The 67,388-nt window shown below is 47.1% G+C and overlaps 2 protein-coding genes across 2 annotated transcripts; both read left to right on the top strand.

The window, feature by feature from the left end:
* Positions 1 to 21,139: 21,139 nt before the first annotated feature.
* CXCL14 (C-X-C motif chemokine ligand 14) lies at positions 21,140 to 29,622 on the top strand. The gene is made up of 4 exons (XM_036391511.2): positions 21,140 to 21,457; positions 22,309 to 22,414; positions 26,815 to 26,925; positions 28,435 to 29,622. The coding sequence occupies exons 1-4, from the start codon at positions 21,394 to 21,396 to the stop codon at positions 28,448 to 28,450; spliced, it is 297 nt and encodes a 98-aa protein (XP_036247404.1). The 5' UTR covers positions 21,140 to 21,393; the 3' UTR covers positions 28,451 to 29,622.
* Positions 29,623 to 45,117: 15,495 nt separating this feature from the next.
* Positions 45,118 to 46,521, top strand: NEUROG1 (neurogenin 1). Its single transcript, XM_036391794.1, has 2 exons — positions 45,118 to 45,198; positions 45,378 to 46,521. Coding segments are annotated over exons 1-2 (534 nt in total). The 5' UTR covers positions 45,118 to 45,196; the 3' UTR covers positions 45,910 to 46,521.
* The last annotated feature ends 20,867 nt before the right edge of the window (positions 46,522 to 67,388 follow it).

Below are 67,388 nucleotides of genomic sequence, written 5' to 3'. Positions count from 1 at the left end.
TCATCTGACTTTAAGATTTGGCTCCATTCTTTCCCCGCTCCCAAAGCCCATCAGTTGTCCTAGAAACCTCTCCCAGCTCTCCATGGGCAATGGGCTATCCCAGTGTTCAGCTGGGGCTGGCCCATCTGCAGGCATCCCACTCCTCCAAGTCCTCATCTGGATTGCTTCTGTTCCCCACTGAAACTGGCCCCATCCACTGGCCATTTCCGCTGCTCTGCTGCTCGTGGTGTTATTCATCAAGGTGCTGCTCCTCCTGCACAGCCACAGGCTCTCCAAAATACTTAAGGACATTTGCAAAGTTTGGATGGAGGTTAGGAATAGCAAGCAGGACCAGATGTTCACTGGGAAAGACCAACACTGCACCTCAGTAACTCAGTGTCCAAGGCTCACCCTGGGCCACAGGAGGATGAGGAGCAGCCAGCAGGGACAGTGCAGCTGGTCCTGGGATGGGGATGCACAAGGGCATCATCTGCACAGCCCTGACAGACACACAGCTTTGGCTGAGCAGTCATCCAGGTGAGTAAGAGTCTGTAATTCACAATTCACTTTCCCATATCTATCTTTTAATTTTTTTCTAAGAATCCCAGAAAAAAAAATAGCCTCAATAGATGTTTGAAGGTTTTTGAAGGTTGATAGCTTAAGCAGTATGGCACTCTGTAAAGGGAAAAGATAATATGAGCAAATTCTGAGAAATGGATTGCTGACAATACATGTGTGTGTGGTTTAGCTCAAATCTATATACCAGTTGTGCACCATATGACATAGGAGTCACTCATCAATCTATCACTCAAGAAAAACATTCCCTATGGATTCTGTTTATATTAAGCACACAGATCACCCAAAGTCACCTGTCATCACCAGCAGGAATTGACTTAAAATAAATCATCAGTGAGAGCTGCAGTGCTCAGACTGGGAGCTCAGTGTGGGTGGAGGAAGATCTGATTCCTCTTGGTTCAGGGAGGAAATGTTTGCCTGCCTTGGTACTTGAACCCCCCATGCTCTGCAAAGGGAGGGGACCTTCCCAGCCTGCAGCGTCCCAAGCACATTCTCAGCAATCCACAATTTCATGAGAAATCCTGAGATGAAAATGAACTCCACAGTAAGGTGTGTTCATGGGAAATACAATTAAATGTTAACACAGAAGGAGGAAACCATCCATACAAAGTGCATGTTTTACTCCAGCTCCAAGTTCTCCAGAGACGAGTTGAGAAAAGCCCTGGGATCCAAAGTAGTAAAATAAAATCAATCAGAACCACAGTTAATCAATATGTAACTCAAGTTTGCAGCAGAACTTTCACCTGGAGGAAGATTACCAAGCCACTTTGTTATTGCTCCACACTTCTCACACAATGAGGAAAATACAGCTCAAGAATAGCTACAGGTACTCAGACCCCAGCTGTCAGAAATAAAAGCTGTGTCCAACCAGTGATTTGTTTTTCTCTGGGAAGAGATTTGTGGTGTTCCTCAACACTAGAAATGTGCCCACCAACTACTGGATTTATGAGCATGCCTCCATGCCATCGGAAACCCCACAGTCGCCAGTGAGGGACAGCACATCCCACTGTCATCCATGCAGTATTTTACCAAGGAAAACACTCAGCAATTCCTTGTGGATGTGATTTAATGAAAAGCTGTGAATATTTCACAAGCAGGGTAGCAGATGTTTGCCATACCCCAACCCAGAAATTAGGAATGCACAGAAGGTGAGCAGAGCCACATACAAGTTCAGAAAATTACCATGTGCAAATACAAAAGCTTTGCTCAAAAATCACCAGTTTTTGATGACAACCCTCACCTCTACTGTTGCCTACAGAAACTCAAAGAATTATAGAATCATTATGGTTGGAAAAGACCTCCGAGATAAACAAACCCTTGGCTGAATACCCCCCATGCCCACTAAACCATACTGCAGAGTGCCACATTTACTCATTTTTTCAACACTTCCAGGGACTACCCTTTAGCCTCTTCCAGCGTTTAATCACTCTTTCAGTGAAGAAATCTTTCCTAACATCCCACCTGAGCCTCCCCTGGTGCAGCCTGAGGCCATTTCCCCTTGTCCTGTTGCTGGTTGCCTGGGAGAAGAGACCAATCCCCCGACCTCTTTCCGGCAGTTCTGCGCGCAGCCAGGGCTCCCTCCAGCCCTCCTTTTCTCAGGACTAAACAGCCCCATTTCCCTCACCCCCTTCCCACAGGGCTCGTGCTCCAGACCCTTCATCATCTTCTGATCATATCCCATCCCGTTACCCCACCAAGGAACGTTTTTCTGTGGATGCACTTCCTGCCATCCCTGCGGGTGCAGCTGCAGCCCCAGTGCAGGGAAAGGCTGTGGAGCGCTCACTCTGCAAAGAAAATTAATTCAAAAGGAAACATTTCCCCAAACAGAGGCTGGGGGGAACCATCAGAAACAAATTAAAATCAAAACAACTTTTCAGCAGGAAACAATGGAACAGATGGAATAATATTTATTACTGGAAACTGCTAAACGTGCCAATTAATTTTGAAGGGGATTAAGTGGATTAAGCACTTTTTTACTAGAAAATATGAAGAAAAAGTCATGAACCACAGCGATACCTTCAGCATTGTCAATGTATTTTCCTGGAAGCCTGTTCAGAAATCAAAGGAAAAAACAAATCAAAAAAGTCTCAAATTGGACAATAATCTTTCTGTTGCACAAATAGTATCAATGTCCCCATAAGCATGCCCAGAAATATTAGGGGGAGGCAAAAACCAAACCATTGTTTCCACACATCAAGTTGGTAATTTTTGTCTAATCCAGAAAAGCATTTGACAGGGGCCAAAATTAGCCACGTAAGCATTTTGTGGTGCTCTGAGCACAGAAAGATTTCTGAGTTCATTTGGATGTTGAAAGCTGTACAGATGATTAAATGCTTAGACAGACCAGTGTGTAATCCAAGCCTGTTACTACACAGAGGTAGTATTATTAAAAGTAGGAAATTATTGAGCATCTTTATTTGTTTATCTTAACACAAGAACATGGAAGTCCTTTCCCACAAAAATGTGTAATGTTCAAAATATATTCATCCTACATCCTGTTTTACATGGAGTAAAACATGAATAAAAAAATATGTAATAACCCAATTCAATTTTAGGAGCACTTAGGGTGAGGGGTTTTTTCGTATTTTTACATGCTTGCTTAGAAGCCTTTTATCTACATTGCTTCCTGCCAAAAAGAGAATTGAGAAGTGCCTTTCTGGGTAAGGCTAGGAAATCCATTTAATTTTTCCAAAAGGAAATTAAAAATACTTCACAGCACTGAAATTTGCCCACTGCAAATATTGATTTTGCAAAGGGACATTCTCCTTCAGAACTCTCCAGAAACATTCTGCTCAGCTCCACTTATCATCATTGCCTTCCCTTCCTTTCACATTTTATATAACACTTCATGCTTTCTTATGCAAAATTGTCATGTTCCTCCCAAAATAGTGCTATGTTTAGAGAGGTTATAAGGAGTAACTAATAAAATTGTGGTTATTTAAAGAGTTCAAGATAAATATGACACACACACTTTCACAAATAGAAAGCAGCTGGAAGAAAACTAACAGTGTCAGGGTTTTATGTAAACTCCATTTTCCTATCAAAAATTATGGAAACAGAAAAAGAAGAGAAAAAAAAATCACTGTTTGCTTAAACTTGCTTAGACTTATTGCTGCTGATTCTGAATATGGCTCATACAAGAGACAAATTGCTTCATGTTTCCAGGCTTTGCTATTTGTATCTCAGCAAGAAATTTCTGATTTCTTCCTTAGTAAATTCAATCTATTTTCTTTGGCAGCTCCATTGCAATTGTGAAAGTATTTTGTCACAGGCTTTCTTTTCTGCTAAGTGACCCAAACCCCTGAGATTTTAACCTGTTTATAAATGCTGAATAGTTGCTCAGTGGGAAATTTGGCTCTGTGAGGAACCTAAGGCTTTTCACAGAAGAGCATGGTGGTAGTCAAGTTATCTCTGCTCAGTCCCTAAACAGGGAATGAGAGGACTCACCTCCAAAAACTGACCCATCCTAAAGGCATTATCTGGGAGGGAAGGAGAAAAACAAAGCATAAGTTCAGTCTTACCTTGTTCATTCCCACCTGAGGACAGCCCTAAGTTCTAAACCTTGCCATCCTGCATCAGCCACAGGAGCCAGCCTTGTGGAAAGGGTTAAAAAAGCCCTCAAGTAATGAGACACGAGCTGCCTCAGGGCACTTCAGCTGCTGAAGTGCAGGTGTCACTTATGGAAACCTCACAAAATACAATCTTTTCCCTACCACCAGTACTAAAACCCGCAAGGAATTACTCTCACACTTACAACCAGATGCTGCAATCGACCTCACTCAGAGCAAGGGGGAAGGATCCAACTCATCTCACACTTGGCTTTCCTCAGGCCGAGGACATTGGAGCCACTCTGCCCTCTGGGTGACACTGGCCATGCTGCAGCAGCCCCAAGGATTGCAGAGAGGGACCTGCCCCCCTGTCTCCTACAGAGCCCATTGAGCCAATTTGCTCTTACCTATGGACTCTACTAGCAGCCAAACCCATTGAGTCCTTGTTTATTAAATATTTGACTACTAACTCTCAATGCCTCTACTATGAGGACTTTTTAAAAATTCAAACAGGGCCCACATTCAGGAAAATCTGGCATCATGGGACATAGCTTATTGCCTGCTTTCTCTGGGTGATGCCCTGTTTCTTCTGGCCACCCTCAGGTGATGGGTGAGGCTACAACCTGTATTTAAACCCCAGGGGTTTAAGTGGTGCTCAGGGGCTGCATCACTGCCTGACCCCATGGAGCAATCCATCCTTTTACCCCTCCCTGGGCATCAGGCACAGCAGGGCACAGTGCTGACCTGGGGAGGGAGAGGAGTGGCAGGTAGAACACGGTTCAACAGAGTCCCAGCATCCAGACATCCCTCACTGGGCACTTTCTGGAGTTTTAATCAGGACTAACACGACTGGTAACCAATAACCCCATTTTCACAGGCCAGTATACCTCCATTTCCAGCCCATTTATGCCCCTGTGCCCATGACTTCTCTCAGTTATGTATGCACCAGGTACAAAGTTGAAATAAATCTTTCCATTTAAAGCAATCTTGATTTTGTGTGTCCTGTGGCCCTTTATCACAAAAGGCAGTTCTGTGCTGTCCCTGGCTCAGCCCTCCTCCTCCCAGGTGATTTGGGAAGGGAGCAGCATCTCCAGCCCAGGTGCCCAGCCATGAAACTTTTGGACTTGCTTACAGATGTCTCCCCTGTCCAGAGGAGTGACTCTGTGTGCAGTATTCAAACACTCCAGAAAAACATCCTGGTTTGTGGGTTCTGTATCAGTATCTCCTCACTGGATAAAGTATGAGACAGGAGATTTCACAGCAATGAAAGAATTACTCTGGTTGAAAAGGGGTAACAATGTCCATCAGCATAGGCCAAGATTCAAGTTGACATTGTTGCAGAGGCAATAAGACATGAGCTGTTTGCAGCCCACATTTCTTAAGCCAAACACACAGCAAGGAGCATGGTGAGGAGGAGGGGGAGAGGCTGAAGATGCCCTTCACCCACTTCTGCCACAATGGGTGCTCACAGCCCCTTTGCTCACATCATTCCCTGTTTTAAAGAAGGACAAATCCACCAGAGAAGCCATGAGTACATGGAGAGAAACAAAGCAACATGATACTCACTTGGCTTAGTCCCTGGAGAGGCCCTGTTTTACTAAATTAATAATCTAGTTAGATCTGTTCAGTTTCAGCTTCTTAAGAAACTAATCCAGACAAGCCCAGAAGTACTAATAACATTTCAGTCTAGGCTTGAAGAGAGATTAGAGAACATTTATTTTGCTTCCAATATTTTCTGATTGCTCCTAACCTTTCCCTGCACAAGCATCTAAATGAAGAAATATGAACAAAATGACTAAGTAATAGGGCTTATGTTGAATTAAACTCCACTGAGAAAAAAAAATCAAGGCAACCACAGGAAAACTGAACCACTTAACATTCAACAAAATAAATATACAGGAACATGCTGGGCTCTGAATGTAGAAAATTGGAGATTTATAGGTCCATATTTCAAAACTGCTGCAATGAACTCCTTCATCTGCCACTTAAATCTTAGCTCCCGGCTCACCTACAACTTATAGAAAACTGTCAGACTTGATTTTTCCTGCTTTGATTGTTTTGGAGAGATTTTTTTTGATGCCTCAGCATGAGCATGTTGACTGAGGTCACAGAAACACCCCCTAAGCTGGATTTTTTTAACCATGGAAAAAACTCAACTTTCTCATAAAATCCTACTTTTGTCCTGAAAGCCAGCATAAATATATCAAGGCACAGAAAAGTGGGAAGGCTCAGAAATGCATCTCTGGAATTCAGGTTGCTCTGAGTGCTCTGGCCATGCCCAGGCTCAGGGAGAGGGCAGAGTGCTCTGCTCCCCATGGGACAATGTGTGAATGAGGGCGCTTGCGCAGGAAACACCTCCAGGTGAGAACAGCAAGTGGTACTGGCTGGAGAATAAACCTTACCCAGGTTCATGGCAGGCAAAACTGGGCTGAGGTGTTTGCTTTAAGCACCAGTGCAAAAATAAATTGTTTAGAAAGTGCCAGAGTGCCCCAGCCCAATCCCAGGGAGTCCATCCCAGGAACCAGCGAACCCACTGTTATCCACTGCTTGGTCCTGCTCAGATTTATGGGCTGATAAGTGGACCATGCAAGCAGGTACAAAGCTGTAACAGGATTATATGTGAATGATAAGGAGGGTTTAGTCTCTAAGGAAGCACAGGGCAGCCCAGGGAAAGGCTCTGGTGATTAATGGCAGGGAGGCACGGCAGGGGCTCGCACAGCGCTTGGCAGCGGGACAAAACTCTAAAGCTGGATGAGGTTGTGTTAGAGACATGAAAACAGAGGTCTGGGGCCAGTTTCACTTGCCCTACAATAGAGTGAGATAAATCATGGCTGTCAGCACCCCCTGAGCCCTGGGGCTCTCATCTCTCTGCTGACCCTCAGCAGGTTTTTGCTCGGCTGGTGCCTCCTCACAGACCTGCACAGAGGAGCTGCAGCTACTGCATTTCATGGGGACAAACCCACAGTGAGTGTGACTCCTGCATGCCAAAGGATCAAAAGGTTTATTGAGGCTATTTCATTGATTATGCACATTTCAAAACCTTAGAAATCCACAATGGGATTTTTTTTTAAGGAATCAAACAGTGTGATTTTTGTCCCCAGAGAGTCATAGTACAGGATTGAGGACTACTTTCCAGCCCTGATATAAACATTTCACCTTTGCTTCCTTGTCCCCACATACCTTGTTTTTCACTGGGAAAGAAATCCAGTCATTTGTTTTGGAACAGAACTGCAATACCTGCATATATATATATATGTATATATATGCATATGTGTGCATATATATATATACACACATATATACATACCCATATATACATATGTATATAAGTATATACATATACATATATATGTTTAATCATATATTCATAGAATCATTTAGGTTAGCAAAGCCCTCTAAGACCACTGAGTCCAGCCCTTAACCCAGCACTGCCCACTCCCCACCAGACCATGTCCCCAAGGGCTTTATCTGTGTGTGTTTTAAATCCCTCAAGGGATGGTGACTCCACCACTGCCCTGGGCATCCTATTCCAATCCTTTTGGTGAATAAATTTTTCCTAATTATCAATCTAAATATTATTAACATAATCCAAATAATCTAATAATATCAATATTAGAATACTGTGAGCCTATGTCTTGGAAAACAAATGCTTACTTGTACAAGGACGGTTCATGTTAATTCTGATTGAATTATATTGAATATTTATAGATATAATAGTTTCCAACCTTTGCAAGTACTTAACACTCCACCTATTTTTGGATGCTAATTGGCACTACTAATTTACAGGCAGAGAGAGCAAGACAAATGAGCAGCACACATTTTCCACACCGAGCCACAACCTGGGAATGGAAAGCTGCAGCCCCAGGCTGTGCTCCAGGCTGGGTTTTTCCCCAGGCTCTGTGCTGCCAGCCCAGCATTGTGTGGGCTGGAAATAGCCCCAGGAGATTCAAGAACCTGGCAGTGACATGGTGGAGACAAGCAAAAAGAGATACAGTGGACAACACCCTGGGAATAGAAGAAGAAAATTCTTCTGTAGGGGAAGGAAAGCACAAATACATGCAGAAAAATCCCTTAGGGCTCTTTTTAGTGCCTGCATCCCCCACCTCTCTAAAGGAAAGCTCCAGGCAGGGCCACAGGCTCTACTTCAAACCCTTGTGAGGGTGAAAAGCCACATGCACAGCACAGCCAATATTGGACCTTCACATCTCCACATGTCACAGAAAAAAATCAGTCAGACACAGGTGCCCAGCACTGTCACCTGTCATCAGGTGTAAGTCCTCTGTTAAGCTGAAAATATCTATAAAGCTGAAATATTTATTAGGGGAGAAGAGAGAGACAGTGCAATCCCACAGCCTCATTTCTGTAAGCACATGGCAAGAACTGCTCACCTTATCAGGTTACTAAAATGCTGCCTCAGTGCAGGATGCCTTCATCATGCCTCAAATAATTGCACATTTGATCTGCTCTAGAGAAGCAAAATTTATGGAGGTATTTAACACTGCTGACACCTGTCTTATTATATTATATCTATTATATGGTGTTTTTTAATAAATCAGGTTCCTCACTCTGAGACACAAGTCTTAACATGAGAAACAAAGAGCTGAGGAAAGACACCCACATGGAGTCCAGCTGAGGGTTTACCAAACCCACAGGGTCCTGGGCCACAAGAGCCAGAGCCATCAGCAAACTACCCATCGTCATAAACAATGTTTTGACAAAAATTAATACAGAAAGGGATTTGTCAAGTTAGTTTTCCTTCATGGGTCAGAATCAAGGGTGATTTATAGTATGTGTCTGGAATGAATTAGGGAAAGACACAAGATTTGGCTGGTGAGTTTGTTAAAAGTATGCACTGACAAGAACCAGAATATTCTATAGTAGAGTTTCTGCTGGGGGAGTTATGCTGGCTTTTATGGCCTGAAGATCTCATACATGGTTTATACTGTTCAAGACATTCCTCAAACAATGAGCAATACCCTGTCAATCCCATCAGCCCCACATCCAGCAAATTCCACCATGAAAATTAGGGAGGGGAAATTGCTATTTCTACTTCTCCTTTTTTTTTTTTTGCTTGGTTGGCTTCTGTCAGCTTTCAAGCCAGCTGGATGAATCATGGTGACATCTGAGAGCTGAATATTGGTATCTAAACAAGAAATTGGTTCTATTGCATCTCTTTTCTTAGTCCTGGTAAGGAGCAGTACCAAGCAGTCTTTGCATGTCCAGAGAGGGGCAACAGAGCAGGGGCAGGGTCTGGAGCACAAGTCTGGTGAGGAGCAGCTGAGGGAGCTGTGGGGGCTCAGCCTGGAGAAAAAGGTGACTCAGGAAGGACCTTCTCACTGTCTATAACTCTATAACTGAGGGGAGGTTGCAGCCAGGTGGGGATCAGTCTCTTCTCAGAGGTACCAAGTGACAGGACAAGAGCAAACAGCCACGAGTTGTGCCAGGGAGGTTTAGGTTGGATACAAGGCAAAATGTCTTCACCAAAATGGTTATCAAGTCCTGGCACAGGATACCCAAGGAAATGGTGGAGTCACCACCTCTGAAGGGATTTAAAGCTGTGTGGATGCAACTCTTGGGGACATCCCTCGGTTTAGTGGTGGCTTTGGCAGTTCTGGGGAAATGGTTGGGCTCGATGAACTTAGAGGGCTTTTCCAACCTAAATGATTTTATGGTTCCATGATTCTAACCATTCAAAGCAGGAGATGGGCCTGTCAGGAGGCCAGGAGAGCACCTGAGGATCCTTTTGAAGCACAAACACACTAAAACACATGCCTGCCCTGTTCTGCCCTGTGTGGACTGGAGAGGTTGGGCTCCCTGGGTTGGTGCAGGGGTAGGATCTCCCCACCATGGTCTGGGCATGCAGGAGCAGACCCAGCTGCTGCCTCAGTCATTAGGATTATTGTAATTTGCACCACAGTTGTCATTTTGCTTCTTTCAACTCCAACTTTTCTCCATAAGTGTAAATCCAGCTGCCTTGCCCTGAAAGTTGTCTCCTAGCAGCAAAGAACAGAAGCTAAAGAATGCTAAAGGGCAACTTGTTTTATCATGCTCTAGCTCTAGATGGATTTGTGCAGACAGAAGCACAAATTGCAGTTTAAAACAGTGGTGGTTGGCATCAATAAAGAAATTACTGCACCTTTTTCACCACCTATTCTCATCAGCCAGATTCTCTGCAAATCCAAGTTACATCCAACCAAATTACACTTGAGGCCAGGGATGAAGTACAGGGCTGTAATGGAAATCCCTGGTGTGTGCTATACTCAGTGGACAGAGGTCAGCCCAGAGGGGATGAAAGTTGATATAACAGGCTTTGAAAGCCACCTAGGTGTGCTACACCTGCTGCTGACACAGGCTGCTGCTTCTGCACCCAGAGTTTACAAAACAAGCAAAGGAGAAAATCCGAGAAACACCCTGAAACTTCAAATACCCTCGGACCTAATCACGGGGTTGAACAGAAGGGTAAGGAGTTGGTCCCTTAGCTTGAACTGGACCATTTTAAGAGCTTTTTTAAGAAATACAAGTCCGCCCCTGGACTTGTGCACATACAAGTCAAATTAATAAAAACTTTCTTATCTGATATAACCCTCCTGACCAGCTATGGTAATCATGGATACAAGATCAGGCCAGGGTTGTGGGAAAGGCAAACCTGTCCTGGATTTTTCCTTCCTGCATCCAGCCTTACCCATTATCTTATTTGGAGTGATTTACATGCCAAAGAAATTAATACATTGGGTACAACGTGGGTTTGTTTGGGTACAAACACATCTAAAGGCTGCGTGGGCTACTTCTCATACTTAGAAACTTTATTTGCTCTTCAAGAGCATTAAAGAATCCAATTTTCACTTCCAGACAGCATTTCCCAGGCGACTTTCTTCCGCTGCCCCGCTCCGGTGAGGAACATCAAGAACCACTGCAGACCTTTGAAGAACTGGCCAATAATTTCAACATCTCCTTGGCAAAAGCAGACCCTGCAAGGCAGCTGTCCCACCTGACAGCTCTGAGCAGAGGGGTGGGCTGTGCAGGGAGCAGGGGCACAGCTGCATTCACAGCAGAACAGCCTTTCCCAAGCCAGGCACTAAATGCAATTAGAGAGACCAGAAAATCTCAAGTATAAGATAAAACAAAACACGTTCAAAGTCTGGAAGCAGAGTGTGGGGCAAGGCTGGGATTGTTTGGAGCTGGCCTCCTTTCTGCTGGCACCCACTGCTTGCAGACACAGAGAGCAGTGCAGTTTAAAAGCTTTTTTTGTTGTTGTTCTCCGTATCCGTGGGGAGTTTCAGTTTTGGAGTTTAACCTTCAAAAGGTTAAAGCCAAGGTATTCTTACTGCTAAAATGTGGCTCCTTTGTCATCAATGTGCCATATCTATGGGAAATTTACAGTGCCAAGGGGAAGAGACACTGCCTGGTATAGCCAAAGTCTCTACTGGGGGAAAGAAAAGGCCATTCAGACACCTGGAAGGGAAACATGCCTAATCTAGCAAATATCACCAGCAAACATATGCAAAGTACCAGAAATACAAATGCTAATGAAGAACTTATGAAGGTAAACATGTTCATTAGAGAGATATCAGTCTCAAGAAGCTCTGACAGTAGCACAAGGACAAATCATTCATCTTGGCCTCTGGCAGCAGCTGCCTGCTACCAGCCAGGTGATCAGGACATCAGACCAAGGGCTTGTACATCAGAGAAGGAGGAAAACCAAGGGCTTGTACATCAGAGAAGGAGGAAAACTGGGGTGCTTGTGCACTCCCAAAGAGGAGGTGGCTTTGGCAGCAGTGTGTGGCTACAAAAACCTTGAATCTTTGCTCATCAAAGGCCAGTGCTGGCTGGAGTCAATCACCAACCACCGACTGCTGGTGCCCCAAGGACCTGTTCACCCAAGAACACGATAAGTTCCCTTTCAGCCTCCAGTGCAAGAGTTTTACCCATTGACTTCCACCTGGGCAGAGGCTTGGAGGTTGCAGAAGAAGACAGAGAGTTTATGACCCATACAAAACTCAGCCATGACCTGGAGCTATGGAGTGGGCACAGCAAGATTCTTCAAAAAAAGAAAAAACAAAATCACAGCCCTAGGGAAGTACAGGAATCAGAGGTCCTGATGGAATGACAACTATAGAAAGGACTTTTTTCTCTGAGGGCAAGTCACCTGGGACACAAAGTGCCAAAGCCCACAGCTAAGATCCTTTCTGAAGTCCCAGAAGGGATCTGCTGGATCTGCTTTAAGGCATGAGGACCGTGACTCCAGAAGCACCACTGAAATGTTGGAAGGGTAGGATGGAGATCCTTTTCTCTGTCTTGTTTCTGAGCTTCTGCCACACTGCTCAGCCTGGAGAGGGAGGTGTGTGCAGCCCAGCCTCCCTGAGGTGCTGAGAGCAATCCTGTGGTGTGGCTGTGCCAATGTCCTGGAATTACAGCTCCAATAACCCGGCCCTCCAGCCCTGCAGGCAGCCACACTCTGGCAGATGCCACAGCTCTGTGTGGTTTCTGAGAGCACCAGGGGAGGGGACATCCAGCAGTGTCCCACCACTTGTACCTGAAGTGGATTGTTTCCTTTTCAATCCCTGCAGGGGACCAGTCTCTATCACGAGTTTCATCTTTGCACTCATGAGTTATCCAAAATCTGTTTAAAAAATAAGGGAATATTTGATCCCCTGAAGGGAAAATTTCCCAATTCACCATATGAAATAAGCTGTAAAGCAGCAATTCCTTTGATTTCTCATTTCCTTTTATTTTTTCCATTGATCTCATCACATTCTCTCATTGTCTCATCTTATAGAGCAAGGCAAGAGGACAGCTAATCTGTTTTCCCTCTGCTCTTCTTAATGTCTTCTTGATTGAAATTCATGTTAACTCTTAGGCACCCTGATCTCTGAGGGTATCCATAAAGCTACATCCAGATCTAGAAAATTCTGCTGCTCTGAGACTTCTCTTCCCAGCTACTGAGCTCTGGGGAGCTCTCAGGAATGGGACAGATACTTGTGTAATCCTTAGGAGGCATCAAAACAAATGCTGGCTGCTGAGTTCCTCCAAAATTTTCCTTGGGACAGTGCATTGATCTGAGACAGGGGATGAAGAAGAACAGAGGAGGACCTCACAGCCACCTTCTCCTTCTAAAGATGAGCTGCTAGCACAAAGCCAGCCCCATCCACGATGGGAGCAACCTCAGGTGCTGATCCTCTCCTGCTGAACTGAGGTTCCAGAGCACCACTTCTGCTGCCAAATCACTTTAGCAACAGCTGCCTGCCTTTGCAGAAGGAGCCAACTGCCAGGAGAGGCTGCCAAAGGCCTTTGGAAGGGATCGCAAGCTGGACATGTTTTTGTCCTGGAGAGTGAAAGCGGCAAAGCCCTGGATTTGGGGAGGACACCTAAGGCAGCCTACAAAGAGCAGGGCCTGCACCACCAGTTTTCCAGCTCCCAGCCCCATGCCATCACTGTCTGTGGCATTTATAGACTTTATCAGCTCTGTCTTGCTGTCTAGCTCATTTCTCATTTAATTTCCACAACAAAAAAACACTGTTTCTTCACCCCACCAGTTCTGCAATGTGCCATCTTTGTGGGATTCTTTTTGGATTGTTAATAAAAAACAAAAAAAATTCACTTCTAATTACTCAGGGGTATGACAGTGCATCAAAGCACAGCATGAATTTTCTCTGCTTTAGCTGTTCTTCATGCAGGCACCATCAGCATGGCCAGGCAGGGAGGGGTTAGCAGGGTGTAACAAGCAGGGGGATGCTGCACAGTGGTCCCTGCTCTTCCCTTGCTGCTCTCTCCCTGTGATGATCTGCAAGCGTGGCCAAACCACCCTGCTCCCAGGGAGTGATGAACTCCAGAATATTTGCTGGCAAAGTGGGCCTGTGGAGTGCTTGGCCCAGCTCTTTTGCAGCCCACCCAGACCACACATGAAGAAGAGATGGGTGGCAAGGCATGCTCACATGTAACCAGGTGGAAAACTTGAGAAAAGTGGGCAAATGCAGCCTGAAGGGAAGTTCAGAGCAATGAAGTCCCTACTGGTTATACCACTGCCAGGAGAAGTGCACAGCTTGTCTGTAGCAGTAGGATGTCTCTTGGTTTGCTTGCAGAAATTCTGGTTTATTTGCAGAATGAACTGATTTTCTTAGGAACACTATGCATAACAACTCCCACTTCCCGAGTGCTATGGTAATTAAGCTTTTATCCGAGTAGATAAAATAATTAACATATTTATTACTCAGAAGAAAAAGATCTTTTTTTGATTGATTGCAGCCTACTAATGTTTCATCAAATATTCAAAGTCTCTATTGTTAAGCCATTAATTTTATTTATTTTTAAAGCCACTACATATGTTTCCTATCCCAAGGGGAGGAAAAAAATCATCATATGAAAAATTCCCATCATTACTAACACACAGCTCAGCAGAAAAGGAACAGAGATAGGGAGCACCCTTCCTGTCTGCAGCAGAGTGGGCTTCATTAAGCTTGCAAGGGATTTTTGCACATTCCAGAAAGCACTGAGGGGGTGGGAGAAGTCCTGCAGAGCCTTGTGGGCACCTACAGATGTCGTGGCTTTGTGCCCAAGCCAGTCTCAGTGTGCTGCAGTGCTTGGTCCTGGCACTGCCATCCTTGCCTGCACCCCGCTCCTGTGGCACCCCGGGCACTCCTGCACACCACCACAGGAGATGCTGTGAGATGATTGCCCTCCATACCTCATCACTGTATTATGATCACTTTTAGCTAATGGCTTTAATTCTTGGTGCTGGGCAGTTGTGTTGCTGTGGTTACTCTGTGGGCAAATGTAAACAGCTCCCAGTCACCAGGAACAAGCACAAAAACAAACCCCTCAAAGGCTGCCAAGAAGATCTTCCATTGATTGCTGTATCCACACACCCACAGACTTTGGGTGTTGGGTTTTTTGGAAAGATGAAGCCACAAGTCCAAAGGAAAAAGATGCCAGAAGCCGCCAGAGAGAATACTTTATATAAAGGCCCATAAAACCATTGCAACATGGACACCTCAGCAGGGTCCTGCTCACCAGCTCTTCTAAGGAACTCTCATCCCATGGAACTGTGCTGGAAGCAGATATACTGAAGCATTTTCCTGCCATTCCTGGAAATGTTTGAAATTATGCCCAGTTCTAACAAGCTGCAGAAAGGAGAAGTGTCAAGAATGCGTTTCCTTGTGCCTGAGCATTTGTGGATCTTGCTGTCACCACTCCCCACCTGAGCAAGCACTCACCTGGGACTGGATTAGGAACTCTTCAGGTGTTGATCTCATTTGGTCCTATTGTCTTGCAAAAATAAAACACCTTGTGGTGTTTTACACTGAACCTTGTGGTTCAGTTTTCCACATTCCCTGTGCTTTTCAATTTGGATGGCTTGGCAGCAAAGCCACTCCTTTTGAGAGAAGTGGCATTAATAGCACAGAGAGAAGCTGCCTGTAATTCATTACATACAGTGCCACCCTATTCTACTCCTAAAGCCTTTCATTGGAAAAGCTGGAACCCAGAGATGACCCAAAATTATGCCCACACAAACAGAGGTATGATCAGCAAATCATGATGGCACAATGTGTTTCCAGTCCTGGGGCAAAAAGAAGGGTTTTCCTTCCAATTGCTGATGTGTTATCCAGTGCTGTGGTGTTCTAACTGCGCACCTGGGCACTAACACCATGTCCTCACGCCAGTTCTCATCTGACTCAGGAGTTAAAAAACAATTGGGACAGGGAGAACACACAAACAAGGACAGGGCCCATGCCATCCCCATCTTTGTCCCAACCATCCCTCAGCCCATACAACACCATGGGGACTTCTCAGGGGTTTGGCCAGCATTTTGTCAGGAATGTGAATCAGTCAGATCAAACAGATTCCCTTTCTTACCTTCACATTATTCCCTCTACATTACAGCAAGCACTGGGGTGGATGCTAAAGAAAGCCACCCATCTCATTGTGTGATTAAGCACAAAATAAATACCTACAGCCAGTCAAGCTGAAATGCCTATTAACAAAATTGTGTAAAGTGTAAGCTGTGCTTGCACATAAAAACCAATGGTAAGTTGTAACACGCAAGGAAATGAGTCAGTGGGAAATTAAACACAACTTAGTATTTTCTCAATGTAACAAGTCACAGTTGGGATTAATCCTTTTGTGCGTATCTAGAGGTGACTCTCAAATCACATACACAAAGAGCCAATTCTCCCTTTTGCCATTTTATTGCAGCTCTTTTTAATGATTCATGACAAAGAGCTTCAAAGAGCTCCAAGCCATGACAACAGTCCCAGATCCGACCTCCTTGTTCTCATCTCAGCAAAAAATCCTCCTTGGTGAATAATTTAGGTTTAGGAAGAGAGCTGTCTTAAAACTATTCCCAAGGGAAGAACTAGTGTCTAGAATTTAATCTCATTATGGAAATAAAAATAAAAATAAAATATCAAAAGAACACAGTGACTGCAACAACAATACAAGCCTTATTTTGCAGAATTCATCCGTTGTGAAACTCCACAGAAGGGAACACAGCTGTTTTCCCTGAAATATGTTTCATGTTTCAAGAGACTAAAGATGAAATCCAAAGCTTTGCCTTTCAACTTATGATAGATAAATACATGCAAGGATGACACAACTACTGTTCAGGCTATTGAGGAAAGAAAAATGTCATTTAGAGCTAGAGGTGAAAACATGGGCTTGACCACAGGCTGCAACACATCCTCCTCTAAGTTCAGCACAATGGGAGCAGGCTTGCAACAGCCTCCCAAAATCTGAGGCAATTCACCCCTGACTTCAAGCTTGGAATCGAGTTTTATATTTCCTTTGTTGCAAGGGCTGAGGTCTCATACAGCATGGTTACAACACCAAAAAAAGCATAAAAAAGGAAGTGCAGCACCCAGAAAAAAAAATGCATACAAAATGCATCACATCTGTACACCTCCACCTTAATTTCTGAAATTTCTAGTGAGTATTTAATTCCTCCTCCAAATTCCTGACATGATATGCAGGGATTTTGCCACTTCACTTCTAATGTTTAATCTTCTCCTTGACGAGCTGATAGGGATATTCTTAGACATTAAACTCAGATGAGCCATTCACAGTTTGCCTTCAGTTTTCATGGCCATTTTGCAAAGATTTCTCCCCTTCATCTCCCCTCTATGATACACTATGGTATTTGGAAGGACAGTTAATCCAAGTCATAGATTGCCCTGTGCTTGAAATAACCAGCATATCCAAAGCCAGCTGAATACTGAAACATTTCTAACAATGGGGATGACTGTAATAGTGCATATCCTGCTCCCTGGGATGCAGATGAGCACCTAAAGGACACTGTGTGTGCTGGCCTAGGAAGTTTTGTACCTTCACAGAAGGAGGAAAAGCCTCACCTAAGGTCAGGTCAGGGCATGGATGCCACCCAATCTTGTTTGAGCACAAAGACACAAATGTCCTTGCCCTGGCAGATTTAACAGCTCTTCTGGAGCCCTCCCATTTTGCCACCACAGCTATTTATTGTGGGAGTGAACTGCCCCATTCCAGTAGCTCCCCTTCAAAGGGCAGTGTGCATTTGGGGGTTGTCCCTGTGTCTACAAGCACAAATATTCTGCTCCAGCTCAGCTACACATTGCGCTCAACAATGTATGATTCCAGCCTCCAGGTGGATGAAAATGGTGAGGATTTTGCTTCAAATGGTAGTCCCTTTGCTAAAACTCTTCTTTCTTATTTAGGAGGAGACAACCACTCATCCCTGCCCTCCATTTTGCAAATCACCTTTCCAGGGTGACAAATCACCTCTGGTCCCTCTGGGTCTCACCCTCACAGGCAAAGCCAGGCTTCAGCTTTGGTTTACTAGACAGCCTTATGCTGGGGCAGAGACCTGAAAAGATCAGAGTTTGAGATGAAATGAGAGTCCTTTCAGCAGCAACAATGCCCCTGTAATTAGCCAGATGAGCAGGTGACACGCTCTGTGCACAGGTACAGTGATGCTCCCCTGGGGACACATGGCTCTCTGAGCATGGCCCATCTGCAGAGCTGAGGACAACAGCAGGACCCTGCTGACTGTGTCTGCTCTGAAACACTTCCTTTGTGTGGGGCAAAACCCAAGCCCTGATCAATTACTCTGTGACTGGGTGGCTTTGTGAGGTCTGAAAGGGATGCTTCAGCCGCTTGCCTGTGCTCACCTGGCCAGCCTCCCACAGCCTGTGGAGCACTGGCTGCTCATCAGAACACATTTGTGGGGCTTAGCAGATCTGCTGGAGAAACCCCAGGCACCCCAGTGTATGCTGAGCAATTCAGCTTATGATTGCATCAAGAAAATGTATCTGAATTATCAGAGTTTCTTTTGGGACAGGACTGTAGTGAATTCCATATCTGTTTCTTTTTACTCAAAGCATTTACTAAAAATTCTTCTGTGGCTGTCATTTTAAGACAGAGCAGGTGTCAGAGAAAGCTGTACATGGCCACAGAAATCTGTCACAAGGCAAGAGGCACCTTTGAGCTCTCAAAAACAATTACTGTCAAAAACAGTGCCTGGCATAAACACACTGAACTGCTTGGGCACACGGTGAGAGTCACCATATGTGTACACACACCTCAAATACATTCATTTCTACATGAAATTTGGAACTAAAACAGCAGTTTCCTTACTCCATACTTAATAAACTTGGCTCTTTCAGCATGAGAAGAGTCATAGAAGAAAATGGGATTCACTTGTGGAAAGCACGAGAATTTCCTTTAATTTGTTTCCAGCCTGTACATGAGTTCCCAGGTTTGGGGAAAGTTCAAATTGCCGTCAGCTAAAGCTGCACCCAAATTCTTATTAGCAGAGGGGGAGGGAAAAAGATTTTTCCTTACCATAGCTCTCCCTGAGGCTGTTCCTGCACACAGTGCAGAGAAAGCTGCAAGGAGGGAATTACCCTAAGATGCAGCAGGGAAGGATATCAGCTCTGGACGCGGGTGCTTTTCAGCCAATTCTCCCCCGTGCCCAATGAGCATCTTCACCACAGCTGATAGTATTCTGAAAAAAGCCTTTTACACTCTCCTTGGGGTTTTGTGAGTTTTTTTTTTTTTTTTACATGTTTTTTGGTTTTTTTGTGTAAGAAATTGAGAATATATTTGAAAGGTTTGAACTGAGACCTTGCATACATCAGCTGCCTGTTTTCATCCCAGGCTCTGGAACAAACCTCTGTCTTGAATCCTATTGGCATTTAATAACCAAACCATTCCTAGCAGGGCACAGTGAGAGTCACTGGAGCTGGGCTAGAGTTGTGCAGCAAAAATACCAAAAGCACAACAGAAACTATATAATCCCTTCTCCCTCCTCTCCACTGCACCAGCAGCAGCCTCACAATCCCAAAACTGGTCTTTCACCCCAAAATCTCCGTGCCACGTCAGCCAGTGCCCCCAGCCTTGTCCCCGATGTGCAGCCCCCGGCGCTCCCCCACGGCAGGCAGGGCAAAGGCAGGGCAAAGGCAGGGCAAAGGCAGGGCAGGGCAGGGCAAAGGCAGGGCAAAGGCAGGGCAGGGCAGGGCAGGGCAAAGGCAGGGCAAAGGCAGGGCAGAGTGGGCAGAGCGGGCAGGGCAGGGCGGGCAGTGCGAGAAGGCAGGACAGGGCAGGGCGGGCAGGGCGGGCAGGGCAGAGCAGGCAGGGCAGGGCAGGCAGAGCAGAGCAGGCAGAGCGGGCAGGGCAGAGCAGGCAGAGCAGGCAGAGCGGACAGTGCGAGCAGGCAGAGCAGGGCAGAGCAGGGCAGAGCGGGCAGGGCAGAGCGGGCAGAGCGGACAGTGCGAGCAGGCAGAGCAGGGCAGAGCGGGCAGAGCGGGCAGAGCGGACAGTGCGAGCAGGCAGAGCAGGGCAGAGCGGGCAGAGCGGGCAGAGCGGACAGTGCGAGCAGGCAGAGCAGGGCAGAGCAGGGCAGAGCAGGGCAGAGCGGAGAGGGTAGAGCAGGCAGGGCAGAGCGGGCAGAGCGGGCAGAGCGGGCAGGGCAGAGCAGGCAGAGCGGGCAGAGCGGACAGGGCGAGCAGGCAGAGCAGGGCAGAGCGGGCAGGGCAGAGCGGGCGGGCTGTTCCCGGCATGTCGGCACGTCCCGCATGGGAGCCAGGGCCAGAAGGCTGCAGCTGCCTGCGCGCAACGTGCAGGCTGTGTGTGGTAGGGCTGTACTCGCAGCCTGCCAACACCCGGGCCGGGAACGCAGCGGGATGGCCGCTGCCAATGGGAGCCGGCAGGAACCGAGCCATGTGGGAAACTTAAAATGCAAGTGGAGCTGGGAGTGCGTGGCGAGTCCTCCCCGAGCGCTGCCCGGGCTGGCAGCGGGGCTGGCTTCGGGCGGCTCCAGTAACGGGGATGCGTGTGCGGGCGGGGAGCCGGGCAGCGGGGCTGGGAGCGGGGCCGCAGGGGCGCTTGGCTGCGGCGCGTTTGGAGCACACTGCTGTGAAGGCGATTAGACCCCACTCTGATCTTCACCCGTTTCATTTAGACAAAAATCTGGAATCTGGATTTGAAGATGCTCTTTTAGCTGTTTCTGAAATCAGAAACAGACTCTGCAAGGGAGGAGGAACATCTATTTACATCCATGAAGTTCCCGCGTGTTGCTACCCTGTTCTTCATGGAGCAGAATATCGTTCGAGTGTTCATTAAAGCAACAATAAACCGAGCTTATTTCCTAAAATCTTACACATGCTAAACACACCTAACAACGCTTTTAGGAATATTTTCCCCCATTTGATTCACTGAACTTTCCTTTAGATTTAGAAGCCTGCTAAAGCTAGAAAAATTAACATTTAAGTCAATCTGTGGCAAAAGGTGACAGCCTTCCCAGGTGAGAGTTCTCCAAATCTTATTTCCAAGGTGCATGGGAATTTCCGCGGAGCGCGGGCATCCCTGGAGCGCTCACAAGCGGATGGTTTCCAGCTAACAGCCCCATTCATACAAATGCACACATCACCCTCCCCAGCAACCCTCCGCTGATGGGGAAGGTCCCAGCTGGGCAGGGGCAGCAGCAGCCGCCCCACCGCCTGCGCTCCCCACGGGATGCTCGGGGCGGGGATGGGGGATGTTCCCCCCGGGGTGCCGGTCCCCCCCTCCCCGGCGGGCTGAGGAAGCGGAGGGAGCCGTGGAGTTGCTCTGCATATTAATGAGCCGGGAGCGAGGGCAGCGGGAAGCGCTTTAAAGGAGGAGAAGGCAGCGGCAGAGCGCAGGCAGCGCCGGCAGCCGCTCCGCCGGGAGCCGCTCCGCCGTCCCCTCCCTGGCCACCCAGCCCCGGGACAGCGGCATCGGGGCACGAAGCCCAGGCGAACACACACACCGACCCCCCGGCGTCTCCTCGGGTACCTGCTGTCTCACAATGAAGCTCCTGACAGCAGCTCTGCTCCTGCTCTTCATCGCGATGTGCTTAGCCAGCGCGGAAGGTAAAGCTCTGCTTATTCCCGTGTAAATCTCTTCTCCGGTAATTTGTGTTTGTGTCTTGATAGCCCTGGCTTGGGCTGAGCTATCCTTGCACGGTGGAAAGGTGTGATTTGTGGAATCTGTGAGTAAGGGAGCTGCAAGTTATGTAAAGGTGGAGGAGAGGTAAAATACAAGGGATGAAGTTGTGTCTTCATTTGTGTCTTCGGCGCAAGGCAAAGAACTCGCAGTGGGGCAGGTCGTGCCATGTTCCTCGTTATTCAGGAATAGAGCCCAAGCATCTCCTTTGAAACTGAGCGTGGTTTTCAGGGCAATTAGAGCAGAGCTGGATGTGAGGTGGTGGCACAGCCTGCGTTTTCTGCTGTGCACAAAAATGATGGGTAAAACATGCTCAGCTTTTGTCTGGCTATGACTGCACCACAGCATCCATGCAAGGAGAAATGACTCAGTCCTACAAACTCCAAGTGAGACACGAGTGAATGAGAAAGTAGCCCAGACATGCACTTGCTTGCTCAGTTTAAAGCAAGTTCTGATTCTTTCATTTCCTTTTGTTAAATACAATTATATTTAATCACAGCAGGTGCACTTTAAAAAAATCTGCTATTTACAAAGTCCCAGAGCATATGTAGTGCTCTAAAATATATTTCCCAGAGAGTCACTACCTTTTTCTGGGATATACCAAAGGAAGAAAAAAAATCTCTTTTTAAGCCCAACAACATTAAAAAAATTCATCTTTTCCCAGCAAGGCTTGAAAGAGCAAACTGAAGTTTTCCTGGATGCACACAGGCTGGAGGGGAAGGGACGCTTGGTATGCAGGAAGCTTTGCAGGCGCATGAGAAAATGCTTTCTCTTGTAGGCGTGAAGTGCAAATGCTCAAGAAAAGGTCCTAAAATAAGATTCTCTAATGTACGGAAGCTGGAAATAAAACCGAGGTACCCATTTTGCGTGGAAGAGATGATTATGTAAGTTTTCCTTCATTTATTCCTTTCTGTTTCCCTGTCAGCTGAACTGCTTCACCTTATCTGCAAGTTCCTTCTTTGTTCTTTGTTTTCCTCATGCCCTGGCATGCTAATTCCTGGGCATAGTAATTTGCTGTATCAGATTAAAAAAAAAAAAGGACAATTCTGACCAAAATCACAGGTATCATTTTTTGGCAGAATTTTTTTTCTTTTTTTGTCAAATAAGTATTTCCAGAATGGGAAGCAGTAAAAAGATTATCATTAGTTCAAGCGAGAATAGGGGAAAATTCTACTCCAAGCTGCCTGATACAACACTCAGAACTATTTACTCAAGTTATTCTGAGCATGCAGAATAAACATGAGCAGTTTGGTCCGTGGTGGTTTCTGAAAGGAAGAGTTACCCCAGCCTGCATTGTACCAGAGGGATCTCCTTCACCTGCTGGGGTTATTCAGCATGTAATAAAATTCTTTCATCGCAGTGTCCCTGCAAGTCAGGACCAATGCTGATGTAAAATCTCAAGCTGATGTAGTGGGTAACCAAGCTGAGGCAGGTACAGGGATTTTTTTACATAACTGGCTAAAAAAGGAGGGGGCTTTTACATCTTAAATATGGGTGGGTTTGGCTTTTTTCCTGACCTGTTTGGATATCATAAGATTCCCCCAACAAAGCACCATTCAGCCAGCACATGATGCAGCTGGGTGAGAGCCAGAAGGGCAGATAACCCAACAGGACTGCACCAAGCCCCCTGCCCCTAAGAAGGGGGAGAATTGTCCCAAGATCAGCCACAGCCCAGGACCCTAAGGACTGACTGGATCCAGCATGGTGCTCCCCCATGGAACCCTTGCCAGTGGCTGCCCAAGGGGATCTGTGCAGGCTGCACACCCCCCAGCACCCTGCAGTGCCCACAGGGCTGCCTCTGCCCATCCACCTGGCACAGATACCTCAGGAGAGACCATGGAGTGCCCACATGGAGCTGCCAGGCTCAGCACAGGGCTCCTGGAGAGGGAATAGAGATTCAAGCTTCCTCAGGCTTCCTGCAGAGCCAGAGCAGCATCCCTAGGAGCAAGGCTGAGCTCAGGGAACGACAGACCCACGTCTTTGAAGCCCAAACCTGCTGGTGGTGACCTGAACAGAGAAGTTCTTGCAGAGAACCCTGTCTGAGTCAGCTTGACTCTGTTTGCTTTGACCCTTCAATAGTAAAGTGATGTCACAGAGGGACACTAACTCTTGGCATCCCTCTCCAGTTATTTGCCCAAAAGCAGATGGTGACCAGGGGGTATGAAATAAATCTCATTAATGTGACATTTTACTTCCAGTCAGAAATCAGAGAAAGCAAGAAAGCCCTGTAGGAGCAGTTGCTTTTCCAGCCTGACAGGGCAGATGTTGAGCAATACTATTCAAGGCTGAGGCTTGTCCAGGGTTTGCAGCAGCTGCTGGGACAGAACTGTCCCATCACTGTCTCCTCACTGGGGGTGTCTGTGGGGCAAACCCACTGCCATCACCACCTTTCCAGCCCCCCTGATGCAGCCTGAACTCAGCATTGAAAGCACTGAAATTAATATTCTGGGAACCAATTTATCCGGGAGCCTCTGGACATGGCACAGAGGAGCTAAATTCCTGCAGCTGAGTTTTTGTTGCTGCAGTGATCATCCAAAACAAGTTGTCAAAGCTGCATCCCCTTCTGCCCTCCTTGAAAGCTTTCATATAGCAGAAACATGATATAAATTGTGTTGGAATGAGAAATAGGGGGTGCAGTTAGGGAGGTTGTGGCCATATCCCCCAGCAGAGCTGTGCCACAGGGTAAGAGACAGTTAAACTGAGGCCTCAGTCTAGTCAAAACCTATCAAGATTCATGGTACATCCAGCAGTAATTGTGTGTATCTGTTTCCTGGAATGAGGGGAAGCAGCAGAAAGTAGGAGGGAAGTTTAACTCCTTCTACTTGAAATGCTCCGAAACACCCCCACCCATGTTTTGCCCGATGCCAGAGTGTGGGGATGGGTCAGGCTGAGAAGAGCTGATGGGAAATGGGCTCACAGTAGTGCCTATCTCCAGGGGCAGGAGAGGCAGCTCCACAGCAGCCTGGGATGAAAGGGCCAGAGCCAGGATCCCTGAGGTTCTGGAGACAGGATATGTATAGGCAGAGGTGCAGCCCCTCATCCCTGCAGATGAGATGTGTGGGGGCACAGGGTGCTGGGTCACAGATTGATTTGGGGTGTGTATCACAGCCCTGCAGGCAGGGACATGCTGGGGAGAGTTTTGGCACAGGGACACTCAGACACCAGGGTGAAGGCTGCAGCCACCAAGCCCTGGGCAGCAAAGGGACAAATCCCACTGCAGGAATCCTACTGGAGGTGTGGGTTCTGGTGCTTCATCCCTTCTCCACCTCTCTCAACCTCTTCTTGCAGCCCATCCAGGCAACTGCTCATTCAGGCAGAAGCTCCCGCAGCACCTCTTAGGCACATTCCCCTACATTTGTCACACCAGCATCCCCAAAAGCAGGCCCAGGTCATCTTAGGGTGGCCAAACCTGCTGCCACCAAACCCTGCATCCATCAGGGACTGTCAGAGAATGGCAGAGGACCATGGGGCTGCCTTGGGAACATTTCTGCTGTCCATCCTCCAGAACAGAAGCAAAAAACCTGCATGTGATGTAAAGCAATTCATCTTAGCCTGAGGAAAGACCCTTTCACCTGAGAGGCAAAGCATGGATCTCCTCCTGCTGAGACTGCAGCCTGGTAAATCCAGAGTGTCCTTCGCTGCTTCTGGTGCAAATGCAGAGCTGGCAGCTTTTCAGAGGTGTTCCTGCTCCTCTCCTGCAGTTCAGCTTGTCCATCACTTTCTGGAAATATCCTCCATGGTCTGTCAGAAGAGAGAAATGAAAGCCAAGTGGATCAGCCAGTGCAGATGGCACAGCTGAGGTGGCTGCTGCATGGAGAAACCCTGCTCTGCCCTCAAATCCCTTAAAGCTCAAAGCTACAGGAAAACTCCCCTTCTGAAGCACACACTGCTCCCTAGGAGTTGGTAGAGAGCACCCTTAGAACAGAGTTAGTCCATAGTTTTGAGCACTGACCCTTCCCTTTCTGATACCTGCAACCATTAAAGGCTCTTCCACTGCTTTCCCATGCATTGGGGGAAAGTCCACATCCTCCCAGAAAACAACCTGGAAATTACACCTTAATATTTTGTGACCTTAGCTGGAGATGAAGCAGAAAGGAGGAGCAGGGAGGAAGGTTAATTGAATAGAAAAACCTGTTTGAACACCACGTAAAACCTTGAAATTGGAATTGTGGTGAGAGCCTCAGTTCAGTTCATGCAGGCAGCATGTTTTAATTTGTGAGGCACCAGGAGGGTGAGATGGGAAAGTCTGCAAGGCATTTTGTCTTCTTTCTGAACCAAACCATAAAAGAAGCCCTCCAGTATACATAGGTATTTCTGGATTTCTGCCATCATTATACTCATGTCTCTAGCAGCATTTAATTAATTCCACTATGGGGTTTTTGTTAAACCAATGACTGGCTTTCTCCATTATAGATGGTGTTTCCAGAAAATTATTAATTCTAATACAAATTGCCATTGTGGGTTGTTTTTTGGATATTGTCTGGGTTTTTTTTTATAAGAAAACAAAAAAACTGCTCAATTTTGAGCCCCAGAAGTGGGGTGGACTTGATGTTTCTGGAAAGCTGTCCTGTTGGGACCCAGATCCCTCATGTCACCTCAGCTGTGGCAGCCTCACTGAGCCCTCCAGGAGGGGACCTCAAATGATGAAAAGACTTTTGCCACGTTTTGTCTCTCAGCATGCTTGGTCCTGACAGTCAGGGGACACCAAAGTGGCAGGGAGAGCAGGATCAGGTGGTGATGAGAGGAGACTGAAGCCCCCAGGGCTAATGCTGGGGCTCAGGGCTTGGCTGCTGGGCACACGAGCACTCTGCCATGTGCAAGCATTTAAAATACTACAGAATTAAAGGGGAAAAATTTAAAATAATCAGTTTGTTTATAAATAATAAGATCAAGATAATAGGAAACATAATCAGATCAATGGAGCAGTTCTGATAATTTCTCTTGGATGAAGTATTGTTGAGTGTAATGGAGCTGTCTCCTCATGCAAAGTCCTTGTGGTTGCCTGAATGAGCCCAAATTAAATTAATTATACTCAGAAGAAGATATCTAACACTTAGGCAGAGCAAACCCACTGATTAAAACCAGCAGGAACGTTTTCCTCTGATACAACCTCAATGCCCTGCACTGAGGGCGAACAGCTGCTCTGACCTTACCATGTAAACCCAAAATATCTGAGTTGATCTCTGTGCCATAAAGCACAGAGTGGAAAGCCCTGACCCTGTGTGGCTCGGGGTGGGAGCAGGGGGTATTGCCACATCCCTGTGAGCTGTCCCTTGCCTTGCAGTGTGACACTGTGGACACGGGTGAGGGGGGAGCAGCAGCACTGCCTCAACCCCAAGCGCCAGAACACCGTGAGGCTGCTCAAGTGGTACCGGGTATGGAAGGAGAAAGGCAGGTGAGTCCCAGCTGGCTGCATGGGGGAGGCTCTTGGAGACAAGTCAGGCAACCAGCAGCGTTCAGGAACAGAAAAAACAGGAAAATGCACACGCTGGCAAATGCTCCATCCAGCACAGAGGATGCATTTCATTACCAAAATTACAATTTTAAATGGGTGTTCTTGATATTAATTATTTCCTGCCACACGCATTTCTTGCTTCTATTTTGGCATTAGGCTGTTCTGACTACAAATAGTAATTATTTTTGGTTAAAATATTCATCAGCTGATGTTCTCAGTTATGTACATACATTCACCTCCCTTCTACGGGTAAAAATCCAAGATGAAAAGCTAAACTACTTTCACACAGTCACGAGAAAAGCAGTCAGGAGAGGCAGAAAGGGGGAGCCCTGTCCCACACTTCAATCACACCACCTCAACCTCATCAATACTTGATGACGCGGGTATTTGCCAATTTTAACGAGCATAAACTTCCCAGAAAAATTATAATTTTCTGATAAAAATCTGACAGCTTCTCCTTTGTAAATAGGGTTGGGATTTTTTTCTAAGTCATAGGCAGAAGATAGAGAGTGAGAGATGAATTCCTGATGGCCAGTGGTGATGTCTGTCCCCATCTGTAATCAGGGGAGCAGCACAACTCCCGCCACGTGTCCAGCCACAGACAAGAAAGAATCTCCACGCACAGTACAGGCCCATCAAACCCTCATCCTCCTCATTTGGTGGGGAATTAGCTCCCCAGAAGTGAGCTCAAGTAAGGCCAGGGAGCAGCAGGCTCCTCTCCCTGCAGCCCCAAGGTGCCTGGTGGTGCCTCAGGCCATGCCAGGGCACAGAAGCCCCTGGGCATCTCCCTGAATTCCTGCCAGCTCCCTGCCTCTGCTTCACAAACAGAGCACGTGGGGAAGCCCTGGCTATTGCATAACCACAGATTTACACTCTTCTTCTGTTTCTTTTTTCTGTTTTTTTTTTTACATAAGGCCATCACAATGATGAAGGATGCTCAGCCCCAGGCTTGTGCCCTCAGGAAACACACAGACAGACAAGCCCATCAAGTTGTGCTGTCAGGAAATAATGTAGAAAAATTAAACAGAGTAATACGATTGCAAACAACAGATATTGTGAACATATTGTCTATATACAGCTCATGATACGCTTCAACATTTGTATATGAGATAGGGATTTTCCAGCATTTAAAGTGAGTTAGTAGATGTGGATTTCTTCATGTTATTTACTCAGATAATTGTGGTAGAGTTTGTCACTCTCCACATGCCTCTAAGATGTGACAGTGTCAAAGTCCAACACTCCTCCCAGATCCTTTATGGATATAGGTAGCAATCTGGTGACTGCTGAAGTCAATAACTTACTTTCCAAATTACTCAGGCACAGGCTAAAAATCTGGGGTCTGGGGTTTTACTATTTTTGTGTCGTTATTTTTTATTATTGTTGCTATTTGAAATGGAGTTTTTAAATTCCTAGTTTAAACACCCTGCTCTTGGCTCTTCTTTTGTTTAGGGTTTATGAAGAATAAGAGGAAGTGGTACAAGGAATGGAGTGGACTCCCTCGGCTGGCATAGGACTGAGCTCTACAGAAGATTATTTCTCTCTCGCAGACATAAGACACAAATTCTATATTATTATAAAGCACTTTTTACCAAGGGTCAGTTTTTACATTTTATAGCCGTGTGCAAAAGGCTTCCAGATTTCACAAGCATCTGTTGCACTTCTGATTTCATACCCGTCTGCTCCATACTGAAATTAGGAAAACACCTGCTTTTCGTTTTAAAGAAGTTCTTTTGGGAGTTTTTTGGTTTTAATTATGATTCATTCATACTTCACTATGATGGCAATCGAGCTTTATAAGCTCACTAGGCAAACAGAACTGTTTGTGATGTGTTGTACAGCCATGGCCCTCACCCCTGGCAGTGGCCTGGGGATGCTGCTCGTGTTTGCAGCCTCCACCTCAGCCAGGCAGAGCAGGGACCAAAGACGAGTTTGCTGGGGAAGATGCCACGAAAATGCTGTGGCTGCACCTGCAGAAGTGAGGGAAGATGCCACGAAAATGCTGTGGTTGCACCTGCAGAAGTGAGGTCCCTCAGCACCTCGTCAAGTGAGCGTGAGCATCACTTGTGTACCTCTTCTTTAATGGACTCGAGGTCCTGCTGCAAGGCAAAGCATCCTGTATCTCCCTTCTAACCTTTCATGCATTAGAAAGCATTTCTAACTCATTTTTATTACTAAGAAAATGTGTATTTTTTTTCATCCTGAAGCACTTAAAGGAAGTTTGTGGCTTCAGTACTGAGACATCTTAAGCTTCAAGACTATTGTGTATGTTTTCCTAGATTTGTAGCAACAACAACAAAAAAAAAGCCTTTAAAAGGTACCTTTTTATGAAAAATATGATAGGGCAAACATATAAATACGTATGTATGTTTTAGTCACAATACAACATATTCATTATTTTGAATGTAATACTTCAATGTTAAGCAGTGCATTCCTCTTTTTAATATAACAAAACTACCTTTTCATTTGTAAATACACTATAGGAAGTCTCCCTATATTATCTCACTGTATAATGTTCTGTACTGCTAAATTATCATATGCTATTTAAATGTTTGAAATATTTAGGAAGTTGCATGCAGATTTCATATTTCTTTCTAAGACAAATGAAAAAAGTAATAAAAAAACTATTTAAAAAAAATTTCACAGCTGTTTGTAAATTTCCTTAAGCCACCAGGGAACTCCTGCCACTTTCAATCACTTGGTAGCTGAATTGGTTTGGGGGGGGAAATAGTAGATCAGAGAAGCTGATTAGGGATTGGATATCTTGATGACACTGGAATTAGAAAACACTATTCCAGCACAGTTTACTTCCCTTTCTCATTTTAGGATTTGGACTTTAGCCAAACACTGAGGAATGCTGCGACATAAAGAAGGACGATGCCATTTGCCTGTAACCACTGGTCTAGTGTTGTGTTAAGTAAACATAAATCAACAACTTCAGTTCATAGAAAACCACATAAAAAGTGATTTGGATGAAATCTGGGTTAGATTAGGGACAGTCATACAGCAAAAGTCAGGCCACAAAAACCTGTGAGCCACCACCTCCTCTTCCTGCCCAGTTTCTGCCCTCACCCACAGGGAACCACTTTGCACCCAAGTGCAAACACTACATCCTCCCCAGATGAAAGGAAGGCAACAGCTTGGGATGGCAAAGCCAGCAAGAGTTTAAACACATGAAAAGCTCCTGGTGCTCCCTGAACAGCCCTGCTGGCCTTCCTGCCTGCTCCCAGCTGGGCTAGGGCAGCTGCACACGGGGCTGCTCCTGGCATCAGCACGAACTCAGTGACAGCAACCCCGTCCTGCAGAGCCAGGGCAATGCCTGGCCTCAGCTCAAGGGCTTCCTTTAGTTCAGAGAGACAAAGTAGGGAAAAAAATAAACATACTATATATGTGTGTATATATATATATAGATAGATATAGATATATATATAGCCTAAATTACTGAGATAAGAACCTGGCAGAGCTGGAGGAGAAAGAAGATTTCAAAGTAGTTTCCTATTCTGCAAAAGAACGAAGATCAAGTTTCACATATCTATGAGTAAAATTCTTGAGAAATATCCCAGGGTATTAAAGAAGTTAAATCTCTGTGGATATCAACCACAGGGAGCTGTTTCTGGCTGAGTATCTGAACCCAATCTCTGGGCAAACCCAGACCCGTGATTGAGCCAAGCCACCCCTCTCCTTTCTTGAGAAAGAACATTTTAACAAAACCAGTAGTTTTTCCTTGACAAGATTTGATTTCAACATTCTGGAAGACTTCAAAAAATGTTTCATTTTATTTAGTGACTACTGGGCAATATATTTCCTGGGAAAATATTGCTATGGTTGCACAAGAGGTGGTTCAATCCACTGGGAATGGTGTGCACAGCTCTGACTGCCCAAGCTCAGGACTCACTGACTCAGACCTCGCAGGACAGAGCATGTACAAATTACTTAGCTCCAGGTTCATCTGCTGGACCAAAAAAACAGCAGCAATAGAAACTAAGCACAGATGAAATCAATTGCAATTTTTTTCCACTTGCCAGAATGGGAAACCAAAACAAAAAACCAGCACCATAACAACCCCAAACAACCAAAAAAAAAAAAAAAAAAAAAAAAAACAAAATCACAAACCAATTAAAAAACAAACAAACAACAAAAAAGTTGCTGGTTTCAATATTTTTATTTCTTTTAGCCTAAAACTAAAATCCTTCAAATAAAACAACACTCAGAAATAAGAATTAAAAACCTAAAGAGAAAAAACTGACTCTGAGCTGGTTTTCCCAAGCCTGTAAGCCTGCATCTCCAGGCAGGGTTGTTGATTTTCCAGGAACAAGAGGAGAATCCCTTGCTGTCCCTGATATGCAGTTGTAAAGGGAAATGCTGCATCAGAAGGTAACAGCCACACACAAAGCATCAGCCACTTTCCCTCAGACTGAAACATCTCTGCTAAAACATTTAAATAAATATAATATACATATGTATATGTAGGTCCTTCCTCCACTGAGATTTGGCAACAATCTTAAGGTTGGGTTTTGTTTTCCCCAGCAGATTTCAGGCTGTGAAGCAGCAGGAGACCCTTCAGCCCAGCCTCCCTCACACACAGACCATTCATTTGTGCTCTGAGATTGAAAATGAAGCTGCTGACACATGGTCTGAGCCCACACCAGCCAGCCATGACTGCTCCCCAGCCACCAATTCACCTTCCTAGGAGCCTGAACACTTGCAAGGGAAGCAGGAGCCTTGCTGAATCCTGGGGTACAGGAGCAGGACACACAGACCCCAGAGCTCCTTTACTTGCTGCACCACAAGCATGTGAACCCATCCCAGAGCCTCCAAAGAGGGCAGCAGGCAACGGGAAATCCTCTGCAAATCTGCTCCCTGGCACTCTGCAGGAGCACCAAGCCTGCACTGGAGAGCTGCCCACACAGCCCATCCTTCCCCTGGGTACCCATAGGCTGCACCCCTTCCAAACCAGTCCATCAGATTTATGTTAATAAAGGCACAGGCTCACCCAAGCAGCTGCAGGGACAGGACACAATAGCAGGGAGCCCTGCCTGGCCCTTTCCAGTGAGAGCACTGCATGGGATTAGTAATGTTACACAGAGCCTTTCACCACTTGCTTTTCACTTGTTCATATATGGTTGAGGTCAGCAATGGCCAAAAGAGTTTATTAAGAAGCGATGGTTGCTTGGTGCTCTCAGCAGGTCCTGCTGTGCCCCAGCTCCCACAGGCTCCCTAAATCAAGGCACAAGGCCACACCAGACAGTCACACACATGTCCTGAGCACATCCATGTGGTGGAAGTGGTGGTTCCACACCCACAAGGTTTTATCAGGGCTGTGGGAGCAAACGTGGGGATCCATGGTAAAGTCATTGTTGGGGCTGGGGGTCTGCACTGGTCACCCCTGGGACCTGAGGGGGAAGTTGAAGGCAGTGTTACAACAACACAAATGCTCTCTGAGCTAATTCAACAGCAGAGCTGGGTCCCTTCTGGGCCCATATTTCCAGAGAATAGGAACAAATGTGAATAAAAATGTTACCATCCCCAGGATTCACCATCCCAGTGGGAATCAGAGCCAGGGAGCTGTGTCTGTTCAGGGGTAAAGGGCCCCTGTGCACCCTGACATCACTTAACAGGTTTTATACAAGCCCAGACTCTTTATACAAGGCCCTTGCACTCTCCAAACACACTTCCCTTAAGTCAAATGAAGCTCCAGTCACATTTGGGGTATTTTTCCTCCAAAGCCAGTTTTCAAAATTGAAGCACTGAAATCCAGATGTGCCCAGCATCTGAATACCTCATTTATTCCTGGTCGTTTCAGCACCTTTGGGAAAAGATAGGATGTTTAGGGCTGGGTTTGGGCTTGAGATCCAGGAGGATGGACAGCCCACGGAAAGCCCTGACCGCACCAAGGCCATGCCAGGGCATTCTGTGGGTCTGGCACTCATGCTGGGATTTGTTGTTCAGTTTGTTCCCTTCAGTGGGTTGGGGTGTGCATGGCCACAACTGGAAATCCAGGTATTTTTGAGGATTGCTGTTTGCAGTGCTCACTAACTCTGGGTTTGCTCCATCAGTAACTCTGTGTCTGTTAGTCATTGATTTCCCTCTGATCCTAAGCCACAAAGAGCCAAGTGTTTCCTGGAAATTCCTTGTTTGCCTAGAAAGGCTGCACCCCATGAGCCTCCAGCTATCCTTGTAACCAGCACACACTTCTGGCAAAGATCTCCTCTAATTCCTTTACCCAGAATAGCAGCAGGGATTGCCATTGCCTGAGAGACAGAGGATGCAGCTGCATTTGCAAGCAGCTCCAGGCGCTTGTAGATATCAATACACACCTTACAGAATTGTGAATTGTTTTCAAGTTCCTGGGCATCCAGGCAACTTGGAAAATCTCACAAAATATTTGGCTGTGCTTTCTGACAACACATACCTGCATCTCTGTGGAATATGCCTGCAAAGATATTTGAATTACAGTTTCATACTTTCAGAGAAAGCTGAACACCTGAATTAATTGGGGTCACAATCCTTTTTACCCTCCAAGGCTTCCCCTTGGGCCAGCACCTCTGCCATCCACCAGTGCTACAGCAACAGGCCCTGAGCCATGCCACAGGTATTAAAGTATTTCATATCCAGTACCTACAGATCCAGAAGTCGGGTTTGGAGCATTTCTCTGAGCCAGCACTGCTTGAGGCAAAGCCAGGGAGATCAGAAGGATGCCTGGGAGGCCTCAGCAGCCTGATATTCAGGCCCCTTCCTTTCTCTCACCAGCACTCCGGGGTCCAGCAGCTCTTTGGCCGTCAAACCCAGCCCAGGTGACTGCTCCGAGGGAGCAGCGGGGAAAGCAGGGCTGAGAGGACATCTAGTGGCGACCAAAAACCTTCTCAGCCAGCCAAGGGACACCTCTACAGCTGTCTGCATTATAAATCAGTTTGGAGCCTGCTCCTTGTGCTGCTGTTGCTGGGAATGCTCTTCCACAGCTCCACGAGAAAAACCTCAACTATTGCATTTGGTTTAGGAAACGCTTCCAAAGAAGATTTTTTTCATAAAGAAAAGTAAAAAAAAAAAAAACAGGCAAAGCATCTGTGGTTTTGGGAAGCCTGCTCAGAGGTTCACACCATCTTATTATCCCATCAATTTGGAACTTTCACACTAGGGAAAACAGAACACCTGGCTGCTCTGTCTACAGGAGCCACATCCATCACACCAGCATGGGGAAACTGGATTGCAGCACAACCCAGGGCAGACTCATTCCCAAAACACCCATCCCAAATCCTTTAAAAACACCAAGCCTTTCTGATCAATACGGTTTTCTTGCCCAGAGCTTCTCCCTCCTGCCACCTGCTCTCCAGCAAGCCCAGGGCTGCCATTCCTCTGGTGTTGCATTGCCATCTTGTCCTCGGGTAGGTCCCTTTGACCTCCCAGCAGCAAAACCCACACATGCACAGCAGCACCTGCAGTGCCTGAAGTGGAGACCTTGCTCCCTTCTGTGGGCACCAGCACAGCAAAGCCAAGATCCCTGCAGGAAGTGCCTGTAGGGCTGTCACACACACAGAGTTTGTTCCCTGAACACCCAGTGACACTCTGCATTGCTGGTCCTGTCACCAGCCTCTGAAGTCCTCAAATTCCCGTTGATTTTTCTCCCCTCTTTCGCCTGTTTGTGCCACCAGCTCTTGGGCAGTGGCTGCTCTGGCACACACATGGACGGCATCCAGCCCAGCAGGAGCGGTGACATGACATGAAGTGACAGGAGAAGGGGCAGGCAGCCAAGGCCTTGAAAATCACCACCCCTGTGTCTTTGGTTTTCCTCCTGCTCAGTGAAAGATGTAGTGAATTCCTCTTGAATGGGTTTCACAACCTCCTCCAAGGAAAAAAAAAAACAAAAAAACAAAAACTCCTGTTCATGTTCACTTAAGGCTGATAATTACAGAATAATTATGATTTATTCCCATCATAAATCTTGGAGGAGGAAAAGGGTTTTGAGGTTTGCAAGATTTGCTGGATGACAAAAGGAAAACACAGCTCTAATTGCCCTTCTTTGTTGTGTTTAATTAAGGATTCTGAAGCAACTGATCTCAGGGTTTTTTTCATGGTTAGAAACCTGCAAGGAAAAGAAAATCTTTCTGCAGAGGCACCAATCAAAGCTTTGTTGGGTTACTAGGCACTAAGTGTGCTACATCTGAACACTCAGGACACCCAGAAAAAGAAGCTTATTAAAGGAAAAGAAATGCTACAACAGGCTTCTTTCCACCACCCCCCACTTCCAGTAGGCCTTGGCAATTTTGAGCTCACTTCTAATCCTGGAAGAAATGTCTTTTGTCTTTACCCCTCAGCATTTTTACCTCGTTATTGACCATTCAATTGTCTTGCATAAAAACACTTCTCCATTTCTATTACCTTCATAATTCCACCATTTACATATTTCCTCGTGATTTGCTCCAACTTTCTTTTTTTAGCTCTCCAGACTTACCACTTCTGTGACCACATCAGAAAAATCAGACCAGCCCAGAGCTCCTCAGCTCCTTCCCTGGGCCAGCAATTCCCAGTCAAGCACCACATCTCCCCAGCAAGAACCAGTTTGCCAAGTGCTGCCTCTCCAATTCAAAGTGTAAGTGGCTGGCAGGGTGTTCCCTCTCCATTTTCGTGCAGCCGCTGACAAAGTTGTGCCAGGAAAATCCAGTTCCTCATTGTAGCAACCAGTGTCAAATGATCACGTCTGGCTCTGAGCGATGCCACCAGCCCACGAGTGAGGTTGTGCTCAGCCAAGGCTGCAGGGAGCTGAGGAATAAAAAAAAAGGCAAGAAATCCTTGGGATTGCTTTCAATCTGAAAGCACTTGGGGCTGTGCTTTTGCAGAAAGCGGTGGTGCTTGAGAAGGGTGGCTGAAAACAGGACCAGCACACACTGCCTGCCCAAAGGGAACACAGAAACACAGAATATTCCACAAGAATCATCAGGTCCAACACTCACATGAATGGTCCTGTGAGGAAACAGAGGTTTGGGTTGCCCAGAAGGTAAAATCCCAATACTTCAACTGCACCATCCTAGACCATGATGCCTTGAAATGCTGCTCTACAAAGGAAAAATGTCAGCTCTAAAGGAAAAAAAAAAATACTTTCTGGGTTTATCATGATATTTGGGAAATGTTCCTTTAGGGTCAGGAGAAAAGGATGAAGGGAAACACTGAATTTGGCTAAAGCTCGTTGTGGAAAATAAAAAAAAAATAAAATAGAAATGAAGAATACACATAAAGCATAGAATGGAGGGGAAACAATAAATTTTCCATGTTATAGGAGATATTTCCCCACTTCCTTGAAGCAGGTGCCCGGGTTTTCCAGCAGAGCCTCTGCACAGGGTTATCCATCCCAGGGCTCCGAGCTGCAGCTTAGTGGAGGTTGACACCTTGTGGCAATTCCCATCACTTACAAGTCAGAAAATCTGGGGGTTTTGTCCTTTTCCTTTTTTTTTTTTTTTCCTGTGGTGAGGTGGTGGCTGAGGTTCATAGCCCCAGAGGTCAATTCCCAGCACCTGGCACCTCATCTGTGGGGTGGGGGTCTGGGGCCATTAACAGTTTAATGAAGATAAATAACACCAAACACTGAGAACGATATAAACATAAATCCAAGTCATATCCTATTTGTTTCTGGGGGAGAAAATAAGAAAAAGGAAAAAAGATTCCTTGGGATAGCACCAGCTGTATATACACAAGGCCCACAAGACAAGAAATAAAAATTGATCTAGTGAAAGATATTTCTCACCTATTTTTCAGTCTCATTAGATCCTCTCCTGTTTGCACAGTGGGGTAAGAGGGGCAGAGCCCTGATTTACTCCAACAGCTGCTTTGGAGAAGTGAAGCAGCACCAGCTCCAGAGAAACATCTCTATATTCTGTTTATTCCCACTGGAATAAACAGAAACAGCTCAAGACCTGACACACATTAAACCTGAAGTGAAGGAAAAAATGCCTTGGGTTTTATGCCTTGAGTTTAAGAAGAAGTACATTCACTGCTTCATTTATAATTAGCTATTTTAACACGATTTGCTACACGCTTAAATTGGAAGAGAAAGAGGCATCCCCTCAGCAGAGGCCCAGCAGAAACATGTCAGCCAAACTTGTCTCCCCTCATTAGCCAAGCACTTGTGTCAAAGGAGCTTCTTATTGTGGAAGTGCACCCAGCCCCAAGGGAAAAAAGCTGCACCTAGGACAACATTTGCTTTCCCTTAATCATGCTGCTCCATTGTCTGATTTCCTGAATACTGAATTCCTGAATACTAGCATTTACTTAGCATTTTGCCCCTTCAAGCCATTCCAAAATATGGATTAGCAGGCCTAAAACCTAGAGCTACACCAGCAGACCAATGTTCAGGGACTATAAGGGCTAATATATACCTTGAAAACTATTCTTTCCACTTAACTGTGAGCCAGCTTAGCTGGATCCTCCACAGTCCCACTCCAGGCATAAAGCACAGCACCTCAAGGGTCTTCCTGCAGAATTTCTCCTTCTCTGCCCAGTTCAGCTACACCATTCTGTACTGGTGCCAGCAAAGCCAGCAGTTTGGACCCATATGCTGCCTGAGAGTTTTCAAGGGCTGTTACACTTGGAGTTTAGCACTCTTATTTTTCTCTTCTTTTTTCTTTGTACCTGGAGGCGTTATCACAAACAGCTCCTGAGAGAGGTGGCTCCTGGCTGTGAGCATGATGGAGAGCAAGATGGGCTCCCTCACCTTCACAGGTGCTTTCACCCACCAGGGGCTGAATTCAGACTGGAATTTCAGCTGTTCATGCCTGTGGGTTTGTCCCTGAAAAATGGGACCTTTAAGGGGTACATTGCACATACAGTACTAACATAAATGGTAAGTTAAATGAATAGCCAGCAGCCATTTAATTCAGTGCAAAGGGTTCCTTTAAATTCCAGAAAGCAGGGCAAATGTGCACATCATCTACCATATGCTGAGATGCAAACTCTTGTCCCTACATGGCCGAATTTGCAGCACTGAGCCTTGGGGTGTCACCCTTGTCCCTCTCATGGCCAGGGTGGCAGGACCTGCACCCCAAAGGGTCATCCCTGGGGTCAGGATGAGGGGCAGGACCCTGAGCCCAGGACTGTTGGCTGGAGCTGTCTCCTCTCCTTTTCCACCTGCCCACTTTGCCCAGGCTCTGGGGCTCCTGCAAGCCCTGTCAGGTCCCTGCCTAGCCCTCACATCTCATTTGGGGTGAATTCACCTGCTTTTTTTTTTTTTTTTTTTTTTTGTAATTGAAGACCCGTCAGCTTCTTCCTCAGTGATATAATCTTTTACTGCAGATTGCCTCTATTTATGTATGTAATACATCCAGCTTCCTTTGATGTGAAGAACATCTGGATGGTTTCATACTGATGTTCCTTTAGAGAAAAACCTTTCATACCTGCCCCAACAGCCTGGAAGTGAATGCACTTCAAAATGGCTCCACACTAAAAACCACCTTACCTTAAGCATCCGAATTTTCTTTTATGTACGTTGTGCTCTAATTGCTGGGGCAGAGCAGAGAATGAGGTGTGACAGGGAATTTTGATCAAGGCTCCCTGGGAATGTGAGTGACCCAGCCTTCCTCTCCTATTCTGTGTGCAGAAGTACATTTATTTATGTATGTAAAACCAGCATCATCACAGGAGCTGCACGTGTGCCTGTGTGTGACTGTTTCTGCACAAATCTGGGCGTGCAGGGGCCCTGGGTACATGGCTGGGGGCACATGTGGGACACGTGTCTGTGGCACATCCATGGGGGGGCTGCTCCCCAGCGCTGCCCTCCCGCCCCAAATCCTGGGGAAGGAAGCAGGCAATTCCCTTCGGGTGCAACCCTTGTCCCTACAATGCCAGAGGAGGGATTATACCAGGGATTAACATTTTAAACTCCCCTTCCAGACCTACTCAATCAAAGATCCTCAGGCCAGTAATCGCATTTCTGTCCTGGGATTACCGCGTTCCTGAGCCCCAACCTCAATTTTGGGAGAAGCTGGGGACAGCTCCCCCCACAGTGCCTGCATACCCCAAACTCCCTGGGTCGGGGCAGAAGCCTCTGCATTTAGATTTTCTTCCTTTTTTTTAGCCATTCTCTCCAATTCCCCTGCCAAGGTCAGGGGAAGAGTCTTTTCTTGTCGCCTGCCCGCTCCTAATTCCCAGTAATTTATCCCGTATTAAAACTCCCTTAAGGAAGAATGGCCCGGGACCAACACCTGCTATGCAAATGGCAGCAAATCCCCCGGGCCCCGCGGGGCGCTGGGGACCTGCAGGCTGCCCTGGGCCATCCTCCCCCGCCTGCAGGGCTGCATCCTCAGACCCCCAGAGCTGGGGGGCACCCCCAAGGCCCCCCAAGAGTTCAGGCTCAATTTCAGCTCCACTTTATGGTGCTTAAACATTTCGGGTTGTCTTTGCACCTCCTAAGCAGAATTATTGATAGGGAAGGTATAAAAGAAAACCTGAGCATGTAGTTAAGCTTCCTGGTTTGGATGTGGTTGGGGGATTTCTCCTGCAGGGCAGTCAGTAAATTTTGTCCCTTTCTTTAAGGGTAAGTATTCTAGTTTCCATTAGCAAAATACAAGTCAACAAAAGAGGGAGGGAGAAAGTGGAAGGGGAAAAAGAAGATAAGAAAATTCTCTTGCACAATATAGGTGTGGGAGGAAAGGGCTCGTTTCCCAGAGGTGGCAACATCCTGATCTCATTTCTCCCAGTTAATGTGGTAGCCAGAAGGCTGGGGAAGGGCCAGGCAGGGAGTGTGCCCCAGCAACAGGACCACACCAGGAGGGTTTGTCCCTTTTTATTGGAGAACTTGGATCAGGGTTGTTGAAACCTTGGGCAGCCAGTTGCATTCCCAGGCACCTGCGCCCCACACCAGGTCCAGCCCATCTCCCTGGGGGCTCCCATTCTGGGGAGCCCCACAGGGACCCCACGAGCCCCTCCATCTCCAGAAAGAGTGGTGCTTTCTTCCCGTGGTCCTTTACCATGATCACACATTTCCCAGCCCCGAGCACTTGAGTGACATTTGGGCTATTATTCAAGGAGATAGATTGTTTGGCCTGAAGATGCATTGTTTGGGCTCCTCATAAAAGAAACAAGTTAAATGCCACAGCTACCACACACAAAAATGACTCCTTCTGGCCATAAAACCAGTGGGACAAGGAAGTGGCTGTAGGAGTCAAACATAATTGATGCTCAGAAAGATGTTATAAATAATCTGCGCTGAGTCCTCTCTCATGTGCCTCAAAACCACAGAAAGTGGCACTTTTTTTTTTTTCCTCTTTATCTCCCCTTGAATTCAGAAGCATAATACACCGTGAGCACCAATAATTGATGTATGTTATAATTCTTCATTACCCTATCAGTGGTCTGGGAAAATTGGAAGAAAAGAAAATGCCAGAAAGTTATGGTAAAACTTAAGATGCGACAGAAGTAGCTTTCTTTGCTCATGCTGTGAGTGTTTGAATAAGAAGAATGTCCCTGCACTGTAACAAGCTAAAAGAATGAGGAAGACAAAGGATTTCACGAAAAAGGTTTAGATAGAAGACAAGGCAAGTGAAACTGAAAGGAAGGGAAAAAAACCATTTACAATGGAACAATGCATGTACTAATCGCTTTGATATATTATACAAACCCAAAGACCCAAAACATTGTGTAATTATTTATAAATGACTTCTCCACTCCTGTGTATAATACCACAGAAAGAATAAAACTGCAGGCTACTCTCTAAACTATTTCTAAATAGACCTAGCTCAAAAGGAAGCAGAAGTGTTTGAAAAAAAATAATTAATGGTTGATTTTATGGTTGTCTCATTAAAACATTTTAATTACAACAAACAAAATACATTTGTGCTTGCAGGGAACAATCGTTTACCAACTCAACCCCCCCTTTCAAAGAGAAGCAAAATGTTACATCACACGTTTAAAACCTGAAAATAAAGCATTCCCACTATTTCTGCAGATCCCCCAGGAGGGGCTGAGCCCTGACTGCAACTCCCAGGCACTTGTGCAGGATTTCAGGGAGGATTTGGCTCGCTGGGCCAGGACCCCACTGGTGCATGGGGACACTGCCTGTGCTGCCCCTGTGCTCCCCAAGCCAGGCAGCCCCTGGCACACAGCCCAGGGCTTCACACTGGCCACAGGCAGGTAGGAGATGAGGCTAAATCTTTAACAAAGCCCTTGAGCTGCCCCCAAGGTGTTTCCCTGGCAGGAGAACTGGCTCCTGCTCCAAAAGGAGTTAATGCTGCCTCCCTGCAGGCTGAGATCCTTTCAGACACTGGGCTGCCAGGGCTGTCCATTAGGCAGCAGCCACAGCACCAAGCCCTGAACTCCCTGAGAGCCTCGGGCTGGGCACTGTAAGGTGACTCCAGCCAGGGAAGGGTCCCAGGAGCACAGCACAGCATGTCCACCCCTACCCTGGCAGCCCTCACCACAGACCAGGCTGGACAGAAGCCACTGTGCTCTGCACCATGTCCAGAAAAGCACAAGCAGACAAACTGCCCCCCTGAACCATCTCCAGGTTTTCCACCTGCTTTTAAAATCCCTGCTGCATCCCCCAGGCATCTCCAGGGGCGAGGGGGCACGATCCTTCCTTTACTCCTGCAAGGCACCAGGTCCAGCTCTCAGCTTTCTTCTGATGGCTTTGCCATCAGCCATGTCAGCTCTCCAAATCTGGTTCAAGCACTCTCCACAGGCAGCTCTGTCTTCCCTTTCTGGCCATGCTTTCAAACAATGAGGGAGCAAAAAAGCACTATTCTCCTGGTTCATCTGTTATTTTGCCACTCATCCCAAGAACTCATCATTAGCTCAAGACCTCTTGTAGTGATGTAAGAAAAGAGAGTATGCTGAGTTGCTGTAATGATGTGAATCTTAAGACCTGAAAAAAAATTATGTACCTCTGACTTCTCTGAAGCATTCCAATTGTAGGAGCAGTTTTACTGTGAACTGCTCATTTCCATGCTTGAAGAGTGATGCTAACACTGCTCTAATGACCAAAATTCTGGTTTGGTTAGAAATGTGAAGTTGAATAATGTGGAATTTTATTTACTTTTACAGGGTACAACAAACACTCACCAGGGAATGGCATCTTCTCATGGTCTGGCTTTTTCCTTGAAGGAAATAGTGCATCCCAAGAGCTGCAGGGAGCCTTGTGGTGGCACATTTTCTCTAAAAGCCCTTCCTCCACCTTTATTCATCAATTCCTACTTTTCCTGGAGTCCAGCCATGAGTGACACCCCACTCATGATGTCTCATCATGAGGGCAGAGGAACCAGCTTCATGCCTGAAGCCTTACAAATGTAAAATGTGGTGCATGGAAGTGTACCCACAACAATTTCGATTTAGGATGAGCAGTTTGCCATGGTGTATAAGGAAGGATGGTCTGATCCAGGTGTACTTTTGCAGTTTTCTTAGTAAAAAATACCATTTGAATCATTTTCCCTCTCACATTTTTAAAGCGCTGTTTCTCAAAGCAAATGATGAAGTATTTCTGAAAACTTCTTTAGAGTTCAAAATGTGAAATTAATAGCATCCATGAATGCAGCTGAGCCCAGCTACATTTACATTAAGGTGGAAAAATTAATATCAAAGGTTAAAACTCAGAATAAGAACTATCACATCAGTGAGATGCTAGCAACACACTGCTGTTTCTTGAAATCACTGTTTCATTTTGGAATTTTTTTCTTTTCCTATCCCAAAAAACTTCACATAACTTCAGCAGCTGACTTCCATAGGAGCAGGCCCATAAGGTGTAAGAGCTATTATCTGTGTTGGCTGAATAATTTATCTGCAAAATTAGTAGACTGCCTGTGATAGAACTGGTTGAATTATTCATCGGGAATAAATTATCCAAGATATTTAGCACTTCTTTCTGTTTGCGAAGGCTTCCTGAAACAATTCTGGTTCTGTGAATGCATTCGTTATTCATAAGTACGCAGTGAATAGATTATGCAAACAAATTTCAGCCTATGGGTTGTTTGTGAAACATTCACTTCAGCCCTGGCTATTCATGGCTGTGACTGATCACAGAGACACATGGTGCTCTCTCCCCTCCTTGATTGGAGCACAAACTTTTAAAACAAGAGAATAACAAATGACAAACTGCAAATGATGGATAAGGACTAATGAATAATGCGCTTTCACTGCAAACTTTCAGACAAGTGATCGGTTGTGCCAAAGTCTGTGGAACTCTAGGGAATCATAAACATTTTAATGAATAAACTATTGACTGCTCAAAGACAACCAAACAAAAGACAATAAAAGTGTTGCAGACAACACTGGAGTTTATATCACTATATATAAAATGCACAGTAACAAAAGTTGAACACTTTTTGCCATATGCTTCCATAACCTCTAAATTTTGGTCCCTTCTGGCTTTCTGGGTAGTGCTGGAAACTCCACCGTCGGTCTGTGCCCGCTGACAGAGCCCTCTAATTGTGCCGTCACTTAAGGACATGAGTAACTCAGTGAAGTGGAACTGCTTAGCGCAGAAAGTCACTTATGTATGCAGAGGCCCTAAAAACATCAGGCTGATTGCAGGTCCGGTGACCGGGAGAGCCCCGTCCCTCCCGGGAACAGCCAGCCCCGCTCGTCTCCTGCCGTACCTGGGCGTACTGCACAGCCCTGCTCCGCAAGCGGATAAAGACGTAAAAAGCAGAGAGAGAGCTGATCCTGCAAGTTCGGCCACTGCCAAACTACTTCTAGTTTGAGACTCGTTAATATTCATCACCCAGGGCTTCTTGGATTGCTCACTTCTGTGCGTGATCTTCTTGGCACAAAGAAGGTTGTTTGTGGCGGTGCGCTGGTGTCGTGGGTCGTCGCAAAGCGAGGAGGGTGGAAAACAGAAATAATTCTCATAGAATTCCTCGCTCAGGTTCAAGTAAAGAATGGTTGCTAAGAACTTAAAATGCAGAGATATACAATAATTTATGCTGTCGATTTCCCCTGTTTATCAAAGATCAAAGTCATAGAAGAAAATCAAAGGAGGGGAACTCAATCTACATTTTGTGTAAGGGGAAATCAGGTAAATACATGTGAGTTTAGGCATAGGCACCTGAAAATGGCTATTGATGGGCGGTGAAACTGAAAACCTTCCAGGGACACAAGTGCATGAGTGCTGACAATGGGGCTTCTCCCAAGCAGGGAGAGCAGGATGCAAAGAGCCAGATGTCAGAATTAGGAAACTTTTTAGCCACTTACAAAACTGTGGCTTCCCAAAATGTGAGATAGCGATACCCTAGCACTGAATGGGGACTAGCAGCAGCAGCAAGAATTTAACAATCAAAACAGCACAATTCTTTGTTTTTATCCAGACAAAGAATTGTATCTGTGCATTGTATACGCAGTGTGTATATATGCATATACAGTGTATATGTATTGCGAATACAACCATCAAAGCTTGTAAAATAAATGTCCTTTGGAACTTTTAACTTTCTGAACACCTGCAAAATCCTTTTAAAAGCGAAGCACGTGAAAGCCAAGGCGCGTGTTGATATCCACCTGAGAAACGCAGGAGAGAAATACCTGCTTTGAGTTTCATCATTTTAGAGCATTTTCACTTTGACGCGTGGACGCAGAAAAAGCCGCAAGGTGCAACGAAAACCTGACAAAATCCTCCGCCCGCATCTGGCTGGGCAATAACCCACGGCTCATCCTCTGGAAATCCAGATTAACCTTTCTCTTTCCCCAAACCCCCTGCTCGCAGCGGTTTAAACTCCCGCTGGAGCCCCTCCGGCCGGAGCGGGACGGTGACCCCTCCACCCCCTGCCCCGCTTTGTCCTGCCGCCTCCCTCCCCGCACACGGGGGGGACAAAGCGGGGGGACCCCCCCTCTCTCCCCCGTCCCCCGGGGGCGCGGCAGATGCGCGGCCGCCCGCGGTAATTGCGGGCACGCTCCGGAGGGCGCGGCGCACGGGGCCGACCTGCCGCCTCGGCGCGGCCCCGCGGGGCGGCCACGGGGCCATTGTCCGCCCGCCGCTATAAGAACGGGCGGCCGCGCCGTCGTGTGCCAAAGCCGCCGCTCACACGAGCGGATCGCAGCCCGCAGCACTTCAAAGCCACGCGCGGTCGCGTGTCCCCCCCGCCCCGCCTTTCCCCGGGCTTTGGCTTTTTTTTTTTTTTTTCGCTTTTTTTTTTTTTTTTTTTTTTTTTTTATCCCCCTGCTTTTCCCTATAGCGGCCGGCTCGGCTCTTTCCTCTCTGTGTTTTCACACCGTTATTGCTTATCCGCATCCCCGGGAGTGCCTTTCCATGTGAGTACGGGAGCGCCGGCACCTGCCAAGCACCCGCACCGCCACCCTCTCCGTTATATTTTTTTTTTTTTCCTTCCCCCCCACCCTTTCCCCGGCAGCTTCGCACCTTCCCCTTCGCTCCCCCCTCCATCCTCCCCTGCCCCGGCTGGCAGTGACAGGCTCCGGCTTCTCTCCCGCAGGATGCCCGCCGAGGCGCCCGGCAGCGGCGAGGGCGCGGAGCCCGGCGCTCCGCGGGAGCGGCGGAGACGGCGCGGCCGTGCGCGGGCGCGGACCGAGGCGCTGCTGCACACGCTGAAGCGCAGCCGGCGGGTCAAGGCCAACGACCGGGAGCGGAACCGCATGCACCACCTCAACGCCGCCCTGGACGAGCTCCGCAGCGTCCTGCCCACCTTCCCCGACGACACCAAGCTCACCAAGATCGAGACCCTGCGCTTCGCCTACAACTACATCTGGGCCCTCTCCGAGACCCTCCGCCTGGCCGAGCAGTGCCTCCCGCCGCCCCCCGCCTTCCGCGGCGCCGCCGCGCCCCCCAGCCCCGGCAGCGACGCGGGGTCCTGGCTGTCCAGCGCCTCCCCGTCCGCCCCCTCGCTCTGCGCCTCCGCCTCCGGCCCCAGCAGCCCCGCCACCTCCGAGGACTGCGCGTACGCGCCCGCCGACAGCCTAAGGGGCTTCCGCGGGCTGCCCGCCGGCCCGGGCGCGCCCCTCCGCTAGCGCGCACCGCCCCGCGCCCCGCGCACCGCCCGCAGCTCGGCCCGGGGCCGGCGGAGAGGGGGGGTGAGGGGGGGGTCTCGTCCCGTTGCACTTTTCATCACTCTCCTTCCCCCCAGCCCCTTCCCCCCGACCCCCGCCTCGCCTCCCGCTCCACTCCGAAAAACTGGGAAGAAGAAAAGCGACAGATTTGCTGCCGCAGACGAGGTGAAAAGTCAATTTTACAATTTGTAGCTCTCCAGAGAAGAAAAACGAGCATGAAAATTTGGTTTGAACGCCCTGACAATGCCATGAAAAGGCTTAAGGGGCCGATGCGGCCCGGGGCGCAGCGCGGGGCTCAGCGCGGCTCCCCGGCCCTGCCCCGGGGCGGCTCAGCCCCTCCCGGGGGTCCCAGCACCGGCCCCGATGGGACCCCGCGCCCGGCGGACAGCGGAGAGGCTCATGCATTATAGATGCTGACCCCCAGCGCGGCCGGCCTGCTTCAGAGTGGGAGCAGACACGGGGCATTCAGCGACTGGACCAGAGAGCGGTTTAATTTATTCAAGATGTTCATTCATATGAAAATTGTATTTTTGTACATAAAGAGCTTTATTCTATTATTATACCTCTTATCAAAGTGGGGGTTTTGGTTTGTTTTGGTTTTTTTTGTTTGTTTTTTTTTTTAAGAAATCGTACTTTACGCTGTAAATAAAATTTTTAACGTTTGTACTGAATTTTGGCAGCGCCTCTGGAGTTTTGTTTCTTGAACTCGAGGGGTTCACTCCTCGGAAGGAGGCTGGGGTGGAAGGGAAGGGGTCACCCCAAGGCAGCAGCCAGCACCTCTGACACGCCACTGGCCACAGACACCTGCACACACCTGCTGGCCCCCAGTGTCCCAGGGAGGCGGTCAGAGCCCCGGTCAGGAGATGCAGGCAGAGAGCAGGAGCACAGCGGGACACCAGCAGTGCCCGTGGTTCAGGCTCACAGCAGGAGCTGCAAGGTGTCAGGAGCTCTGGGGCAATAGGAAGGTGCTGAACCCCTGAACAGGGCACAGGTTGTAACTTTCCCTGAAGCCGTGACACTGGCAGAACGTGACTGGCATGAGCTGCCTCTTTTCCTCAAGGCACAAGGTGGGACAGAGGCTCTCGCAGGTCACTCCCAGGCAGGGAAAGGAAAGAGAGTGGCCAAAGGTGCCATCTCATGGCCTTGGCACCAGCTGTGGCACAGCTCTGGCTCTCAGAGAATGAGGGCATCAAGAGTAGCCTTGTCGCCAGGAAATCTGCTCCACCATTGCAAAATCCCAAACTTTCCTTTCTCCTGCAATTGTGTGCAATGGGGGAGCCCTCTGACCCCCAAAATCCTACTTTCTACTCTTCCTGACTCTATCCCCCCTCTCTTTAGAGTTGCCCAATGCTCCCATATTGCACTGGGCACACAGACCCTTAAAAACAAGTTTTGTCCTCTTTGCCTTGTTTTATTGGGCAAATGAGGCAGCTCAGACATGTCTCTACAGCCATCTCCAAAACATGGGTGAGTTGGAACTCTATGTGCAGGCAGCAGGGAGTTTGGGGGAAAGATGGAGAGATGGTGTTGTACAAACCCAGATAAATCAGATCTCTGATGGGACTGCCACGGATTATGGAATGAATTGACTTTCATTTTTCTGTGCCTCAGTTTCCCATCTGCAAAACTGGGGTACCACCATCCCCTCATCAGTGAATTTAAGGATTTAATTGTGCAGAGTTTTCAGAGCACTCAGATGCTCAGAGCTGCAGTAAAAGCCCAGGAAGGAATTCTTCAGGACATGATCATACATGGTGTGGGGAAAAAGGCAGAGGGCAAACACTGAAAGCCTCAGACAGAACACTGAGGAGTTGTTCATCACACAGGCAAAAACTCTGCCTGAAAATTAACCCTCCTGTGGGAAGAAGAAGGAGATATCATCAAAAACGTAATTTGGGATCATATAATTGTCACAAAAATTAAAAGGAGAAGAGCTGAATTAAGTTTGCACAGATAATTCAGTGTCAGCATTTCCTCCTTTGTAAGTGCCTGAGCCTGCAATAGCGATAAATATTTTTTAACACACTTTTCATGTGCATGTCCATACAGACACACACCCACCTCTGCTTCTCAGTAACTATAAATGCTGAAAAGTCTTATTTTTTTAAAATCCTAATAGCAGCATAATACTTATATTAATTAAAGACACCATCAACCAGTATAGAGCAGCTCCTTAATGATGTCCTGTTAAATAAAAGAGATTTTTGAAATCTAATTCTGGCAGTAACAGGTCTTAATCTGTGACGCAGTGAAGCTTTGCTTGCACCTGCCCTTGAAAGCCAGGAGGTTTTGTATGCAGGAGCCTCCAGGGGCTGAAATTTAGTACAGTCCATGGAGGCGGAAGGTCATCTAAAGTCACTGGGTCCCAAGACACTGGACTTCAATCTCAAAGAAGAAAAAAAAAAAAAAAAACTCCACAAAACTTCAAAATATCCTCTATTCTTTTGTGTTTTCTTAGCTGCCAGCAGAGATCTGTGGACATTATGCAGTATATAAAGACCATACATCTAGCAGCACTCAGTGTATGATGTTAATGTTCCTAATGGGCAATGAAAGCTGCAAATTGCATGAGGACACAATTAGATTCATACATTAACATGAGTCAGAGAACAGTTTTTCCCCGGAGCAGTGATAGGTTCAGACATAGTTGAACAAATCTGCCGCCGGGACAGATGGAATGCCCACATTCAGAGGCTGCAGGACCAACCTGCACCCCCATTTACAACAAGGGGGTTTGGATTTATTTTTATCAAAAGAATAGTTTGGTGAATTGGAACAGGCTTCCCCTGGCTGGAAACAGGAGGCTATTTTTAATTGCACTAAAATAATCTCCTTGCATTAGTACAGGGGAAAAGAATACGTGAATTAAATACTGGGATTGATGAAAGCATTAGCAAATTTTTTGGAAATACCAGATCGTTCTGCGGTAAAAAATATCTGTAAATAGGCAACAGTGCCACTGAAACCAATGGCAAGATCCTTACTGACTTCAGAAATAACTGAAATGGAATCTTGATTTTTTTAATCCTGGCACCACATTGCATGTGTGTATATGCATTTTTTTCATATGTCTGCTGATAGGTGTTGGTAGCACTTTAGCCCTGTTGGATCCACTCAGCCACCTCCAGGGCATGCAAGCATTAGGGACCCTCTGCCAGGAGGCTCTGCAAGTCCTTAGGTCCCTTAATTCCCCTTTAGTTAGGAGAGAAAGTCTGAGATGGCTCCATTGATAGGGAATCCCTGCTGGCTGGGAGACATCCAGCACAGACTTTTTTGAAACACAGCTGGGATTACCCCACTTTCTCTCTGTTGGGATTCACTGTGGGGAAAATTCCCCTACCAACTACAAGATGCTTGAGAAGGGCCCACAGCAGCTGGAACTACTCTGTTTAACCCTTTTCCAACAGATTTGAAGCTCTGGAGATTCTCTGTGAATTACCTGTACTCAACAAGCGAGCAAATAACTGCAAATGCAAAATTCTGTACAGGTTTTAGATTAGGAGTATTTTCTGTAGTTTCAATGCCATGTGGTGCCCTATTTAGTGTCATACGTGACATGGTGAGGCTCAAATGATGCTTAGCGTTTTGTTATGAACAAGCACATCCTCAGAAGGGTTTCCATTATTGGGCCTCAATCTGTCATAGATTTTGATTTTAGTCTGTACATGATCTGTAAAATACAGTCTGCACTACCACCTCCAAGCTCATGAAACTTAATATTATAATTACAGATCTCTGGGGCTCAAATGCTCCATTAAGACTGATCTGTATAGTAAGTGGAGATTATCAGAGCAGAAGCAGGTGAGAACTCATTTTCAGGAGCTTTTTTTGTTGGTGGCACATGCAATTAAAAGAAGTCATCTGGAGGAGCAGAGCTGCTAAGGACCAAGCAGATTTACTGTCAGCAGTGTGTGTGAGCAGAACAGAGATGCAAAAATACTGCATGAATACTTGCAGCTGATACTTTGCCTCTTACTTGTATAGTCTTCAAATAACACCCCTAGCAGATTTTTGAGTATAGATTAACAAATTAAATGCCTTGTTAGTACTGGGTTTATGCCCAGTGGCCTGGTAGCAGTGCCCATGAACAACTAATCCCTGTTCTCTCTTCCTCCTCAGCCTAATGGTGTCTGTGAAGAGCTGCTGAAGACCCCACAGGTGTCACAGGTCCATGGTGCAGTGACAGATCCCTTTAAAAGCCCAGCCCCGTTATTGATCCCCGGGGCAGTGAGGGGAGAGGCTGAGCTGGGGGGTGATGGAAGCAGGGGTTTCCCCCATGCTGAGGTTGCTGCTCTCTCAGGAGGGATGGCCAAGGCTCGCTCACGTGAGGCTCTGCTGGTGCAGACCCGGGCTCCACACGCCGAGCAATGCCCCTCCATTATCATCACCATTATTTTTCACTTGTCACTCTTCCAGTGTAAGATCCACTAGACAAGAGTGAAAAGACTCTTCCCCATGGATAATGCTCTTCTCTGCCAGCGTGGAAATGTTGATGGCGCAGCACTTGTTGTTATTCAGGTCTCTCACTTTTGCCTCTGTTTGACTTTGCAAAGCATCTGTTAGAACCTCTCATCTTGCTGCTAGAAAATTTTATGAAATTCTGCTCATTTGAAAAGGAAATGAAATATCACATTAGAGAGGTTGGGACTGAGATGCCACCCTCCTCCATGCCATGTGTGCAATTCCACAAGTACAAGAAACTCTTCTCACTCAGCCCTACCCCATTTGTTTTACTCATTGACTGCCAGTAGGACTTTGGCAAAGGTCAGTGGGATTTTGGCAAAGGTCAGTAGGACGGAGCACACAGCATAGCTCTGAAGAGAGTAAGAACTTGTGGGAGCAAGACTTTTAGAGAAGAGATTCACTTTATTCTTTGACTAATCATGAGTAAGGGTCCACAGACACAGACTTGTATGCACTCTGCCAAATGGAAGTGTCGAAATCAAGTCCAGAAATCTGGCATCCTAATACAGAAATTGGAAAGAAAATCTTTGAGTGTCTCACTAACATCCCTGCTCGAGCTCATTGATTTAGTTGCACTATTCAGCCTCCTGATCCCTTGTTTTCAATCCAAGAGATTCATTGTGCTAAGGAGAAGGACCTGCCTGTGTCAGTTCATGGTCTCCCTTCCACTCTTCCTTCATGCTTGTGGGATGTACTTAATTACAAATTGAAGCATCTGAGGGACTGATGCCTCTATTTCCCAAACAGGGATTTGGCAAAGTCCTCAGGACTTCACTGTCTCTTTCTTGGATTATTACATTCTGCACATTCCAGGATAATCTTTTTCTTTAACCTGAAGATTTCACAAAATTGCCTTCTAGGAAAGCATTTAAAGCTGTCTAATGGCAGTCCAAGGTGATTACAGACCTTAATGGTTTGTTGCACAAATAATGGATTAAGTTCCATCTGTAGGAGTTAATTTGACTTATTCTTACAAACAAACCACTTGCTCTGCTCCTCTCTGCATGGCAGATGTCAGCAATCTTTATAAAATCATACCCAGGTAAACAGCTCCAGCAGGACTGTCTGGGGCGGCACCTGGCATCTGCAGCCCAGCACAAACCAGGCAGAGCTTCTTGCTTTTCCAGCTTGCAGCTTCCATTGAGGTGACAAGCCTGAAGAAAGACAACTTTTGCAAACATGAAATAACAAAATCCCAAATCTAGGATGGTGTTAGTCCACTTTTGGAGGTGGCAGGAGAAGAGACACACAGCCAAGGGACACTGTGGAATCAGAAGTTTGCCCTGTCTCTGTTGTAGGGACCAAGAGATTTGGGGGCCCTTGATGAACAGTTTGGATAAATGAGGCCAAACAGAGAAGTCAAATGTCACAAATTAAATGGAGAAAGAGAAAATTCCCAGCATGGTCATTTTCATGTTGGATTCCCCATGCTGACCTTCAGGATAATGCACTGACAAGAGAGTCTCAAATACAGGGTCAGAAATAATGAGAATCACTATTTGCAGGTAAAAGTTGATCAGCCTACCCTAAACAGTCCTTTCCCACCTGGATTTCTCCTTTAAAACATTCACTTTGGAGGAAGCAATGTCCTTCTAGCCAAGGCTGCTATCTGTGTGGAGCAATGGGACATGGCCTTCAGATGTAAATTTAACATGGATCAGAAGTAGCATCTCTTCCCCTGTAGCTTTCCAGTTTGGTCTCTGGGACTTACAGAAAAATAGGTAATATTTATCTATACATTATTTTCCTCAGACCCTGGAAAAGCTAGAGACCTTGCCAGTAAAGACCAGCAATTACAAGCAGCTAAGCCAATCCCTCCCTTCAAAGCCCAAGACCTTGATTTACTTTCTTACTTTTTCATTTGACAATCCCTAGATATAAATGCAGTTTCTCTCCTTCACTGGTAGTAGTACTCAAACCGAAGGGATTTAACTCCTGAGATAAAAGAATATGGAAAGAATTTGGTATCTTTTTCCCTTCCAATTTGAGTACCATCTCTTCTGCAACAAGTCTTTTGTAATCTGAAAGGAAAACCCTTCCTGTCACAACACCAGTAATGGATATTGCTCTCTCAATTACCCCTTGCTTCACCAGGAGAGCAACTGATGCGCATCGTGTTTATCCAGCTCACTGAAGTGCTTTCATTATCTAAGAAAAGAGGTTAATTAGTATTTAATCAATCTTTTCACAGGGTACAGTTTCCTCCTCTCCTATTTGCAATCCAAAAAGATGTCAGCCTCCAAAGCCATAATGCCCTCTTGATAAATCAAGTGGCAGCTAATGAGGTCCGTGGTCCCCGGGCAGGAAGGTCTGGGCTACCTGTCACCAGCGCGGCTGTCACCTCGGCTGTCACCTCACTGCTGCCCGGGCAGCGCTTTTTGGGATGCCAGGAGATGCAGGGAGCCACATGGGATACAGGGAAGGGAATCATCAGCTGAGGGAAGGAGCTGGTGACTGTGTACACCCCGAGCTGGAGTGTGTGAGTGTCCAGTGCATGCCTCACTCTAACCCAGCTTGGAGGGTTCACAGATAAATCTCACAGAAACTCTATGCTCAAGAAGGAAACAGGTGAGAATTCTTTATTTTCTTTCTCTCTTCCTTCCTTCCTTCCTTCCTTCCTTCCTTCCTTCCTTCCTTCCTTCCTTCCTTCCTTCCTTCCTTCCTTCCTTCCTTCCTTCCTTCCTTCCTTCCTTCCTTCCTTCCTTCCTTCCTTCCTTCCTTCCTTCCTTCCTTCCTTCCTTCCTTCCTTCCTTCCTTCCTTCCTTCCTTCCTTCCTTCCTTCCTTCCTTCCTTCTTTCCTTCCTTCCTTCCTTCCTTCCTTCCTTCCTTCCTTCCTTCCTTCCTTCCTTCCTTCCTTCCTTCCTTCCTTCCTTCCTTCCTTCCTTCCTTCCTTCCTTCCTTCCTTCCTCTCTATCATCTCTATCATCTCTATCTCTATCTCTATCTCTATCTCTATCTCTATCTCTATCTCTATCTCTATCTCTATCTCTATCTCTATCTATCTCCTTTTCTTTCCTTCTTTCCTAAAGATAACCCAGGAGCCGTCCCTGCATCTGCATGGGCTTGAACTTCAGAGGTAAGAGCCACTAATTATGCTTGTTGCCAAAATGGATAATAAAAGCATTATCCCATTTCAAAGAAACATATGTAAACGATGGAGTTTTCTTCATTAGGCAGTAGGGAAGTATTTGTTCTTCCCTGAAAAATGCCAAACCAAACTCTCTCTCTTACCATTTCCACTGTGTTAGTTCTGTGGCTGTGGCTCTGCACAGCTCTGCTGAAGCTAAACTCGGCTGAGACTGGGCTGTTAAAGAAACAAAACTTAATTTTGGCCAGCCTTAGAGAGGCTCTTGAGTGATCTGGTCCAAAAGAGCTGTTCCAACTGCCCAACCTTTGCATCTTTAAAAACACCCAGCAGCATTTGCAGTGATATTTTTTCTGCGATATCTAAGCAGAGAAAGTGGCCCATGCATCCACATGCTCAAGCCCCCTGGCTGCTGGGCTGTTCTCCCCATAGCCACTGCTGCTGACAATGAGGGACTGAGCCTCATGCCCTGTGGTAGCCATGCTCTGGATTTCTTTCCCTGACTTTGGGAAATTCATTGTCTTTAGCGTGGTCTGTAGGTTCAAAGTCCGCTTTCACTCCGCAGGGCGCCCTTTCTGGGTTCATAAAGCTACGTTCAGAAATCTTTGGGCAGACCCAAAGCTGACAAAAGTGTCATTAAATAATGCTGCCAATGAATGAAGCTACCAAAGAAGACATAGTCCAGTTTGCATCTCAGTTACAAGAAGAAAGTGCAATGACAGAGTGAGTAATTGGCTAATTGTCTATACGAGCTCTATTTTAACAGTGCAGTCGTGCGATCGCACCATCTGGGGGGAGCTGGGGAGGGAGCCCCAGCGCACACAAAGCCAGCGCGGTTCCCGACACACAGGCCAGGCAACTGCCTCCTTCCCAGGCCAGAGGTGGGAGCTGCAGCCCCCCGGGTCCCCCCAAATATCGGCTGAGATGCTGAAGCTCCGCTGATGGTGAAAGTCGGGGTGGTTGCCAAGCAATATCTGCGGGTTTTGGAGTGCACGCCGAAGCCCACCTAAGTTGCACAGTGTAGTAAGTGAGTGTTAGTGCACTCACAGCGATATCAGCCTGATTGCAGGGCTGCTAATGAGCACAATTAGGCGGGTGGTTGGTGTCGTGAGCCGGCATCCCTGGCCCAGACGTGCGAGGGTGCTGCCGGCGGCAGTCAGGGAGCTCAGCGCACTGGTGTGATTCTGGGACGTTCAGAAATGATGGCATTTCCCCCTCCTTGTCTTGAAAAAGCTGAATTACTGCCTTTCAGTTCCCATCTATTTTCCTCCAAAGTTACCATGAAGAAAAAAGTATAAATCACACTTCTAAGTGGGGCTGGCACTCGGCTCACAAGAAGAAGGGGGAAAAAAAAATAAAGAGGTAATGCCATAATGTAAAATAGTTAAAAGCTTATTAGAGCCGTTCAGGGCAGTATGATTTCCACTTTGTTTCAGAACACCCCAAGCCCATCCTTTCATGCTATTGTGAAGGCAGCAATTCAAATCTCCCTTTGTCAGTATGAATGGCCCCTCTTAAAGCTCTTTTATGCCAACATATTCCCTACAGGCATATGCCCTTTAGCTCTATTACTGATTTACCCAAGTATTCAGCCCATACCTTCTGCTTTTCTTTTTCACTTACTGAAGTTCCACATGACACGAGCTGCAGGCTCTGCTTTGGTGCCTGCCCCACACCCGGCCCCAGCCAGGATGCTGCGTGCTCTGCCGCTATCTATCTCACCAGGAAAAGCCACCAAAAAAACTAACAGAGGAGACTTTTCAAATGATTGATTTTTCTACTCCCCCCCCCACACACACACACCCTTTCTACCTCTCCCCCTTCTTTTCATTACATTTGTTAGCGCAAACAAATGGGAGAGGGTATATACCACCACCACCCCCCAGCCACAGGGGAAAAAGAACCTTGCAGGCTTTGAGGGAGGAAAAATTCGAGTGTAAAAAACGCAAGTAGGCCTATTACCTCTACTTACCCTAATTAGACTTGCTTTGAAGGGCTATTCAGAGATTTTGAAAGGCTGTCCTCTCCCTGCATCTCATTGTGCAATGTTTGCAGAGACATTTGCATCTGTTTGTGCTTCTGAAAATAGCAATGGATGCTTTCAAGAAAGCAAAGCCACCTCCGAGCCCCTCGCACCAAGCCAAGGGCCGCAGCAGTCGAGGTATGTGTGGCCGGCGCTGGGCGGGGGGACACCCCGGTTTCAAGGGTTTCAGGGTTCTCCACCGGTCCCCATTTAAACAATTCCCTTTAACAATGCAATTTTAGGCATAAAATCTGCTAACTAGATTAAATCCAGATGACACAGGACGTAGAAATGGAATAAAAAAAATCAACGCTAAAGTAAATGGTAGGCATCCTAACAGGATAGAAAGTGTGAAATCCATGCAGAGCTAGAGAGAATAGCTGGCAGCACAGCCCAGGCTTTCATACGCATATGGCCTTGACCATTTGACTCTGGTCCCATTGAGGTGATCAGCTGGAGATGTGAAGGGGCATCTCTGGCAACACACACGTCCCGCTCGCTCCTTGAAGAAAGCCCACGAAATAAAGCTGCGAGAAGGTGAATGATAGTAAACATTTTGTAATTTGGAGGGATTAAACTTGTGGGATGATCTTGATCAGGTTCTCAAGGCATTGCCAGAATGCGCTTACATTAGAATAGCCGCTGCAGGATCGCTGCTGGCAAAGCCACAATATCCGCCAAAGAAAGGGGGTGTGAATGGGACAAAAGGGTTAATTTGAATACGTGCTGAAAAGACTGAGGTGGACAAGGAGCTCTGCAAGGACTTCATCAGGAGCCATGGGCAGAAGGAGACGGTTTTGCAAATACAGAGGGCGAGCTGGGAGGATGTTTGTAAAGCACACTTGGAAAGGGGGGAGAAAAGGAGAAGAGAAAAGCCCCACAAAGCTCAAACTGCTTCTTTCTTACACTGCCCTTGGCTACGCTCAGAGGAGCACTTTAGATGGATTAATCACAGGGAAAAACAATGGGATAAAAGTCTTCTTCTCCTCCGTCTGTGCCCAGCCGCGCTGATCTTTCCCCAGCGGCGCACGGTGAGCGCTGGCTTCTGGCCTGGGATGGAGCCACCGGGTCACGGCGGGTGACCACATCTCCTGCTCTGCACGTCTGGGAGCTGGGAGTCCCACTGCCCTTTTCTGAGCAACATACGATTAAATTTATACTATCAGCAGGTTGAAGATTTTATCAGATTACTCCTTCAAAAAATGCTTAGTGGGAATTAAGCATGCAAATCCACTTGGCCGGCTCCGGGGACAATACATTCCCTCATGACGGTGAAATTCTCCTTCTAGCTCGGGCACCCATGACACGGGCTTTTCTGCTCATCTTTTTAATCTTTAAACACACGCTGGCATCTGGAAAATGCTCTCATGCATGGACCAGGCTTGGATGCTCTGGGTGGGCCGGGAGGGGGCACTTCCCACCTCTCCAAGGTGATGGAAAGGTGCCGCACTGTCACCTCCTCCCCATCCCTGTCCCCGTCGGTGCCACAGAGGCAGAACACGGAGCACATCCTGCTTCTCTCAGAGACGCTGCAAAGTGCAGAATCCGAGCAGGGGCTGAAGGGTGTGGGGATGGACGGCACAGGTGGAGGAAGCCGGGATTTCACAGAGGAGATGGGAACACGATGCCATCACTGCTGGCTCTGATTTATGGCAGATCTGACACTCTCTGTGCAGTAGCCAGGGGCTGTATGAGGATGTCGGTGTCTCAGTGAGGCAGAAAGCAGCAGCTGGGCATGGGCTTGGGGCCAGGCAGGGTGGTGACCCTCAACACCCCAAACCGGCACAAAGGTCCTGGAGGGACGTGGCTGTTTGCACAAGCATCCCTCCCTGCAGGGAGCCACTCCTTGGGGCAGGGTGGCCTCTCTTGGGCATTAAGAACGGTTCAAAGTGAAGGGCTGGCCGTGCATTACAGCTTAGAGACCCCTGAGCCATCCTACCTGCCCCCACCGCCGTCCCCTGCCCCTGGGACAGTGCCAGACCCAGTGACAGCGCCAGCCCGATCCACCCATTGGTGATTGCACCCTCTAAGAGATCAGGTCATCCTTGGCATCCCCCACAGCGCAGAGCTTGGGCTGCTCCAGCCCTTTTTGGCATTTGAAACTCCAAATGAAGCTTCACCGTGTTTTGCTGAGACACAAGCAGGGCTGAGCTCTGCTGTTTTCCTTTGGGACATCTGGATATAGCACATAATTTCCCCACTGTATCTCTGCCCCAAAGCACTCCTCAAATGCAAACCCAGCCCATTTTCCTTCTATATTTAGAAATACAGAACCCACGGGGAAGCCCATTTTCCATCGCCCCACTCCAGCTTGCTCAGCCCCTCCTGAGCGCAGCCCAGACCCCAGGACGGGCAGAGGGAGCCAGCAGAGACTTTCTGGGGTGCCTTTGCCCGGAGCACGTGTGCCTGCGCTTTCCCCCCGGCTGCCCCTCGCTGCCAGCTTGGGGAGGGCTATTTTCCACTGGGTTTTTGTTTCCTTTGAGAACACCCTGTGTTTGTGTTGCTCTTTCTCCGCGGCACAATGCCCCTCTCCATTTCCTCGGCCGCCAGCCTCACATCTCGGCAGAGCGGAGTCGCAGGGGTCGCGGGTCACCCGAGGGCATCGGGGACACACAAAGTCTCTTCAGCCGCTAATGTAAGCCGGGCTAACGGCACGCTGAAAGCCCATCCACTTGAGACTATCTACAAGGCACTCAGCCCTCTCTAAGGGCTTATAATGTTGACTCTCCTGTCATTGGATCCAACCTTACTATAAGCCCTGGAGGTATGAGGGGCTTAGAGACGTTCATTCAGAAAAAAATAAATCCCCCTGCTACCATTCTCTTCATGGAGATAAATATACCACAAACAGAACAAGGAAAGAGGCTGAACTCCTGATCTCTGCTCCAGCCGCTTAAAAAATTGCCATTAAAAAAACAGCACTTTATTGGACTCCTTTATTATTTGCCATTAAAAAACACAGCGCGGTTTATGAGTCTCCAAAGCAGTTTATTAGTATATTTTACTAGCAAAACTTGCCTTCAGTTCAATGCCATTTCTAGTCCACTCAAAAGAGAAAATTTTGCAAAGAAAATGGGGTTTGTTTGTATTTGAACTCGCTGTTTCTCGAGGCGTTGCAACCTGAGCTGCTCCAGCCTGGGGAGAGTTTGTGCTCCATGCTGGAGGGGTTATTGCTCAGCTCCAAACTGCTGTGCTTTGCTTTGGTATTAAACCTAGGAAGGCTCCTTGGCCATCAGGACTGCAGCTTGTCTGGGGCTCTGCAGACACTGGGCAACACAGAGCACCAGTTCTGAACCTGGCAAATCTTTCTGGGCACCATGACATGTGCCAGCCCTTCTCATGACCTCTTTGGCCTCCATATTTCTGTCCAAAGCTGTGTCAAACCCGCATGGTAGGGATATTTTCAGCTCATATTCAGCCACAAGGTAAAAGAGCTGCCATGAGGATGTACTGCCATAAAGCAACTGCAGGTCAGCCTCCATCCCCACCCCTCCTCTTGCATCAAATCTTGCTGACATACCCCATCCCTGGTTGTACTGGTAGAGTTTTTAGGGACTGTGAATCTTTCCACATTTACTGGTTTTTTTTCCTGAGGAAGGTGCCTTAGCGTCCCCCAGAGTTCAAAGAGCAGAGGTTGTCCCTAAGTTCCTGCCTTTAAGTGCATCCAACCTGGCATGTTTCCAGTGGATACAGATTGTAAATTCAGCTGCTCTGAATCTCAGGCAGCCTGGGAAGGGGATGTGTAGAAGGTCTCCAGCAGATGCAAAGCACTGACAGGTCTCTGCTCAACAGGTCTGGGCTGGTGTCTTCTTCCACTCCTCCATAGCTGGCTTCCTTAAAAAATTACCCAAATAATTGATTTTTAGCAGAATTTTAACTTCCACTGCAAACACTTAGCTCTGGATGTAGATGTGAGTTTTGGACCATCTGTTTTTTTCTCCAAACATCAGGCGTTAAAGCAAAGTCTGAGGGCATTTCACTTTTATATGCATCAAATTCTTTCTTCTTTTAAGAAAAATATCCTGGTGGATGCAGGTGCTCCTGCAGGCAGATTTCCCTCCTCTACCTCCACCCGGTCATTTTCTGGCATGGTGGGGGCAGCAGGTCAGTGCCACTTGCAGGGGTTCAGGGAAGAAGGAGCCCAGGCTCTGGGCATGGTGTGTGTACATGGTGAGGTGCTCAGATTTTGAGGGGAAAACGTGCACAAAGGGAGAAAGTTGTTGCCTTGGGGAGGGAAAAGGCTGAACTGATCAAACTGCTTGTATAAAAGAGGAATAATGGGATTTTGTGGGATTCACATTGATGTTCAGATGAGAAGAGACTCTGGTTGCCTTTTTTCTTTCAAGCCACTGAACAAGAACTTTAAAGCCCCTTTAAAATCTGCTTTGGCTGAGCTAATTATTATCACAGGAGTTATTAGACAAAAGCTCAATGGCTTTTCCAGTGCCTCTTCAACAGTTTCTGGGCTGCCTCGACAACAAGAACCAGAGCTCCCTTTTATCATTGCCATATTCCTTCTGAGAGCTTTCAACTGCTGATCCTTACGTTAAGCCTTACAGGAAACACAGACAGACAAGAGGGGTGCCCACCAGCCTGGCTCTCTCTCCTCTCACCCCACGGCCTGCAGCATCTCTGCTCCCCACCTGCACACTGCTGTTTTATCTTCTGACATGCATCAGAGGAAAAACAAATGTCACAACAGAGTATCTGGTTTTTGAGCAGTGAGACAGCAACGGGCAGCAGGAAGCAGCAGCCAGCCCGAGACTGGCCAGGGCTATCCAGTGACTCATTCAAGGCAGCCATTCACACCTTCTCCCCAAGGAGAGGCTGCCCTGGGAAGTGATCAGCCCCAGCACAGAGCGGTGCCTGTGGCTTTTCCATCTGAGGTTCCACTCCTGGGACACAGCCCGGGCTCTGAAGCCCCAGTACTTCAGCCTTTGTTCCTCACCAATGCTTCAAGACCTTCCCAGTTTGATAAACTGACTTTTTTTTCCCCCGTCTTTAGGAGAAGCAATAATTACATGGTTTTTAAACAGGGGTATCCAAAGAAAAGCAAAAAGCAATAAACAAAGCAATAAGGAAAGAAAAGTGAGGACAGCAATAAAGGCTGCTTGTGGTGTTATTTCTCCAAGAACTCCTCAGCACTGAAGGGGGCCTGGGACCTCATTCAGCCCCACTGAGACAGATAAACCTTCAGCATTCCCAGGGGGGAGAATTTCCTCACTCCCAAGCAGAATGGCAGGGCATAGAACATGGAAACCAGCTACCAGTGCCCTTGCAGCTCTCCCAGTCCCCACCTCTGTCCAGCCCAGGGGCTAGGGGTGCTTTGTGGATCCCACTGTCCAGCAGTGAAAGCCCCTTTTCCCATGCCTCCTCCTCAGAGGTGCCAGTTTAGCTCTGTTTTCCCTTCTTTTTAGGAAACCTCTGCTACAAAGAAGCTGCTGATGGTGTAAGCAAACTGGGGATAGGTGCTGGCACTGGCTGGAAGCTATCCTGGAGCAGAATGGGAGCTGCTGGCTCCATCCCATAGCTCCCAAGCTCACAGGCTGCTCCTTGCAGGACTCTCACCAGTAGCACCAAACTTCTGCCCTGATTTCTTTCACATTCTTTTCAGAGGGTCCTTCAAGATAAATTGATTTTTTTTTTCTTCCCTAACTGGACATCTAAACAAAAGCTTTCCAAGGACTCAGGGGGAGATGCCTGATGAGCAGACAGGAAATGGGAATGATTGATCAAGTGCTGATGGCCACAGCACTGGCACCTGGGCTCAGGTTTCAGGCCAGAGCCCAGAAAGGAAGCAGCTCTCACCTGCACAGCTGCCACACACTGTGCTGCCTGCGTGGAAGGAGGAGGTGTGGAGCTTTCTCCATCACTGGAGAACTTCTCTTTTAGCACACAGGTGAACTAACAACCAGCCTGCCACATTCCCTTAGAGTTATCTCACCAAAAAGTTGTTTTAAGGCAAGAGAGGAAAGTAGAAAAAAATCTTCTGTGCTAAATGGTTTAGTGTTTGCCCATGGGTGGGGGGTTGGGACTAAATGATCTTTAATAGATGATCTTTAATAGATGATCTTTAATGTCCCTTCCAGCCCAAACCATTCCGAGGTTCAATGATTCTGTGAAATAAATCACAGGTGAGCTGAAATGGGGCTCAAGGCCCATTCAATGGTTCCTTCAAGGCCAGGCAGCTGCTTTCAGGTGTCATCAGGCTGGCACTAGGGGATTTAAATTCCCACCTGACTCATGTCCCTATGGGTAACATTTACTCTCTCCCAGATACCCTGTGAGCAAATCCACTGCTTTTTGCAGGGGCAGAGACCAAGCACACACCAGGTCAGGGGTGGCTGGTGACTTCACCATGTCCCCACAAAGCATCAGCTCCAAATTTGCCAGAAGGAAACACCATTTCTACCTGCATTAAGCAGTGTGAGGGTTTATGATAAGCTGGGCATCCTGAGCTGGCCAAGGTGAAAATTTTGAAGAAAGATGAGATCTATCTTCCCCCACAACCTTTCCAATTAATATTTTAAGTGTTTTGTAGGCTTGTCCTCTCTTTCTGCCCAGAGCTGGGTGTGAGGTGAAGCACTGACCAAGCAAGAAGAAAGGAACACCCCCTTCTGATTTCTGATTTCAGCATCCCCAGTCCACAGCCTACAAAAGCTCCAAGACAACTCCAGGCCAAGACACCTTTCTGTCTCTGCAGAAGGGCAAAGACTCATCACTCCTCTTCCCCCTTCCCTTCTTCTGACCCTTTTTCAAGCCCCTCTGTCCCTGGAGGTGTGCACTGGGGCACTCATGGGTGACACAGGGATGTGCAGATCCCCCGGCCAACCCCCGGCTCCTCTCCCTTCCCATCTCTAGAAGTCATCTATTTTGTTGTGTGTACACACAGAAAACAAGGGGCTGCCCCTTGTTCTCCTCCAGCCATGACACATCAAATTATCCAGCCTCCAAATATCCCATCTGGCTGTTAGTTTTTAGCTTTTTTTTCCCCTCCTTCTAGGTTGTTTCTGCTTTCCTCCTCCTCCTTTCTCTGCTCCCCAACCCATGTGTAAAAGTAGCAGGGGGGCCTTTATTAAAGGCAAAGCCCCACGGCAGCAGCTTCCCAGCCAAACTGCTCTTGTATTACTTTTTGATGAGTTTTCAATTTAGGCCTTTGCAGACAGGGGGAAGAAGGCGACTTGAGAGACAGAGGGGGGAAAAAAATGCAACAGATGGGGCCGATTGTGCTCTCTAGGCAAATTAAGGAAGACATCTGTAGCTCCCAAATACTGGTGGTCTAAAGCAATTAGTCCCCTGTGAAAAGGGGCCTCTCTGAGCCTCCTCCAGCCAATCCGCGCTCCAGCAGCACTCACGTTACAATGGCCTTGACCACAATTCACTGAGCCAAAAAAAAGAAAGATTAATCCAGGAGGAGCTGTGCGGCCAGGCTGGAGTTGCTAGGCTTAAAAGGGAAGGTTACGTCCGTTTCTGCCTGGGTTTGGGGCAGAAAAGCAGGCGGGGGGAGTGTTTTGTGCTGCTTTCTGACGGTCACCCACAGCGTACCTGGGCTATGTGGGGTGTGTGGAGCAGGCCTGTGTGTGCACACACATCCCTGTACCAGGACAGAGCTGTAAGCTGTAAATTGCTCAGGGACCTCAATTTTCCACTGCCTTGTTTGGAAAGTGATGAATGAAGACGCAAACCCCTGTGGTTGGAATTATCTCCCCCAGCCCCCTTTTGGTCCCACTCCATCCCGAATAAAAAGAAGCTGTTATATGATAAGACCCCTCTGCAAGTGATAATTATAATGATTGTTATGATGCCAGGGCTCTGCTTTTACAATTGGAAATAGGAACTCCGGCTGAGCTAATCCGGTGGTGTGGTCCCTTATTTCATCCGACGTCAGGAAGCCGAGAGTGGAAAATTTAGAAAAGGACTTTATCCAAGCTGGTTATGAGCCCCCTTCCCCCTCCCCTCCTCTCCCCTGGCTCTTTTATTCATGCATATTTATGATCAGGAGATTTCAGTGGAGAAAAAAAAAACACATACAGAAAACAAAACCGGCCTCACAATGGGGAGAGCTGCTCATGGGAGGTCACAGCACCTTTAAATTACACCTCTTGGCTTTGTTCACCCCCTCACAATGGTGCTAAGAGATAGGAAGAATAGCACTCTGCGCCCTGGCGCATCACAATTCTCCCAGTGATTTCAAAAAGGACACAGAGCCCCAACTAATTTGATATCTTATTGCATTTCTGCTAACCTAAGGCCATGCCTCATCCCAGCCACAGAGGCTTGGCAGGGGCCGGGCTCGTACAAAGAGCATGGCTGTGGCTCTGCAGAGAGCTGGGGTTTGCCAGTCAAAGCAGATCTGTCTTGGTCAGCTTTGAATTTGAGCTGAGTTAACTGGTTTGGAAATACAAAAGCACCACCCGCCCACTGAACCTTTGCCCCTTTAAATTAATTAATTTAATTAACATGTTTATTGTCATGGCGCCCGTCAGAATGGGATCTTCCCGGGGCCACACCAAACTCCAGCCTGCCCTCACACACAAAGGAGATAGGCTCATGGGTTTGGAGATGAGTCGGAACCAAATGACTTCTCAAGGCACTGAAATTTGAGCCCATAATTTATTTCTCCCCCAACTTTTCCCTAGGATAGGAAAAACGGGTGACCAAAGCTGTGGGTCACAATGGAGAGCACGAAGGGAGCAAAGTTAAAGTGAAAATTGCTGCTGTCTTGAGGCTGATACTGTGCACCAAGCTGGTAAATGTACCAACCTGAATATTTGGTAATAACTGCCTCCAAAGGCAAACTAGAAGGAAAAAGGTGAAGCTGGTGTGGATAAAGAGCCAAATAATGACAGGCTCCAGGGACAGCAAGGCTCTTTAGGGGAGGACCTGCCAATTCTCCAGTTCTCCAAGAATACCAGATAGTCTGTGACAGCCAGCCCATAAAACCCAGTCTTTTCCCTCTCTTTTGTCCATTGTTGACACTGTTTCCAGATTAAAAGCAGGACAGGAGAGCAAAATAATCCCACAGCATTTTCAGATCTAAATATTGAAAACATTTAAATGTTGCAACTGCTGCCTATGTTAAATATAAAATACATTACTTGGCCAAAGGGTTGCTGGAAATTTAGAAAGCTATTTAAATTTTCTAAATGCTTAATGGAGTCATTACCATGCCATGATTAGCTGGAAGAGCATAACTGGAACATACAAATGTACATGGAACATACAAATTTTTTTGGAGTCCGACTACATCCCATTGTCTTGGGATTGCCACACCTAAGAAACATTAAAATCTCTTTGTTATAATCATTCTCAGATTTCCAAGTCCTGAAAAGACATATAAAAAATATTCATACTTTATCCCTTCACTTTATTATCCATAATGACCAAAATAAATGTTCAAATTCATTTGCATTTTAATAGCAAGTTATGTCCCTCCAAGGCTACGAGACTCCCAAATCTGCCTAGGAATGCCATTAGAAGGAGAAGGAAGCTCTCCTATCCATCCCTGAGGAAGGAGAGAGGCAGAGAGGCTTTCAAAGTGCCTTCCAGCAGCAAGAGAATGCTGCTAGGCAGTATAATCATATCTGCTGCAGGCCTCCTGCAGAAAGCCACTCACCCTAGCCTGTGCAGGAGGCTGCTGGGACAAGGTGTGGATTTCTCTGCCTGGGAGCCAGGGTAGGGCTTGACTGACATCACCATGGGGACTAATGACACAAGATTTCCCCAAAGACACTGAGGGCTTTGAAGAATGGTCTTTCATTCTGTGTTGAACATACAGATAAAATGTCCACAGCAAAAAACTAATCAGATCATCTGTGGTTTGCTTTGCTGTTTGCTCAGGCCGCTATCCCGTGGTTACGATTATCTCAGTCAAAAACCATACAGATGTCCAAATTGGCTTCCTGGCTTTTTCCTTAAAGAGTTCTGCTTCAGAGAACAGTGATTTCTACCAGGAAGTTCTTGGCCAAGTCTCTTATGTTTATACCTATCTCCAAGGAAAGAGTCCCTCTCCGGCCTCCAGGCAAAGCTGGAACATCCCACCACCACACATTGCCAAAATAAGCATTTAAACATCCTAACTCACACATCAGAAGCACAGATTTATATGTGGAGAGGCAATGGGGTAGGGAAAGGAGGTGAGACACACGAGATGTCTGTGGGATTAGATATCCTCAGCCTTCTGAAACAGCTGGGAATTCATTGTGCACATTTTGGTCTATCTCTGGGAATTTCAGAATTAAATTCTGCAGCTTTTCCAGGGAGCATAAGTGCTCATGTGCTCCACTTCACTCTCCTCTGGTGGCTCAGGACTGATGTGTAGTTAAAGCAGCAGCAGTGTAACTATGGAAGTCTTCTGCTGCTTGCTCAGGGCATCAATCTGAAAAATTTGCTTTTCAAATAGGAAAACCATTAATAATCTACTTAATTACACTGATGGGTATAATGAGGCTGCATGACCATGGGGAAGATTTTGCCTGTGCTGGAGCATGGTGGGGACGTCCTTGGAGACACTGAAATACCACTGGTAAGGGAAATAAAGGCCCCAAAGTCAGACCCTCTGCCCACCTTTCTCTCTGCAGAAATCTGGGAAATTGTTTCTGCATTTGAATTCATTCTGGTTTGATCTTGCAGAAGCAGGATGGGGCTTTGAGCAATCTGGTCTAGTGACAGGTGTCCCTGCACGTGACAGGGGGGTGGAGTGAGGTGAGCTTTAAATTCTCTTCCAACCCAAACCATTCCGTGATTCTGAATTATTTATTTTTTTAACCACATAAGAGTTTACAAAGCTGAAACAATAATCCTTAACATATTTAATACCTAACACATCCTTAAATTTGACTAGCATGAGGCAGAAGATCATGACCAGTAACCTGCAGAAAGTTAAGTAAAAACTTTTTAGAAACGCTTTAGAGGCCAGACTCGGGGATGTTGGGTGGGTGAGCCGGGCGGAACATTGCCCAGCGGGGATGGGACACGGCTCATCCCGGGCAGCCGGCGCTGCTCCCTGCGCCCGGCCGGCGCACGGCGGCGGGAGCCGGAGGGAGCAGCGCTTGCATCGAGCACCACCCTCCGGCACTGCGCTAAACTGAGCCCGGGAGGGTGGAGCAGAGCTCAGAGCGCTCCGGGGACGTGCGGCAGCTCCGGAGGAGGCCGTGGAGATGCTGGAGCCCCTCTGACCTGGACAGACTGACAGAGCTGGGGGTGCTCACCTGAAGAACAAAAAGTGCCAGGGAGACTTTGAGCTTTCCAGTGCCTGAAGGGAGCTGACCAAAAAACGATGGAGAGAGACTTTTTACACAGGCAGAGAGTGATAGGACCAGGGGGAATGGCATTAAACAGAAAGAGAGTAGGTTTAGATTGGACATTAGAAGGAAATTCCCTGTGAGACTGGGGCACAGGCTGCCCAGAGGAGCTGTGGCTGCCCCATCCCTGGAAGTGTTCAAGGCCAGGCTGGACAGGGATTAGAGAAACCTGGGATAGTGGAAGGTGTCCCTGCCCATGGCAGGGGGTTTGAACAAGAAATTTTTAAGGTACCTTCCAACCCAAAGCATTTTGGGATTCTACAAAGTCTCCTTTATGCTGAGGCAGGTTGGGTATGGCACTGCAGCTCTGAGATGCTCTCATGCAATTACAGTAGTTACAGGAAATTATTTAGTACCTCTAAGAGGATCTGCAGGGCTTAGAGGTTGCAGGCAAAATGCACCTCCAGAACAAAAGAGCAACATGAAACTTCTAGAGCTGTGCTCCTGGGGCCTGTGCTTGACTGCCTCACTGTACTCCAGAGCTGCAGCATCCTGGGCAAGTGACTGCCAGGTACAACCACAGCAGCCAAAGGGAGCCCAAGCACAGGAACCTAAATTTGGCAGC

This window comes from Molothrus ater, chromosome 15, assembly GCF_012460135.2.
Source record: "Molothrus ater isolate BHLD 08-10-18 breed brown headed cowbird chromosome 15, BPBGC_Mater_1.1, whole genome shotgun sequence".
Lineage (NCBI taxonomy): Eukaryota > Metazoa > Chordata > Aves > Passeriformes > Icteridae > Molothrus > Molothrus ater.
The sequence above is the reverse complement of the archived record's forward strand: the minus strand, read 5'-3'. Positions and strand labels throughout refer to the sequence as shown.

Coding starts and splice junctions, on each gene's coding strand:
- CXCL14 (XM_036391511.2), top strand. CDS start 21,394: ATGAAGCTCCTGACAGCAGCTCTGCTCCTGCTCTTCATCGCGATGTGC. Junction 21,458..22,308: donor GTGCTTAGCCAGCGCGGAAG/GTAAAGCTCTGC, acceptor TTTCTCTTGTAG/GCGTGAAGTGCAAATGCTCA. Junction 22,415..26,814: donor TGCGTGGAAGAGATGATTAT/GTAAGTTTTCCT, acceptor CTTGCCTTGCAG/TGTGACACTGTGGACACGGG.